Source organism: Embiotoca jacksoni, unplaced genomic scaffold (genome assembly GCF_022577435.1).
Source record: "Embiotoca jacksoni isolate LCO1_2020_lvr unplaced genomic scaffold, fEmbJac1.0.p SCAF_7, whole genome shotgun sequence".
NCBI classification, from domain to species: Eukaryota; Metazoa; Chordata; class Actinopteri; family Embiotocidae; genus Embiotoca; species Embiotoca jacksoni.
In genome coordinates, this window is record NW_027185425.1 from 21,495,673 (window position 1) to 21,567,761 (window position 72,089).

General features: G+C 43.0%; 3 protein-coding genes across 10 annotated transcripts; 2 read left to right on the forward strand and 1 right to left on the reverse strand.

The window, feature by feature from the left end:
* Window positions 1-241: 241 nt before the first annotated feature.
* rpa3 (replication protein A3) lies at window positions 242-2,312 on the reverse strand. The gene is made up of 4 exons (XM_069176091.1): window positions 2,041-2,312; window positions 1,886-1,960; window positions 515-626; window positions 242-429 (listed from the first exon to the last, which is right to left on the reverse strand). Exons 1-4 carry the CDS (start codon window positions 2,137-2,139, stop codon window positions 347-349), a joined length of 369 nt encoding a protein of 122 aa, XP_069032192.1. The 5' UTR covers window positions 2,140-2,312; the 3' UTR covers window positions 242-346.
* Window positions 2,313-2,464: 152 nt separating this feature from the next.
* umad1 (UBAP1-MVB12-associated (UMA) domain containing 1) lies at window positions 2,465-21,178 on the forward strand. The gene is made up of 4 exons (XM_069176089.1): window positions 2,465-2,656; window positions 3,005-3,093; window positions 8,590-8,675; window positions 18,063-21,178. The coding sequence occupies exons 2-4, from the start codon at window positions 3,012-3,014 to the stop codon at window positions 18,324-18,326; spliced, it is 432 nt and encodes a 143-aa protein (XP_069032190.1). The 5' UTR covers window positions 2,465-2,656; window positions 3,005-3,011; the 3' UTR covers window positions 18,327-21,178.
* A 3,194-nt stretch (window positions 21,179-24,372) lies between these two features.
* glcci1a (glucocorticoid induced 1a) lies at window positions 24,373-55,957 on the forward strand. Of its 8 annotated transcripts, none has more exons than XM_069177083.1 (8): window positions 24,373-24,998; window positions 32,710-32,861; window positions 40,357-40,446; window positions 46,970-47,128; window positions 48,133-48,282; window positions 48,898-49,108; window positions 52,792-52,912; window positions 52,989-55,957. In XM_069177083.1, the coding sequence occupies exons 1-8, from the start codon at window positions 24,668-24,670 to the stop codon at window positions 53,305-53,307; spliced, it is 1,533 nt and encodes a 510-aa protein (XP_069033184.1). In that variant the 5' UTR covers window positions 24,373-24,667; the 3' UTR covers window positions 53,308-55,957. The 8 variants fall into 8 exon arrangements, with proteins under 8 accessions (XP_069033184.1, XP_069033186.1, XP_069033185.1 ...); XM_069177084.1 differs by having other exon boundaries at window positions 24,374-24,998; window positions 52,992-55,957; XM_069177082.1 differs by having other exon boundaries at window positions 24,374-24,998; window positions 46,973-47,128; window positions 48,130-48,282.
* Window positions 55,958-72,089: the final 16,132 nt, after the last annotated feature.

Sequence of the window (72,089 nt, forward strand, 5' to 3'; positions counted from 1 at the left end):
GAGAACATTTCTGACCATCTTCTGAGATTTTAAAGACCAAATGACAACACAAGGAAAAAAAAAAAAAAAAAAAAAAAAAAAATCAACCGATAAAGTAAGAGCATCTGCTGTATTAGAATTAACATTTAAAATATAGAACTTCCTGTAGTTTCATTCACAATAATGTTTTCAGTTTTGTAAATTAACAGTGTTTATTTGATTTAAAATTACTTCGTTAAAAAGAAAGCTCCCATCAGATGTGTTCATTAAAGATTATTTATTTTATTTCAAAACTTTTGTACAAATCAGTTTTTCCTGCAGACTGACAGGAACAACACAAACACAGAACACGGTGTTGACGCGAGCTTCATCCGCTGGCGACCACTTGGAAGGGGTAGTGCTGCGGGAAATCATGGATGATCTTCAGGGCTTCGTTGTACAGGTTTAAATCTGAGACGGACAGAACGTACCGGAAGTCACAACGATGAACGCTGCTGCGTGACAGATGCTGAGTCAGCAATAAAATGAGACGTACCAAAAGGGATGCCCTTGTCTTCTCGTAGCATGTTGTACGAGGTGGCCATTATGGCCCCTTTGGTGGACACCATACCGATGACCTCCACGACACCGCTCAGCTCCTGCTCAAGCTGGAAAAGAAGAAGTGGATTTTAACGGCACCAACATGTTCGGTGTGTTGATTCAACAACAGACTGAAAAAGGTCTACCAGGTGTTTTGGTGAGGAATCACTTCTACTCCCTTCATAAAAAAAAAAAAAAATCAAACTGCATGCATCAGACATAAGGATAAATCTGGTTTATTTCTTATTTATATGACTGCTGGGTCAAACTAACTAAATCAGAATACATCAGCTAAACACAAACCGGATTTGAATCATTCTAAACATTTTGTTTTCAGGTCTGAGAGTAAACACAGAAATGAGCTTCTGAAGGAGCATTTTGTGAACTGCTCTATTGATCTCCATCCAGGACTTCCTGCCAGCTGGCCCGGATCGGTGTGCTGTGTTGTAAAGTGTCACTTTATTGTGTATGAAACATTTAAATGTTGTAGGTGATTAAGGTGCAGGTAATTTTGTGGGATTGTTTTTATCAGCAACAACCCATCACATTTTGTAAACCGACTCCAGGTTTGCTATCTGATATCAGGTCGTCAGGCTGCAGAGAAAAACGAATTCTTCCTGAATGTCCCAAATGTGTTATCATCAGAACGAAACCCCGGTTTGTGGCTCACAGGCACCGCTGAGACTTCCAGGACTCTGTGATGGAGATGATGTCTGTTTTGTAGGAAAATAAACAACTACAGGTCTATAAAACACCTGGAAGGTCACTGTTTGTTCTGAGGGTATTCCAGGGACCATGAAACAACAAGTTATGACATCAGAAAACATAAAGTAACTTAATTATCGAAGCATAAACATACTATTTTGTATTTACAATGTAACATGAATGTAAACAAACTAAAAGTGATATAGTTAAAAAAAAAAAAGAAAAAAGAAGTAGTTCCACGTCCTCCGGATCAACAAAGAGAAAAGACATCTCTTACAAACAACCGTCTTTGTTTGTATCAGTCAAAGAATTATCAACAGTAATAATCATCATTATAATGATGACTAATGTTGACATTTACACAGGTTTCGCACATCTATTTCGTGAAACCATTATTCCATTTGTGAAAATGAAAAAAAAGAAAGAAGGTAATTTCACTGTTTTGTAGACCACATTAGACCTTAAACTGCTGGAACTGGACTAGATTTTCTCGACAGGCTGAAGGTTCTTTAAAACCTTTCTGTGAAACCACACAAGACGCTTTTTCAACCTGGACATTAAAACAATCACGATGATGTCATGGCGAAAGGCCCGCCACCAGCGGTGCTCTCCGTGGACTCACAGGCTCGTCCAGCTCCACTGTTGCGGTCTTTCCGTCTCCGTCAGAGACAGTGAACGTCTTTCCAGACGGGTTAACCTGAAAACGCACAAATGAAACACTGGATGTGACCGACATTCACGGAGCAGCTCCGTTTGAAGTTAAAACTGCAGACTGACCGTTCCAACGCGTCCGACGAAGCAGACCGCTCGGTTGATGTGCTGCAACAGCATCGAGCAGTTTATTCTGGGTTTCGGGATGTCCAACATCGCCGCCATCTCCACAGGTTGCTTATATGGCGTTGCTGAACTCTGAACAATGTTCCCCCGCGCGGGAAACCTTCAGTTATATGCTTTTAAACTTACGGCAGCCCGGGCGGGCGGAGCACCTGCTTCTGCAATGAAACCTCGCGGGGCGTGTAGTTACGGCTAATACGGGGGTTAAAACCGAACACCTCCAACTTCGATTACGACATAACTGTTGTACTCTAACATTCTCTTCCCCGGAAACACCAATGAACAGTTCCGCTACATCTTAACGACAGCTTAATTTGAGGCAGAAATGGAGTTGCCATTTGCTGTTTCTACACGAACACGGACCACATTGGTGTCAGTGACGTCACCACCACACCACAACAAGGATAACAGAAAAGTCGACACGGAAGCGTTAGTAGGTTTTTACTGTTGTTCACAGCAGCAGAGCGAAAAGAAGATTTACACACCGAGCCGGAACCGAACTGAGTCCACACAACAGCCCGAGGAGCCATGAAGTGACTGCATGAGCGCAGACACGACAGTAAGAGCGGCAGCATCACTTTCTGACGGCATCGCTGTTGTTTTGAAGCTACAAAAGGCGACTAGGCATGTTATGGTGTCATATTCAACAAACAAAAAAACAAGTTACGCCGACAAAATAGTTGCAGGCAGAAAGTCTTGCATTTGTGTCTCATCCTTCTTCAACAACCAGCTGCAATGTAGAGTTCTTTTACATTTTTTGTTGGTAGAATTTTTTTTTAAATGAAGTCCTGTTTTCTGTTTTCTGACAGTTGGATTTGAGTGCAACTAGTCCATCCTTTACCAAAGCTAACATCTAAAACGACACTTCCACGACGAACATCTGACCTTTGATTTCCTCTGCTCACAGGAGAACCATGTTCAGTTTCCTTGGACTCCGTAAGGACTCAAAGAAGTCAACAGCTGACAAGGAAGTCGATGGAGGGTTCGTTATCATTGGTGAGAAACATCCACTTCTATCGAAGTGAGACTGACAGCACTTTGTTCTGCTGTTTGATTTGCTGACATATGAAACACCAGCTGGCAACTACTTCTGAAACAGTAAATAAGCAGTGAGACTCTTGAAGTGTAGTGAGCGGGTTGCTCCTGATGAAACAGAACTGTCTGTGTGTCATATTTACTAGAAGCAGGGCCGTGCAAAATGGAGTTTGGCTTCTCCTTCATGTCCTGTAGCGTGTCCTGCGTTAAGAACGGGTCAGCCTGCACCTGGTGATCTCTGAAAGATTATTAATGATGCAAAACTCATTTTACATCAGGCTTTTCATAACGTCTCTAGAATTTGAAACTAACTTCAAAAAGTGGAGGACGACGGGATGCTGACTGTTTTTCAGCTCATAATAACACAAAACTGCAAGCGAAATGTTTCCTAAATATTGTTACATCTTTCATGAGGTCTTTCACTACTGCTCTGTCATTCACCACTTCATGAAATGCCAAACTTTACAGATGTACTGCGACTTTGAAAGCGATATTAGAAGAGGAAGGCTGGATCCCTGTTATTGTCCTGATTTCATGATTATCACACTGTGACACAATCGAAATAGATTTCACAAAATCCTCACTTTGGTTTGAAACTCCACTTCTCTTTTTTTGGGAAGCAGCTCCAAAACTGGTCGCTCCTCCAGCACTCTGTCACTGATTATGGACGGTGATGTAGTTGGAGGCAAAGAAGAAACACAAGTTCACTGAGCTGTGTGGGTGTCCAGGGGGCGCAATAGAGGCCAATTTAAATTAAAAAAAAAACCCAAAAAACCCCACTTTAGTTGTCGTGGACAGCAGCGAGCTACGTCTCCAACCGTGAACATGTCAAGCACATGAGAGCAGAGGATGTTGTGGACGAGTAAACATTTCACCGTGAAGCGGAGAGAGCCCGAGGGACGATGTCCAGCGGGGACCGTCCAGAAACTGAGCTGCTGAAAACAAACAGCCACTGGTGGTGTCTCTGCTTAAACTGTCCCCTGAAATGGAACCATTGTGCTGCTGTGAGCTTCAGAGCGGGCGGTTGTTGATGGATGCGTTCACTGACGCTGACCAGGAGAGCCTGTTGGTGCGCTATGATGCATGAATGTTGTACTGCTCTCTCCTGACGGTAAACTGAAACAAACAACGAACGCCAACAGAGCTGAGAGGCCGAAGCAACACGGAGTCAGTGTTGTTTTCACCCAAAGCTGTTTAGGTGGAGATACAAGTTAATATTGGACACGTTTTTTTTTGTTGAACATGTTGTGTTGTTTGTGTTTACGCCAGCTGCTAACGCTACAGATATAGATACTTGCTGATGAAACCCCACTTTCTCTCCTGTCCTTGGCTCTCTGTCAACAATACGGTCGGCCTGCTCATCGGTTTTTATTGTTGAGTGGTGGTAAAAAGGAAGAGACTTTGCGAACAGAAGATTTGAGGGTTAGGTGTCATAAGGTTGTGCGCAGTGCATCCTGGTCCATGTAGGCACTGTCATTATGGCCGAGTCGGCAGGAAAGCTCAGCTCTCCCAGCTGCTATAACAGCACGGAGGAATTTATCGCTTCAAGTCACTACATTCACCATCAACACATCCACGTATCCACGTGGACATCCACGTAAAACGTTGTGTCTTTTCCCTTTAAAGTGACAGATATGTTTTCAATGCTCAAATTTAGTCAGCAGGCGGGCTGTTGGTCATAATACTCATAATGTAACAAGTGGGATGAGATTTATTCTTCGATTTGCCTCGTAGTAGCCGGTGTTATTCCACATGTGATGGGTGAAGACTGATCCTTATCCTGTGTCCTTCCACTTCACTATAACTGAGCTGTCTGGATTTACTACAAAAATCCACATAGATCAAGGTTCATGTTACATCAAACTTTATTTGGATTCCTCTCCAGGAGAAGTGCAGTATTGTTTGCTGGTAATGTGTGTCGTGGATTTAATTGGAGGAGCTGGTGGAGCAGAAACAGATGGTCAGGAGCTGCATGCTATTTTTGGCAGAGGAGGACAAGTGTCAGAGCCAGGCTTTCTCTCTCAGACGGAGGCAACCAGCTGAGCTCACAGATGCTCGCTGGAAACTCCCTGCTCACTGTGTAGACCTGTTGTCATAGTGAAGAGGCCTCATGATTAGTAATGACATGAGAAATAGTTCAATTCCAACATACTCCGACATGTCAGCATATACAGCTTCAAGTAATATGCTCAGTGGTTTCAGTGGAGCTGGAGGACACTGGAAAGAGTTGCAGAGTGTAACTGTCCTCAAGAAGGGAGTTTTCCTCTTCACTCTGGAGCTTCTGGTGAATTTGATCTGAACAGAGAAGTCCAAATCTGAGCTGATGGTCTCTTCAAGACTAAGTAATAGAAGCATGACTCCTCACTATTTCAAACAACCAGACCAGACCAGACCAGGCCAGGCTGAGGCTGTGGAAAGCTGCAGCAGGGTGAGGCTGTTGGCCAGTCCTGCTGTGGTCATGTCCCTTATCTTATCATGTCTGTCTCTGGTTGTCCAGGCAGAAAATACTCATGTTTTGATGAAGGCTCTAAAAAGAAAAAGCATCTGTGCTGTCCACCCATATCACCAGGTGGCAAACTGAGTGATTTATCATGGTACATATGGACCTCAGAACCTTTAACTTATAACACACACTGAAGGTCTCCTGTGGTTTTTGGTAACAATCCAAAAATATAATTTACAATGATCTTTATTTGTTCAGCACTTTCACTTTTGACAACACAAATAGGTTTTCAAAGTGGTTAACAATCAATTAAAGGAATTCGGATATACAGACACATAAAACAGCTGTAAAATAGTGCTGAAGTAAAGACATTAAACCAGTTACAGAATAAAGTCGATGCAAAACAGGATAACCACAAGTAGTATTTGATGTTAAAAAAGTGGGGTTTATTTATTTGTTTTGAAAAGTGTAGGTAACATTTAGTGTGCCTCAGTGTATATTTTCAATTAAATATGGGTTTATATGATTTGCATATTATCACAATCTGTTTTTATTTACATTTTATACAACCTTTTTGGAAACATGGTTGTATGCGCAAAGCTTTAAAACAAAAGCAGTTGACCAAATATGGATGTGCACGTTCTCACACACTCACCGTCATCATTTTAGGTTGGCAAATATGACCTACAACGAGAATAACGGTTGAGATGGCAGACAGCAGAGGAACATCAGATGAATGTAGATGTGATCTACGTGGCTGTAAACCGTCTTTGGGCCTTGTTGAAGCTGCAGTCCAGACACATGGAGCTGAGATCGGAGTCAGTGGTGTCAGCGTGAATGATATGCAGCTGCTCAGATCTGGGCACATAAACTTCCGCTCAGGGTTCTGCTCAGTCCCACTAGTCCTAAAACCTTCAAATCCACGAGTGTGATCAGAAAACCCCTGGTACAGCTCGGATAATCCTCCTCCTTGACCTCGTTCTAAATACTGCAAATTAATTTTGAGCGCATTATCTCTTTTGTTGTTTTGTGCGACAGTCATGCTACCTGTTGTCTGAAGCTCTGATAAAGAATTAAACTGTAAAAAGGGAAACAGGTGAGATGTGAAGTTTGTTACTGAGCAGTTGTGGTCAATTACGTTTTTATTGTGTTATGAGATTAGGAGGAAGTTAAATCCCAGCAATAGATCACAACATAGTGTTTGCATGGTGAAGTCCTTTATATTACAAGTTACTCAGTTTACATTGGTCACTATAATGCTTCATATTTCAGACACATTGCAAGCAGCTCTTAGTTTCTATTTAATTATGTACAGAAGATCAACTTTACAGTGTAAAAGCAGCTCTTTAGATGTCTGAGGAGTTTGATAACTGAACTCATCTGAACTTGGTTGACTGTTGTTGCTGATGATGCTCATTCAAAACCGGATGTACAGACATGGAGTGCCACAGGGATCTATCCTCGGTACTGTGGTGCTATAAGATTACATGATTCTGTACCAACATTAGAATAATGCAATGATAACTACAGCCATCAAAAACGTATGTGGAATTTAGAGGGGAATTCTGATTAATCATAATCTGGCGTTTGTCTTTTAATGTGACTATTGTAGGTTTATAGGTTATAACTTTGTACCATCCACCTCCATTTTAGAGCTCGGGGGCAATGAGGCGTAAAACAGCATGCAAACTGCATGTATGAGGATGACTGGAGCGAGCTGCCTGCAGCCCTCCAAACAACAGTAGTTTTAAATTCTGCCCATAAATACAGACATTAGACACCCGAATGGCTATTTTTCTAACTGCATTAAAGATTTCAATTTTGAAAACATGACTGAAAAACAAACATTTCCCAGGTATTACATAGTCTTCATTATTCCACAGTAAAACTCACCAAAATATAACCCAATGTAAACTCCAGATGTGACAGCTCCCTGCTACTCTTACGCAAGTGTTCCAGCTCTGATCTGAGCTGTCTCACTACTGGAAATCTATTTTCCAAACTCGGATGTTTTTGGGCTTTCAATTGAGCCCAATCCTTTGAGGCTTGTCCTGTTAGAGCACTGAACTACACAGTTACAACCTTTGTAATGTTACCAGCACGCAGGTTGATTCTCCTGAACTGTAAACCCGGAGATTTCTCTTATATTACGTGGTTAAGAGATGTCATCGGCACCTATAACTAGAGAAACTAAGATTTATACTCTGTTACTCTTCTGATCAATTTGAGATCTCTTCCTGGCATGTGGTGAATCTAAAGGTTTAAATGTCCTCTGAAGTGACTTTAGACCTCCAGTCATCGTCATTTTCTTCGGACACACCGACTCAATCCATCTTTTTATACTGAACTCTTTTTCTTTAGCTGTATTTTATCTTAGTTATTTTTAAGGTTGTTAAAACACAAAGTGTATGTATTACTTTTGTATTGTACTCATCTGTAAAATGTAAAACCAATAAACATAAAAAAATAAACAAAAGCAAACCTAACTTGTCATCACTCCAGGCGTTAGACCCTGTTGATCATAGTGCTTTATGTGAAATGACACATTTCATCATTGTACTCTGTGCAGCAAGGAAATGAATAAAATCAGATTTGATTCATTTTTAAAGCTCTAATATTCCAGTCTCCAAACGACCTCAGGACCCTGAACATTAAAATGTTGTAACTACAGAACGGATCTGGACCTTCAATCTTTTGTTTGTACTCGCAAAACTTGTCAGAACTGGTTTAGAATGAGAAACAAGTTGCCCTCAAACTGGAGTCCTTTATACCTGCTGTAGGTAAAACTTTAGTAATTGATTTATTTGTGAGTCTTATATTTGTTGTTATTGGTGTGTCCAGTTGTGTTAGTTGTTTGCTTGCCTGACTCTGATGTTTCCTGTTCTCTTGATGAAGAGATCACAATCTCAGTGAGACCACATGATTAAAAAGGTTTAATAATAATAATAACAAGCCTTCTCTCTTCAGTATATGTTTGAGTAAATTGTCTGCTATCTGTCTTATGTGATGTGCAGGAGAGACGGTTGAAGAACAGACGAGGAAGATGCAGACCATGAACATCGCACAGCACTCGACAAATGTCGTCGTGCAGCCTTCAAAGGTGAGTTTGTTCAGGTTTTCACTTCACAATACAAAGTTGATCTTTCAGCCTGAGACTCAGCGTTGTGAAACACGTTCATCAGAGCTGTAAGAGGGAGGGAGCTCTTTGTTGTCATGAGATGCCGCAGCCTCGGTTTCCTGTTTTGATTCTCTTTGAGTGTTTTAGCTTTGAGGCCGGTAGCTGATCATCCTAGCTACATTCAAATGGATTTCATTTGAATGCAACTTTCCAAACTCCCACATGAAGTAAACACAGTCAGAATAAAGGAAGGTGAAGTTTGACAGTAAACGGTTTTCTGTGGTGCAGCTCTCCACCACAGTCTGCTGAGCTGTATGGTTGGGATGCTGCACAGTCAGCAGGAGTTATTACAGCTACTGTTTCCTCATATTTCTGAGAATCATCTTTGGGTTTCAATGTATCAACAGTTTGGTAGATCTTTTTTTACACCACGCACCATGCTGTTGTCCATCATCTTCAGCAGCATTGAACTGGAGATCCTGCGGTAGAAGGCAGCACGTCGTACCTGCAGTTTGTTCAGTGTCCACAAACTGCAGCTCTCTTTTCTTAGATGCAGCTTTCTGCTGCGTGTTTGGTTGCGTTGCTCTTCATGCTGTCTTCACCATGAACCTGCTGTTGGGAGATGTTGTTCAGACCAGTTGGAAATGTTTCCTGACACTTCTGGAGCTCAACTTCTACTGTTCTGCTGTGACATCATCAGGTTCTCCTCTGTGACATCATCAGATTCCCCTCTGTGACATCATCAGGTTCTCCTCTGTGACATCATCAGGTTCTCTAATGTGACACCACCAGATTCTCCTCTGTGACATCATCAGATTCTCCTCTATGACATTATCAGGTTATCCTCTGTGACATCATCAAGTTCGCCTCTGTGACATCATCAGGTTCGCTTCTGTGACATCATCAGGTTCTCTTCTGTGACATCATCAGTTTCTTCTCTGTGACATCATCAGATTCTTCTCTGTGACATCATCAGATTCTTCTCTGTGACATCATCAGGTTCTCTTCCTTTAATCTCAGATCAACATTCTACTACAGAATGTTTCAGAGCAGCTCTTTAGAGTCCCAGAGTTTCTTCAATAAGAATTGATTGTGTTCACTTCACTGTGGATTGCAATGTGTTTGAAATTGTGGTAACCGTGGAGACTTACAACCCGTCCTGCTCACATTCACACCTACAGACAGTTTAGAGTAAATGAGGGCCATCTATGAGTATATAAGTTCAACTGGATTTAATACAAACATCTGGAACACTTTCACTCTTCATAAACTTTTCATTTACAATCAACCTCATTTTGGTAAATTTTTGATAAAATGATAAATTTATAAAATTATGTATAATCTATCAGTTTCATCAGTAGCTAGAGCCAATCAAAATGTGGGACATCATCTCAATATTTGGGACAAGACAAATAAATGCTGTGCAGTCCACACAAAGTGGGACACCTGGTCACGTGTGTGTGTGTGTGTGTGTGTGTGTTTGTTTGTGTGTGTGTTTGTTTGTGTGTGTGTGTGTTTATGGTCCATGTGGCATCCTGGAGCCCTCACATGTCAAACAGACAGTTTCGTTTCATCCCTCAGTTTAAATCACATGGTGCAACAGGAAGCTTTGAGATGCAATGACATCAACATGAAAATCGTCCTCCAAGCCTCCGTGTGCACCACCAAAACAAAAAACAAATTGGGGAACAGTTTCCTCCTTTCTGCTGATCAAACCAAACTAAACACAGTGATGTTCTCTTCTCTTCAGTGGCTTTTAGCGTTTTAAGTCAAATGCAGTTTAAGCATGCAGTTTGTTTTGCTTGAGTTCCACTGAAAGCTTGATGGTGATTGTAGATGAACACACACTGCCTCTGCAGTTCATCTCGGGTCTATAGAGGCTCTTTTGGCCTCTTATTTCTCATTGTTTTACTTTTACAGCTCACAAACAGAGCTGCTGTCGACCTCATTAAACCTTATTCAACCTCACTAAACCTCACTCGACCTCATTCGACCTCATTCGACCTCATTCCGCCTCATTTAACCTCATTCAGCCTCATTCCTCATTCAGTTCTACTTTCAGCTCATTATTAGATTCTATAGGCTTTTCTCAGAATGTAAATAAACCCCGTCACCGTGGTAACCACACCCTCCATCTGGTTCTGTCGTATGGGATGGAAACTGAAAATGTAATTGTATTTCCTCAAAACCCTGTTTTGTCGGACCACTTCTTATTAACATTTGAAGTTACAATAATGGACTACACAGCATGTGGGAATAAATCCCACTACAGTAGATGTCTGTCAGATGATGCCGTGGTCAAGTTTAAGGAAGCAGTTACATGTTTATCCTCTTCGATGCCGTGTGTTAAAGCAGTGGAAGACATCTACGTTGATCTTAGTCCCACACAAGTGGATCATCTGGTAGAAACACTGCAGTATCTCTGCTACAACTCTAGATGATGTCGCCCCTCTGAAGAAGAGACTAATGAACCAGAGGAAGTTGTCTCCATGGTACAACTCAGAACTACGCTCTGCTAGGCAGCGACTAGAAAGATGGAAAGGAAATGGAGTTCCACTAATTTAGAAGAATTTCACCTGTCTGGAAGGAGAGTCTAATATTATATAAGAAAGCTCTTCGTAAGGCCAGAACTTTATATTATTCATCATTAATAGAGGACAACAAGAACAACCCCAGGTTTCTTTTCAGCACTGTAGCAGGCTGACAAAGAGTCCCAGTTCTGTTGAGCCCTCTATTCCTTCAGCTCTCAGCAGTAATGACTTCATTAACTTCTTTACTTATAAAATTCTTACGATCAGGGAGAGAATCGGGCCGACCCTTCCTGACACCATCACTGATGTGATGTTAAGCACAGCAGCCCTGAAAGCAACTGTAGGACCAGATGTAAACTTGGAAAATGTCTCTCCTGTTGAGCTCTGTGAGTTAACTAGAATTATTTCTTCATCTGGATCCTCTAGCTGTCTGTTAGATCCCATCCCAACTAAACTTTTTGAGGAAGTCTTCCCTTTAATTAATACTTCCATATTAGATCAGACCAACCTATCTATTGTAACCGGCTATGTACCGCAGGCTTTTAAAGTGGTTGTAATTAAACCTTTACTTAAAAAGCCGACTCTTGATCAGCTGTTTTAGGAAACTAAAGACCAATTTCCAACCTGACATTTATTTCTAAAATCCTTGAAAAAGTTGTTGCAAATCAACATTTTGATCATTTACAAAGGAATGATCTGTTTGAAGATTTTCAGTCAGGCTTTAGAGTTCATCATAGCACAGAAACAGGTCTGGTGAAAGTTACTAACAACCTTTTATTAGCCTCAGATAATGGACTCATCTCTGTACTTGTTCTTCTGGACCTCAGTGCTGCTTTTGATACGATTGATCATACGATCTTATTACAGAGATTAGAACACGTTACAAGGATTAAAGGAACTGCATTAGATTGGTTCAAATCCTATTTATCAGATAGATTCCAGTTTGTCCATGTCAACAATGAATCTTCCAGACAAACAAGAGTTAGTTATGGAGTTCCACAAGGCTCAGTGTTAGGCCCAATACTTTTTACTTTGTACATGCTTCCATTAGGAGATGTCATCAGGAAGCACTGCATAAACTTCCATTGTTATGCAGATGACACTCAGCTATATCTTTCTGTAAAACCAGATGAAACTAATCAGTTGGTAAAACTTGAAGCCTGTCTAAAAGACATAAAGGCCTGGATGACCAAAAACTTCCTGCTTCTAAATTCAGACAAAACAGAAGTTATTGTACTTGGTCCTAAACACCTCAGAAACTCTTTCTGTAATCACTTAGTTACTCTAGATGATGTTGTCTTGGTCTCCAGCAAAACTGTGAGGAGCCTTGGAGTCATATTTGATGATGATTTGTCCTTTAGCCACCATATAAAGCAAATCTCCAGAACTGCCTTCTTTCATCTACGTAATAATAAAATCAGGAAAATCCTTCCTCAGCGTGATGCAGAAAAACTCATTCATGCGTTTGTTACTTCTAGACTAGATTATTGTAATTCCTTGTTGTTAGGATGTCCAAATTACTCATTAAAAACCTGCAGCTGATCCAAAATGCTGCAGCAAGAGTACTGATGGGATTTAGCAAGAGATCATATTTCTCCAGTTTTAGCTTCTCTTCACTGGTTTCCTGTGAAATCAAGAATAAAATTTAAAATTCTCTTGATGACTTACAAAGCCCTACATGACCAGGGTCCATCATATCTCAGGATTGGCTCAGGAAGACCTGAACCAACCCTTAGTTATGCTGTTATAGGCCGACGCTGCTGGGGGACCTTGTTACATGCTGAGCTTCTTTTCTTTCCTCCTACTCTTTAACTGACTCATACCTCACCATCTTTTTCTCTCCCATAGCTTTTTCTTATTATCTGTTGTCTCCATTCAGTTCCCTCGCTCGCGTAGTTTCTGTTCTTTCTTTTCCAGATGTCCCGTCATGGAGCTGCATGTCTCTGCTCTGTGATTGTCATCTCCACCAACAGTTCTTCTCTTCTATCTCTATGCTGTCCTTTTCTCTCTCTGCTCTCCTCTCACTCCAACCGGTCGAGGCAGATGTTCTCCACCTCTGAGTCTGGTTCTGTCGGAGGTTTCTTCCTGTTCAGAGGGAGTTTTTCTTCCCTCTGTTGGAGGTTTTTCTCCCTTGAAGAGGAGTTTTTTCCCTCCTAGTTCATGTGGGAATTGTTGAATTGTTGGGTTTCTCTGTAATATTGTAAAGTCTTGCTGTAAGGACTTTAATGTGTCAAGTGCCATGAAATAACCTATGTTGTGATTTGGCGCTATATAAATAAAATAGAATTGAATTGAATTCAGCCTCATTCAACCTTATTCCACCTCATTCAACCACATTCCGCGTCATTCCGCGTCATTCCGCCTCGGGCGGCACGGTGGTGCAGTGGTTAGCACTGTCACCTCACAGCAAAAAAGGTTCCGGGTTCGAATCTGGTCCTGGGCCTTTCTGTGCGGAGTTTGCATGTTCTCCCTGTGCTTGCGTGGGTTCTCTCCGGGTTCTCCGGCTTCCTCCCATCATCCAAAAACATGCACCTCAGGTCAGGTTACCTGGCACCGCGCTAGTGGCAGCCTGCTGCGGCATCTCCCCCCTGAGAGCCCCCCTGCTGTAGTGAAGACATTTCCCCTCGGGGATTAATAAAGTGTATAAAATCAAAAAAATTAAAAAAAATCAAATTCCGCCTCATTCCATCTCATTGCGCTGTTTTTGTTTTGTTTTTTTCCACATGAAAAACATCCCTAGTTCAGTCAGCAACAGCTCAACAACTGTACCTTTGGCTCTGGGGATGAAAGCCATTTAAAATGATAAATGATAAAAATCAAATGAGAATGATGAGTAGTACCCACAATTTCCAACTCTGGCTATTTACAGGGAAATTTCACTCCCTTTATATTTAAGCTCTTATCTCGGTCATTACAAGGCCACCCATACATGCTGTATCTTTTCTTTTAAGAACACTTTAGGTTATACACATCCTCTATCATTAGATTCAATAATAATTTTTAGTCTATATCAAGGAAACAAAAATATTGTCATTTGAAATGATGTCATAATATGTCAATTCCTTTTTGGAAAATGTCAGTGGAGTTTGATTTTCTGTCAGTCTCCACTGACACTGTCAAAAATTGAATTTCTATTCAGATTGTTAAGTCACATCTCACCAACCAGCACACTACTGTTCATGAGGACCAGAGCAGCTGAGTGCAAACAGACACGTGGCTAACACATTTTGTGAGCTAACACAAAATTTATTACAAGGGAACGCAAAAGTAATGCTCAAACTAATCCTTGCCGGGACCCTGTTGGGCTCCGTAAGGATTCAGCATAACACTGTCTTGTGGAAGTGAGTGGTGGTCAGTGTGTTGACTGCAGCCACCAGGTGCACAACATTATCACATCACATTTCACACACATTTAATAGTCCCAGTTATTCAGCTGGTAGGCGACATTACGTTTGTAACAACAGATTACGGGATGTTTTCATCTTTACGTACACTCTGCTCCTAAAGGTTTTCCAACTCACACAAGTCTGTTTTAATCACATATGCGAGTGAATTACTGGCACTGTGGATCCCTGACTTCAGCTCACAAACATGGGAAGTGATGAACAGTCTTTGTGTGTTCACTGCCACAGTCATTCCCAGATTTGTATTTTTGTTGTGTGCTTTGGTTGTGCCTGCCTCCCTGCTCCACCCTCCCTGTTTTTTAATTGCACAGGAACAACTATTTCCTGTTACAACATCTCTGCATTTAGTCTCACATTTGTCTTTAATTACAAGTCAAAGTGCAAAACAACGTCTCAAATCCGCTGCTGGATCAGTTTCACATCCTGCACGGCTCAGGAGGCAGAACAGGAACAGACTGAGTGAAAAGAAAGACCTCCTCCACATGAGACACACTCATGAAACAACCACAAGCTCTATGAAAAACATGTCGACAAACATTCCTGTCTTTTCCCACAAACCAACGAGTTTTGCCAAGACGTTTTTGCGTTTACGTCCACCTTCACTGTTCAAGCATCTCCTCCCCCTGAAGTCTCTGCTGCTGTGTTTGAGGGAATGCTGTGTGTCTGTGTTCAGCTAACAGTTGTCACTAATGACTAATGGTGGCGACCACACCTGCAGAACTTCCTTCCTTAGGATGTTACAGAAGTGAAGGCTGGTGTCACAAGATACACAGGTTGGGATTTTCATATTTGAGCTATCTGAATATGTAAATCTCTGATGCCACTCTTACAAACTGCCACAACACACACGCACACACGCACACACACACACACACACACACACACACACACACACACACACACACACACACACACACACACACACACCACTGTCACCCTCTGTACTTTAAACAGCACTGACCATGTAAAACCTTTTAACCTCTTCAATTAATTCAGGAAGGCTTCTAGAGCATCCAATTCCACATTGATATCCTAATGGATGTTGTTTTTGTTTGATTTTTACAATCAAAATATGAATGTTGTTTAGTCAGCTATGGAAGTGAAACTGTTTCACATGTTGAGCGTCCAAGTCACTGCACTGGTCATAGGAACACTGCTCTCTAAGGGATGGAACTTGTTCTATTCCTGCACAGTTTGTGAGACTACAAACAGAAACTCTGTACATGTTTGGCATTCATTGGGATCAACACAAGACCAGAGATTACTGTGCCTCTAAAAACTCAATTGGCAACACCTTCTGATTTAATTCAATTTAATTCAATTTTATTTATATCGCGCCAAATCACAACATGGGTCATGGCACTTAACACATTAAAGTCCTTACAGCAAGACTTTACAACATTATACAGAGAAACCCAACAATTCAACAATTTCCACATAAACTAGGAGGGAAAAAACTCCTCTTTAAGGGAGAAAAACCTCCAACAGAGGGAAGAAAAACTCCCTCTGAACAGGAAGAAACCTCCGACAGAACCAGGATCAGAGGTGGAGAACATCTCCCTCGACCGGTTGGGGTGAGAGGAGAGCAGAGAGAGAAAAGGACAGAATAGAGATACAGTGCATCCGGAAAGTATTCACAGCGCTTCACTTTTTCCACATTTTGTTATGTTTCAGCCTTATTTCAAAATTAATTAAATTCATTTTTTTCCTCAAACACACAATACCCCATAATGATAACGTGAAGAAAGTTTGTTTAAATTTTTGCAAATCTATTAAAAATAAAGAACGAAAATATAACACGTACATAAGTATTCAGTCTTTGCTCAATACTTTGTTGAAGCACCATTGGCAGCAATTACAGCCTCAAGTCTTTTTGAGTATGATGCTACAAGCTTCATCAACATGCTTTCAGGTCTTGACAGCATTAAAGTTTTGTTTTTCCCAAACTGCAAAAATTAGGGATAACGTGTACGTAAGTGTCGTACTGTAAACAAATTAAATCTAAAACATGACTCCGCCCACATCTCACCACCCAGTAACCTGTTCATAATAAACATAAAAAGTAGATTTTCGTAGTTCTAAAAACTGTTGGAGCAAATCCCGCCATTTTTTTGTGTTCCAAAAAGATCTTTAGTAACGTAAGCGTGCAGTGATGGATTCACTGCTTTACCATGTCAGACAGCTCCTTCTCACAGGGAGAACTGGAGACATAACACATTGCTGTTTTCAAAGCTGCTGACTCCCTTGTCAAAAACAGGGTTTCATCTCACTGAACTCAGGAGTTGCCATCGGTTCGTTAGTTTGTGTTATTGTGTGACTTCGGTTTTAGTTCGTTCAAACACCACGCAGGTACAGTACAAATTACTGGATCCGATTTGTTCTCAAGCATCACATCACCAAACTAACGTCCATATTGGTGCAATACATGGATGGAACCTTTGTGTGTGTCCTGACTGAAGTGTTCACTGAGAACAAAGATGTTGATCTGACAAAGTGAAAAAACTCAGTCTGTACGTATACTAAACTTTAGATATCGGATGTTCTGCTGATGAACTCCCACAGCACAAGTCAATTAAGGTTCTTCGCTCAGCTGCTAAAAATTAAAACAAATTGTTGGAAGCATTTCATCAACTCCAGGAAGATTTATTACAAAGAGTATGACAAATATTATGTAGAATAATGCAGAATTTTATATTGAAGTTACTATCCAAAGTTACAATTGAACATCAGCTTGTCCACATATCTTTTCTGTTAGTGCAGACCCGTTCCTCTCGTCTGACAAAACAAAAATTAAACTTTGGGACTGAACTCCAAGAACTATGTCTACTAAACGGCAGGTACGTCTTGTACCATCAGCATGGTGAAGCACGGTGGTGGCAGCATCATGCTTCCCAGCAGTAGGGTGCACTCCACCCGGGATGGGGGCAACATTTGACTTTCAACCACCACAATGATGTGAAGCCAAGACATGAGTGGTTTCAGGACAAGTCTCTAACTGCTCGAGAGTCGTCCAGCCAGAGCCCACATTAACACTCCACAGATGTGGAGAGACCTGAGGAAGGAAGTTCACAGATACTTCACATTCAGTCTGACGAAGCGTGACGGGATCTGCCAAGAAAAATTTAGTAAACTACCCAAATCCAGGCGTGCATGCCGAGAGACTTACCCAAGACGACTTGAAGCTTTAACTGCTGCCTTACTTCTACAAAGTACTGAATTAAGGGCTGAATAATGTGATTTTTAATGACTTTGCAAAAATGTCTAAACACGTTTTCACTTTGTCCAAAAAAAAGTCGGTCTTGCTCATTTAAATTTAAATCTACAACAAGATAAACAGTGCAAACAGAGAAGGGGTGTACATATTTTCTGAAGCAACTGTATAAAAGAATATCTCTGTCAACACTGACAATAAATATGTCTCCTTTTCCCCCCAGTCATCCTGTCCAACTCCAACTCAACCCGCTGACACACAGCTCCCTACAGCTTTACCAAACATGGGGCCCCCAGCGATGGAAGCTGCTGCCGCTCTCCCAGATCTCCTCGGGGACGTCCCCTTCACTCTGGCTCCTCATGTCCTGGTCGTGCAGGCCGGATTCCCCCTCATCCCTGATGTACTGCTGTCCCGGGACATAAACTACAACTTGGCCAACTTTCAGTACGACTTCACTTTAGAGAACTCGGTGCTTCATAATGCCTAGTCTGTTTCCATGGTAACATCATCATTGAGTTCACACTGATGAGTCATGATGAGCAATCTCAGATCTGCAACATATTGGACAGGAAAATTTACGATATGAACAAATCAAACCTCATTCAAATCACAGTAATGTAAATCAGTAATTGAGAACATCCTGTCTATTATCTACTTTGAAAGTTGAGCCATTGAAATCAAATGAAATGGCATTATAGTGAATGTACAGCTGGATGGTGAACAGTTTGGACTCTCTTCCTCCAGTTGCTCCCAGTGTGAACGTAGCCGTTTACCTCCACTGCAGGTATGGCATTAGTGTCATGACTGATAAAGACATCATGACTGTCATGTGGAGGCACATGGTAGATACAGTGATGTACAGTGTGCTACGATGACACAATCGAAATTAGTTAAAGGAAAGTTCCACATTATTACAACTTGGGTCCCATTTTTGTAGCTTGGCTATCATTTTAATCCATCGTGATCACATTGCAGTCACCGAGGTAAGTGCTGACATCTGGGAACATGGTGCTGAAAGAAAAAGTTGAATGAAGCAGTGATAACCAGTAGAAATGACTTAAGGTGACAATTTTACAGCTTATGTCTGACTGCTCAAATTCTGATACCCATCAACATGCAGGTACAGTACGCTTTAGGTCTCTGTGTTAGTCTGTCCTGACCGACCTGTTCTGGGTCCCACCAGACTGATGCTCCACGTCCCCACAGAGTGGCCCAAACTACAAAACAAGTCCCAGGTTGTACTAAACTGTAAATTCCCTAAAAGAGACTGTCTGTATTTTATTGCACGCTGTTCCTGAGTCCTCGAGCTGTCTGTTGTGTGGAAACAGTTGAGACACGAAGAAAGTACCCTGACTTCATTAGATATCACTTGAGGATGTGGAACCCAGATGATGAAGCAATAACACTAAAACAAAATCTTCAAAATCTTCAATAGAATCACTGAACAAATTCCTTTCAGAAGTTTTGAATAATCTATTTATGTAGGAGCTGCAACATTTTGTGAATGATAAAGTGAAACAGGACTTTTGTAACAAACTACAGCTCTTATTTCATAATTTGATATGATGCCATTTATATATTTGACTTTATATGTAGCACTTCATGCCACAGTCATGTTTTTGACTAACAACCAATGAAAATGACGTTTCCTCCCTGAATATGGCCTTCCCTTTGATCCAGCTTGAGGTTATTGTTTTATTTATTCGTTCTGTATTTTTTTTTTTCGAGCCTTTCGTTTCATGTGTTTGACATATATTTCATAGAGTGCAGTCAAACATGCCATTAGTCATGCCTTTTCAGTTGGTGCACATTTTACTTCTGTAATCATGTTGAGTCATGACAGCATCTACTGTACTCTATATATCCCTGAGAGTTTATTACATTGCCCGTGTTTCATTAATGAATGTTTTCCTATCTTTTTTAATTGATACTGAGAGTTCACATCATGTGAAGACACCTGCCGTTGTTTAGAAGTCAGCAAAGCATCTGTTTCTCTCACTGAACAGCTCAGCTCTTCCTCCTTGTTTACCTGTTGTCTGGACTTTGATGTCTTGATTGGAATCAGTTTGTAAAGCTTCTACTTCAATAATTAACAGCAGTAGAGTCCCGTCATAGTTTACATTCTCTTATCCCCAGTTCCTTGCACTTTGCTGATTTTGTGGTTGTTGAGCTACTGTCAATGAAACTCAAACTTCCTGAGTTTCAAATTAAGTCTTCCAGTTGAGTTTTACTGACATTTGCTTAATTGATTCAATAAACAGCACGATAAACAACTGAAAATAATGATTGAATGAAACTAGATTTTCTGTTAACGTTCAGAGCAGCAGAGGGAAGAGGATGACTCGGCTCTGTATTACCAGTATAATTTGTGCACTTGGGAACACTTTACTTGAAGACTGACGTGACACCTGACATGAAGGAGTCCCTATGAATGTTGGCCATTAAGTGACATTAGTTCAGTTTTGTCATTTTTATGACACTGAGTTGTCTTTGTTGTGATGATATTAACCTAGTAAACAGAACTTGTCATAAACATGTAACCCTGACTTGTATCACTGCAGGTGAGGTCAAAGTAGTGATTCATGACTCTGTTGGAAAATAGTGAGGGTTAGAGTTATAGAGTTACATCATCAAAACAAAGACACTGACAGGTATCCTCTTTATGATGGTGGCATGGAAGTCACACCCCTTCAAATAAAGTCACAGTGCAGTTTAAATGTACAATATACTGAATTTACTGAGAAGAGCTGTTACAGTGCAGGTAGTTTACACAGGCGCTGTTAGCTACCAGCCTTTCATACAGCTCATTCATGAGGTTTTGGCCATTATTTGAAAATCAGCTTTGATGTTAGACCTTCAGGAAACTGCATAAACCAAGTTACAAACGGTTAGGCCTCCTCCTGGTAAACACTGGAACACATATAGTGATGTTCACCTTGTCTTTCATTCATATTGTTTTCTTCGACTGATGTGTGCATCCTTCCTAACAGATCACATGAATTTGGCTGCATTGACATCTTTTACAATTGTGATGTGTTATTTTCTTTTGACTTATTTTTTGAAATACAAACTTTTAAAATAAGCATTGGCCATTTGCAGAGGAAGGAACACATTTGTACTGTGTCATGAATTTACCCAGCAGTTTACCAGACGCTGTATTGGTGTCATTGATTGTTTGTACATGATCAGATTTGGATTTTGGATTCCTCAACCTCCTGTGCCTTTGACCCCCACTAAAATATTTTTATTGAACCTTTTAATTCCCTGAGTTATCTGTTGAAGTTGTTAATGTCAGGCCTTGACATTGACTGTGGATGACAATAAATAAATTTGAAAAGTGTCGTTTAACTTGTAACTCTTTGTATATATAGGAAATGTTTTATGATCTGGTATAACAACATTCAATCATTTAGGTGCTGTTCTATGATTATTGATTTGCAGGAATTATATTGACAAAGTGATAAGAAATAGAAATATATCAGGTTATACTGAAAAAACATGAAAAACTTCAGAGGAGATGTGGACTAAAGTCCAAGGCCAAAGAACATCGGTGTCTGATCGTTCCATGCATTGCTTTACGAGCGATAGTGTTTAGGATCCAAACAACATGTAAGACTTACCTATTCTGACCGGGACTTTGTTACCTGGACTGGTCAGCCTTGATGTGTGACTTGATTATTTTGGTGAAGGTACTGGTCTTGAGTTTGGAATTTGGTGTCTTGATTTAAAATCTGGATTTGTTAGTCCTGACTTAAAACTTCTTGGTCTTGACTTGGGACGAGACTTGGGACTTAACATGCTTTGTTGTGGATTTTTTTTTATGGCTCTGACCTGGAATTTGTTAGTCTTGACTTGGAGCTTTACTTTGGATGTAACCTGCCTCAACTGGAACTTGTTAGCTTTAACTAGGGACTTGTTGATCCTGGTTGCGATTAGATCTGAGATCACTTGCCTCGATGTGGAACTCATTAGCTTTGACTTGATGGTCTGGAAGTGGGATTTGTTTGCCCTGTTCAACTAGATTTGGGAATTGCCTTATGTCAATGTGGAACTTTTCTGTGATAATCCAGTAATTCCATCCATCCATTATTTATACCTTCTGTATCCTGAACAGGGTCACGGGGAGCTGGGGCATATCCCAGCTCACTTTGGGTGAACGCAGGTTTCACCTTGGACAGATTGCGGGTCCATCACAGGGCCAACACAGAGAGACAGACAGAAACAAAGACCATCCATGCTCTCATTAGCACTTAAGGGTATTTTTTCCAGAATCAGCAATCAACCTGGCTTGCATGTCTTTGGACGGTGGGAGGAAGCCGGGGTACCCAGAGAGAACCCACGCAGGCACAGGGAGAAAATGCAAACTCTGCACAGAAAGGCTCCAGGCCGGGGTTCGAACCCAGAAGCCTCTTGCTGTGAGGCAACTGTGCCGTCCACTATAATACAACTGTTTAAATACACTATACCGTGTAAAATATAAATAAAAACAGAATGCAATGAGTTGCAAAATATGCAAACCCATATTTATTGCAAATAGACCAAAGACAAAATAATATATGCTTATTTTAAATTTGATGGCAGCAACACTTCTTAAAAAAGTTGTGACAGGGTCATGTTCACCACTGTGCTGCATTGCCTTTACAATACTCTGTAAATGTTTGGGAACTAAAGGAGACCAGTTTCTGGAGTTTTGGAAGTGAAATGTTGTTCCATTCTCCCAGTCTTTTCTACTAGAGAGCCATGCAGATTTTAAACACGTGCAGAATGTGGTTGGACGTTGTTCTGCTGAAATAAACAAGACCTTCCCTGAAAGAGACGTTGTCTGGATGGCAGCATATGTTGCTCCAAAACCTGAATATATCATTCAGCATTAATGCTTCCTTCACAGATAACTTGGAGGATGCGGCATCCATGTTTTCCAAAAAGAGTTTTCAACTTCACCTCAGTCCATCTCCAATGATCTCGGGTCCAGAGAAGGCTAATGATATTTAATGATATTATGAACCGTACATGATGAAATCCACAACTTCTTTAAAATTTTCCGTTGAGGAACATTATTCTTAATTTTTGTGCTATTTTCCCACACAGTCTTTCACAGAGTGGTGAACCTCTCCCCATCTTCACTGATGAGAGACTCTGCCTCTCTGAAATCATCTTGTTATACCCCTCATGTTACTGATCTGTTTCTCATGGTAACCTAATTTGTCGTGAGATGTTCCACCAGGGGTTGTTTTTAACCTTACACAACTTTCCCATTTTTTTTGTTGACCCTGTCCCAAATAGGATCATATTCAGATGTACAGACATCAATTTTAGCACACAACTTTCTCACACAACTTGACACGGATGTTCAATAAGAATTAAAATCCCAAATCACAGTTTGTGTATAGGCTACCAATTTACCCCATGTTTATAGGATATATGTATTTCATATAAAATCATTTCATTGTTTTTTAAATCTCTTAATGGTTATTGGTCTGTCTTATTTAGCTGATTTTCTTTTATTGTTGGGATGTCAGGTCTTCTAGTACCTGCCTTTTAATTACACCCCAAACGAAAAGAAAAACCTATGGAGAGGCATATTTTAGTTTCTGTGGTCCACGCCTCTGGCAGTCTCCCTGAATATCTAAGAGCATTAGAAAGTGTTGATATCTTCAAGAGAAAACTTAAGACCTCCCTTTTTCAATTATCCATTTTTACACATTACGTGGCATTACTTCTTGGTAAATCTTTTTTTAGTTGTTTTGTCAAATATAGTTTTTACTCTATTTGAAGGTATAGATATGTATATATACTTTTAGACTTTTAAGTGAATTTGAATGATTTATTTGACATTTTATTTTTGCATATTACTTGGTTTTATTAGTTGGTCGTAGTTGGTTCATTTAACCCTGATTCTTTCCTCTGGTGTTTCCTCATTACAGATCTGTGCCAGATAGTGTTTTCCTGAGTCTGTTAATTACAATGTAGTTATTTATTGCATTGAACATGGATGTTGAGGTGTGTGTGTGTGTGTGTGTGTGTGTGTGTGTGTGTGTGTGTGTTTGTTTATTGTTTTTTATTGTAAAGCATTTTGTGTTTTTGTGAAAAGTGTTTTACAAATAAAGTATGATTGATTGGTTGATTCATAAAATAATAATAAAAAAAAAAGCATTATTCTGCAAGGCTAATGTTATAAAATGATATAAAGGCCACTCACTTTACACACTTGATATGTTTCCAAGGTTATGAAGTTATATCCTGTTAAAAAGCACATATTTGAACCTTATTGCCTCTGTATAGTGTCACCAACCAATAGCACAGGCTCAAATCACTTCTGGGTTACCTGCCGCCCATTTCTATTGGTTAAAGCTTCCTTACATCCAATGAACAACCCCTGACATATTCCGGAAGTAAACCAGCACCAATCAGAAGGACGTAGCAGGGCTGTGGTCCCACCCATGGCCCAACCTCTGCTGGAGTAGTTTCCAGCTGATAACTGCTGTTTTGAAGCCTGTGGTAGGACAGCAGTGGACAGAGGAGGACAACAAGGACCAACTTGACTCGCGGTAGTATTGTAGAATGAGTTAGTTACTGTTTGTCAGTCCTGAGACACGGAGGAAGACACATTCATGTCATAGTTGTCGCTAAGTATCTCAGAAATATAACGAAGTTCAGAAAATGTGGTCATTTACATATCAAAGTTGGTTGTGATGGATCAAGCATTGGTGTTGTGCTGAAAAACAAAAGTGTTCAGTTCGATTGTGGGCTGTTCAACAGGCTATCTGTAGTTGTACAAACACTCCGAGTTAACTCCAAACAACGTGTATGAAGTGAAGGTGGCTGGTCATGTCAGCAGCAGCCAGCTCTTCCCAGCAGCGGGTTAAACACTGCGGCTCCCCCACCAGCACCACCACCGCGGTCCGGTCGCAGCCTGTACGCGCCACGGTGCTGTACCAGCTTTTCCGTGGAAATCATCACAGCCCAACCCGCTCCGCTTCCTCCTCCTCCTCCTCCTCAGCAGCCGGGAGCAACACAGGACCGACGACGTCCCGTTGTTCCAGTCCCGCCAACCCGGGTGGAAGCGGCTCGGACGGCAGGCTGGTCCCCAGTCAGAGGCTTTCACCGCCGGACAGCAGGACCTCACCTGAACGCGGTCTTTGTCCGCCTGCTTCCAAAGGTAACGTGGTCCTTTAAAGAACATGAAGTTGATCCGTAATGCTCGCATCACGTTCAGATAGCTTGCTGCTATGCTATGTCGTCCCTTCTCTGGTACAGCAATCGTCACGCCGAACTAGCTTAACAGATTCGGGAATTGAATTATTTCGATGACGAATTCAGAAATACCTCATTTCAAAAAAGAGAACCGATTCAGTTTCCTCACAATTACATACTAACCTTATGTTCGGCGTGTGTATGGCCCACTGTCCGACATTAAACGTAAATAAAACCCCCACCTAAACAATTCTTCCCACCGTTAGCCATCAAGCGCCACGTTGTGTTTTGGTGAGTCAAGCTAATGAAAACAACAGACGAAGCTACACAAAAGATTCCAATTTTAGTCCAATGGTCGCACTTACGTTAATTACATACAAGCCGATTTCTAAAGTGGATTGTCATTGTTCAAACAGAGACTGGGGCTTTTTGAGGTCTGTGTAACTTTTCTCAAAACGCAGTCAACCAAAAATGATGACGATGTCCACACCTAGATCCAATGTGGCGAAGCACCTCCAGCTACGGTGGAGCTGCTCATGTGGGCGATGTGCTCGGCTGGTGGCTCACTTTCTATTTGGGTCATAATGCATTAGGGGACTGATGCTAAAAACATCAGGAGGATACATCAACAATCGCTCTATTTCCACAGCAGCTCCCGCAATCATGTTGTAATTTGAATCATATTATCCGTAATATGTTTAGCACACCACAGCTTTAGCTGTGAATATGTTTTACATCACGTGTTACAACGGTGATTTAAACAGAATAATATGATATCAGCTGATGCAGTTGTTATTCCAGTGCACTGGCATTATCCTCGCGGAGGTAAATCTGTCAGGGTGTAGTGATGGTGCAGCTACTCTGTCGAAGATAAACGGGCTCGTTGATGGACACGACACGGATGATTGGACAGATTTTCAGAAGCTGCCGCGAACACCAAACCCATCGTATGAATTTGGTACATTTAGGCAGTTTAGTATCATTGAAAGGGAATTAAACACGTCGTCAGCTGGTGGGTCTGTGGCTCCTGTGGCAACACTGGGGCCTAGCAGTCACTGAGACATAAACAGCCCTCTGGGTGAGCAGGCCAGCCTCTGAAGCTGCATGCGTACGCATACAAAATACTGGTTGGCAACCATAGACTAGCTCCGATGTAGACCTGTGTACACAGAAGGATGTAATGATGGTGTTTTTGCAATCCGGCTGACATCCAGCCTGTGTCGTTGTTGCTCCAGAGCTGTTGATGCTTTCTCTTCTGATTTGGATAGCACAGGCCATTACATGGTGTTGACTTCCCGTCTTTCCTTTCATAAGTATCATTACTGGTAACAGTGACGTGTCCAGGGCATTTTGATCGGGTTGGCCAAGGTGGGGCATGCACTCGACGTGGTGGCACTGAGCATGGCATGTTGGACCCCTGCCAACAAACAATAAACACACATAGATGGCGGCTTCTCATTTTGATGACCTTTGCTAAACAATGACAGTTGACACTGTGACCCGGATGGATGGATGGATGGATGGATGGATGGATGGTTGATCTACCTCTCTATCAAACATGTTGGTTATTTGAGCACAGAACGCACACAATTTTGTGTCAAATTTTTGGTTGCCAAAAATAAACGTGCACATCTTCAACACGCTGTGAGAGGCCGTGTTTTCATTTTGGAGAACCGAAGTGCTCTCGCTTCTCAGCTTACCTCAGATGCAGCGAATGTTTTCCAGTAGAACTCGGTGTTGACAGTCGGACCCTGGGCGACAAATTCTCGGTGTACAATCCTGCAAATGTCAAAGAAATCCCAACTGGGAGCTCCCAGCATTTACAAACATTTTTGACACGGTTGATGAGAGTTCGTTGTGGGATATTACATGTTAGATGATAATGTTATGACTGTAGTTAATGGGGCTCCCCTCTCAATACACTCATCACAGTGCTCTGTGTTGTTCCACGTAGTGAACTGATGGTTATCAGTATGTAACTTCAGGACTATGAGTGCGTATAATTAGCTGTACTGATATGTTGGTATATGAAAAATTCATATTGTACAGGAATTAAAAACTGATACCGCCCAGTACTTCTGGAGACCAAAGAAGAGAGCTAAAAGGAGAATAAATACTGTTATTCATCAGGTCAACAATTCATGTTGAATAACAAATATTGTAGTTTAAGACCTAAAAGTATTTTTTAACTAATAGTTCTGAGCTAATTTTGATTAGTATTGTTGCTTGATTACTAATTAATTGATTACCGAGAAACACACATTTGTCCTGCACTCCAAATCGCATACCATTTCTTTTTACTTTTAGTATGTACTGCAGCTACCCTTAAAAAGTATCTACTGTTGCATGTAGTATGTGCACAATTGGGACAGACTACTTCATCATAGAAATGCGTCTTGAACTTTGATCCACTTTGTCGTATCCATCGCGATCTGTAGAGCAACGTTTGAGGTCAAAAGAAAAAGGATGCGATTTGGAACGAGTAGGCTTCCTTTTAATTCTTCTTCTTCTTCTACTTCTTCTTCCTTTTGTGGGCAGCGCATTAGCGCCACCAAGTGTCTTGATGGCTCAGTCGATGTGATGCAGCTTCCACTGTGCAAAGGATTGTGGGTCAGAACATCCAGAGTATCATGCTGACCTGCATACTACAAAATACGGCCGGATGTAGTGGAACATCCTGGTACTTTTGGCATCCTATGTCTAACATACTAAGTATTGGGACATACTAAATATTTTTTTGGCATACTAAATAGTATTGTAGTATTGTAGTATAGCAGTATGGTATATGGTAGTGTGGCAGTATGGTAGTATAGTAGTATGGTAGTATAGTACTATACTACTATAGTAGTATCGTAGTATAGTACTATGGTAGTATAGTAGTATGAGTATTGGAACGCAGGGACAGTTTTACCTGTAAAGCTCCGAAGTCTGGTAACAACCTGTTCTTCTTCTTATGTTGTTTAATGGTGGCTGGCAGACAGCTTTAGGTGCATTACTGCCACCTTCTGACGGGAGTAATGTATTACAACCAAGCACAGGTAAAAACAGGGGAAATGAGGAAGAAGGAATCACACATATAATTGATTTTTAAAAAAAATATTTTAACGACTATTCGAATATTCTAAATGTATGTCCCATCCCTACTTCTAACCAAGTTACAATCCACACAGCATTTGTTTCTAGACTAACACAGGATTAAAAAATGTACACAAAATGAAGGCTCAGTGTAAAGTGTTATAACTTTTAACAAGTGCTGGCCAGAAGGCCCAAAACTGATGTGCTCAGTGCGTCTTTGATTGTGTATTTGTGGATGTTATGAATCAGACTTTACTTTGGATTCATGTTTTGTCTACATCGACCAGGTTTTTAATTTTCTTTATTCTGGGGGTTGTATGCAATCTACCAATCATGGCTCAACATGTAATGTGTTGGCACTTGCTGTAACAGAACATTTTGGTTGGTGACGGGAGTAATGTATTACCTGGTAACAATGGTGCTAACAGCAAAAGCAGTAAAGATGCGTATAATGTGTTGGTACAACGAGCAAGGAGACAGAACATTTTGTTTATTTACTTCATCACACTTTGTTGTATATTAGCCTGATAGTGCCCGGGATTATGTGCTCACAGATTACGGACAGCCAGGACATAAAAGGATTTTTTTTCCACACTCAGAATCCCCTTTATTCCATTTTCATTGGTGATATGTAGCCGGACCATTAACAGTTACATCTGGTGTCGGCTACACCTCCTTCCAGTACAACGCAGATAAGAAATATAATAAATATTGTTCTTATTCTTTTACCGTATCTATACGCACTCTTTTCATTTCCGATCAGGGTCGAAAAAGATACAAATATGCACAACCCCCTATCTGACCACACACATCTTTGTCATCCCTAACACGCCCACACCGCCATGAAACTGGTCGTTTCTGAAAAGAATCCTTGTGGACACACTGAGATCGTCTTGTCAAGGGTCATGACAAACCTTAAAAGAGTCCACAGCAACATTTCAGATGATTTTTGTGCATACTGTAGGTATGGAGGGCCAGGGCTATTCAAACTCAATACCAACAGGGCCTGATACAAATATCGAGGGCTCGAGGGCCACACCGTATCAATACTGTCTACAGATAACATTTAATGTTAAAATATATATTGGTACATGGAATAAACTATTCACATGTGCATCCCTTTTATGGTATCAATTCCAGGCAGACGTGTGTGTGCGTGCGTGCGTGTGTGTGTGTGTGTGTGTGTGTGTGTGTGTGTGTATCTTATAACAAATGCTCATTTAATTTTGTCTTGCTGGTTATTGTCTAAGTTAGTGTGTGTGTAATTGCAGGTATATGTATGGACTGTTACTTTGACCAGTGTAACATGTCGGGGAGTTCTGACTTCAGCATGACCTTTGACCTCATGCCTTACAGCAGGATTCATTCCTTATGGAGCGTATCTGAGTAATTATCTACCCCTCTCCAATAATAATTACAATCTCTGCTCCATGTGCCAGAGACATGCTTGTGTTTTAAAGTGGCTCTTTGAGTATTTTGCTTGTCTGTCTATGTTTTTGTGTGAAAATTGACCAAATCAAAAATGTTTAGCTCATCTAATAGATGGTATGTTAACACCAACATGTGGATATATGTAAAAGTATGTATAATGAAGTCATCTGGAGAGTAAGACCCTGTAAAACATCCTCAAATGTTTTTTTGCCTATATTTTCGTAGTAGTAGTTTTGGCAAATAAAAAAACGATGACATTTAAAAGATACAAAATTTGTAGCACAGAATTTTTGCCAAGAAATAAAAAAAATTCTGAATTTTGTTCCTCAAACTCTTCAATATTTCAGCTTCCCGTACTGACTTTTAGTTTTAATGTTCACAAATTCACAATCAAAAATTCAAGTTTTAAAAATGTATGTAACATATATTCAGGTTGCTCAAATCTGGATTTCAAAGTTAAGCCAATAAGAAAAGTGCTGCATCTTCCTAATGAAGATCTTCAACTTGAATCACAACATAAGTTAACTCAGGGCTCCTAACATTGGAAAGTGCTCACAACATTATCGAAGGGAACACAACAATTCAACACGTCACAAATGAGTGATGGCAGCAAAGAAAAAGTCCTTTAACTGGAGGAAACCTGGGACAGAAGCAGACGAGGACGGCTGCTACCTGCTTCCATTGGTTGGAGGAAGAGAGAAAAAAACAGCATAGAGACATGAATGACAATAATGTTTGGGTATGTTGGTGAGGTCAGAAACATGCAGCTCCAGGGACGGAGACAGCTGCAACAAGACCCAGCAGAAACAAACTGCTTGCAAAACAATGGGAGGGAGAAGACATGAAGACAGAGATTCAATGGTGGCATACAAATGCATGGAGTGAAAGAGAGAGGAGAGGACTTCACTGCATCGTGGACACCATTTTCAGAAAAGCCAATTGAGTCTTATTATGAATTGAATGCATTGCTGAGGATTTCATTGTCCACATCAACATGAATGTTAACAATAAGATGTCAGAGAATTCAGTTTAACTCTGAGTAAGGACCTCCTGTCATTACAAACGTTGAATGACATCATTTATTTATTTTTTTGGTCAACCTGATGGTGAATATCTGTAAACCCTCTTCTTCTTCTTCTTCTTCTTCTTCTCCTCCTTCTCCTTCTCCTTCTTAGGAGAGCATGGCAGGGTCTGAGCTGTTCCAGCGCTACACGCAGCGCTACACGCTGGCCGTGGTGCTCTGGGCTTCATACTTCTAGCAGATCCTCCAGAGCTCAAGTCTATATAAGTCTTACAGAGGCTGAGAGAAGAGAGAGATTCTTCCTGTGATACAACTCTCTGCTCCTTAACATAGTTGGGAGATCATGGCCAAGTCTAATTTAGTCTGAGGAGTACCTGTAATCCTGTGGATTTGGAAGCAGGTTCCTGGCCTCCGCCTTGTTTGATTGGATTCTCTATTGTTAGAGCAGAAGCCAAAGACACCAGATTACTACAGGAACAGCTACCAGAGGTCTTGTATGAACAAGAAGGGTCGGGAGATGCTGTCATTGTCCTTCATAAGGTCATCCTTGTTCTCCATGGAGCATGTTCCCAATGATGATGACGCTGTGACTGACACTAAAGGAAAGGTTGGAATAACATCAGCGCTTATTTCATCATTTATTTTTTCCAACAGACTGGAATCACGGTGCTCATGAACTTTTCTACACTCACACAGTTGCAATGTTTTCACCCGAGAAGCTTCAGAAGATTTATCACACTGCTGATTTTGCATTTAGCTCCAAGCACCTAAACCTGTGATTGTACTCCAGTGTTGGTGCTGATAAAGCAGGTTTGGTTATTGAAAGATCGTTAACAATGATCAGAAATTAATATTAATATTCATTGCAATTATTGACAATTTCAAGTAATTATTGATAATAATTAGCATTTGCGGGGACAGTGAAGGCGTGAATTGGAGCACTGACTTTACAATCCATCTGTTATCCCAATAAATGTACACAAGTCATCAAAAACACTGACTAATGTTTAACAGAATTAATTACCAGCTAAATGAATCACTGTTAACACTTCAATTAAAACAGTAGCATTGACCAATCAATGAATAAATCTATTAACGGGGATAATATCATCCATCAACTGGCATTACCTAAGTAACATACTCATCTAAGTACAATCAAATGTGTGTGTGTGTGTGTGTGTGTGTGTTGTGTGTTTGGGGGGGTTGGTAAAGAAGGAGAAATAAAAGAAAGGCGTTTGACAACAGTAGAAGCTCCGTGAAGCTTTGTAACTGTGCTGTTATCAGCAGGCTGCTGGTGACCTGACTGGTCGGAGATCTGTGGCGCTGGTCCTTTAACGGGTAACGTAGAGTTACTGCTCCAACATGGTGGCAGAACACAACCGAGGAGCTGAAGCTCAAAGTGAACACAATCTTCTGGGAGTTCAAGCCAACAACTGTTAGTTTACATTGAGCTCATCCGATGATGAAACACAACAATAAAGCTGTCCCTGCCCAGACAATAGAAGACAATAGATGGCAATAGATGGCAATAGAAGACAATAGACGACAATAGAAGACAATAGAAGCCTCCTACTGCAGGTGTCTTGAGAAGTGATTGGATGTGTGACCAATCCATGTCCGGTGGAGTTCCTCTTCAGTTCGAATGAATGAATGGAGTGATGTGGATTTTAGTTTTTCTTCCCAAACAACATAAAATAGTTAAAAAAAAAAAAAAAAAAAGAGAATGGGACAATGGTGGACATGAATGCAGTGCACAAAACAAGTGTTCAGTTCACCGTTCCACCACGTGCAGTCGTCATGTTGTATGGACTTTTGTCTCCCGTAATACATTTTTTTTATAGTTTCATGAGGCCACATAAAGAAATGCTTCAATATGTCTCGTTCTGAAGAACTTTTTTTCATTTTGACTGAACTAATTTCAGTTTAAGTGAAGTGCGAATGTTGAAGGACAAACATGCTGATACAGTAAATTAGAGAGTTAACATTGTCTTATATCTGATTGGACAATTGAGGAATGTCATTTTTAGAAACTTGTCAGGTTGAGGAAACTTTTATTATTCACTCATTCATTTTGTCACATGAACCTCATGCTGCTCTCTCTATCGCCCCCCCCCTCTCTCTCTCCCCCTCTCGTCTTTTATCTGTACAGCTGAAAGGACAAAGTCCCAGCAGTTGCATAGCTCGGGGTCGTTCCGGCGGATATCCTCCCTGGGCACCGTCACCGGGCCCTACCTCACCGGGCAGTGGCCACGTGACCCACATGTGCCGTACCTGTCGTGTATGAGAGATAAATCCACACAGGTGAGCACCGCCCTCACCTGCCCTTCACCTTCATGCTCGTGCTCCGTCCCGTGCAGTCATGTTCTTCTGTTGATACTGGAATGTGAAGCCAGGTTTACTTCTTTTAGCGGTTCTGGAGGGGGATGTTGATACGGGGCGGCTGGCCTCCTTTTTAGAACAATTAAAGACAAAAGACAGACTTCTGTCTGCTTCTCCTCAACACCTGGACATTCTTTCTCTTACTGTTCTATCAGCCCATACATGGACTGTGCTGAGGCGGCCAGCCAAGGAGATATAATCATTCAGCTTCAACTGAAAGGAATCTTCCATTAGAACTGAAACTCTTTTCAAACTAACTCATTTTTGACCACACACACCTGTCTGAGTTGCGTGAGCTGTAGTAACCGAGTAGGGACTACAGTATGAGGTGTGCCAGTGTCTTAGTAACCTGCATGTGAGGTGTTTATGGGACATCTGAAAATGGCAGTGTCTACTGATTTTATGCACGTGAGGTGTTCGGGTGACATGTGTAAGATGATTTAAATGTCTCAACAGCAGCATAAGCGAAACACAATCAATCCAACACAACCATAGAATAAAATATGATGAAACAACATAGAAAGTGGACGCCTGTCAGTCTGCTTTGTGAAGAAATGATGTATGGAGCATATAACAGAATGAGAATAGTGAGATAAAAAAAGGAGAGGGATTTGACTGGAAACTATTCAAATATATTATCATGACAATATTTATTTTAAAATTTTGCAGTGTGCCATAAAACTAATTATCAGAAAACATTAAAACAAGGCTGATAGTGAATGGATTTAAATACCACTTTTCTCCTTCCATAGTCAGTCTGTTAACATTTGATCTAATCTGTAGGTAGGTAGGTAGGTAGGTAGTTACTTTTTTAATCCCCAAGGGGAAATTTTTTCGCTACAGCAGCATACAGGAAGCAATAAGATAATAATAGAATAATAAAAAGCAATAAAATAGCAAAAAAAAAAAATATATAAAATGCACAGTATATACAGTACAGTATATATCTATATATATTATATACAAACAACCAAGAAACACAGACAACAGTGTTATTATTGTGTGATGGATTTTGCAAGAGGAGAGTTATTGTAGTCTTATTGCGGTCGGCAGGAATGATCTCCTGTATCAGGAATGATCTCCTGTATCAGGAATGATCTCCTGTATCTGGAATGATCTCCTGTATCTGGAATGATCTCCTGTATCTGGAATGATCTCCTGTATCAGGAATGATCTCCTGTATATGTCCTTGTGACAGCAGCTGGAGGAATCTTTTGGAGAACATCCTCCTCTGTCCCTGCAGCAGGTGGAGAGGGTGGTCAGGATTATCCAATATGGATAATAGTTTATTCAGCGTCCTCCTCTCCACCACCTTTTCCAGACTGTCCAGTTTGCAGCCAATGATGGAGCCGGCCTTCTTAACCAGTTTGTTAAGTCTGTTGGTGTCTCCAGCTCCAATGCTGCTCCCCCAGCAGACTACTAGAAGTACAGTTCACTGGCCACAACAGATGGTAGAACATCTCCAACATCTTGCTGCACACATTGAAGGATCGAAGTTTCCTAAAAAAAAAAGAGTAGACTCATCCCCTTCTTGTAGACAGCGTTGAAGTTGGTCTTCCAGTTCAGTCTGTTGTCATGGAGACACCAGGTACTTGTACTCCTCCACCATGTCCACCTCCTCTCCCAGAACTCTCAGCGGTTGTGGAGCCGTCGTCTTCCTCCTGAAGTCGACCACCATCTCTCTGGTCTTGGCCACGTTCAGGAGCAGATGATTTCTTCCCGCCCACTCCACAAAGTCCTCCACTACTGCCCTGTACTCGTCCTCCTGTCCATCCCTTATACACCCGACCACTGCAGAGTCATCAGAGAACTTCTGCAGATGGCAGGACTCTGAGTTGTACTGGAAGTCAGTGGTGTAGAAGGTGAACAGGAAGGAGACAGAACAGTTCCCTGTGGAGCTCCAGTACCACTGACCACCGTATCAGACAGCACACTGCCCAGACGGACAACCTGTGGTCTGCCTATCAGGTAGTCAGTGATCCAGGAGACGGTGGACGTGTCCACCCCCTCCACCCCCCTCCACCTGCAGCTTCTCACTCAGCAGCAGTGGTTGGATGATGTTAAATGTACTGGAGAAATCAAAGAAAGTGATTCTCACAGAGTCACCGGTTCCATCCAGGTGAGACTGAGCTCGTTGCAGCAGGTAGATGATGTCATCGTCCACTCCCACATGAGGCTGGTACGCAAATTGCAGAGGGTCCAGTGAAGATTTCACCAGCGGTCTGAGGTGTGCCAAGACCAGCCTCTCCAGCACCTTCATCACATGAGATGTGAGGGCAACCGGTCGGTAGTCGTTGAGGCCGGATGGAGTCGTCTTCTTAGGGACTGGAACCAGGCAGGACGTCTTCCACAGCACCGGGACCTCCTCCTGCTTCAGGCTCAGGTTGAAGAGGTGTTGTAGGACCTCAGCCAGCTGGACGGCGCAGGTCTTCAGGACCCCGGGGCTGATGCTGTCAGGTCCTGCAGCCTTGCGCTGGTGGAGTCTCTCCAGCTGTCTCCTAACCTGGCCAGTCGTCACAGAGGGGGGGCGGGGGGAGGGGGGGGTCATGGTGTCGATGGAGGAAGAGCCCTTTGAGATTGAGGGCTCTATGCAGCTCACCAGGGGGGGCAGAGGGGGGAGGCAGCAGAGGTGTTTGGGAGGTGTAAGGTGTGGAGGAGACAGATGAGGGTGGTGAACTAAACCTGTTGAAGAAACAGTTTAGCTCATTGGACCTCTCCAGGTTCCCCCTGATTGTTCTTCTCCAGATTCCCCGTGGTTGTTCCTCTCCAGGTTCCCCCTGGTTGTTCTTCTCCATGTTCGCCCTGGTTATTCCTCTCCAGGTTCCCCCTGGTTATTCATCTCCAGGTTCCCCCTGGTTGTTCATCTCCAGGTTCCCCCTGGTTGTTCATCTCCAGGTTCCGCCTTGTTGTTCATCTCCAGGTTCCGCCTTGTTGTTCATCTCCAGGTTCCCCCTGGTTGTTCCTCTCCAGGTTCCCCCTGATTGTTCCTCTCCAGGTTCCCCCTGGTTGTCTCTCTCTCCCCTTGAACCCAATAATCTCCTTCATACCGGTCCACACCTCCCTCACGTTGTTCTGCTGGAGTTTGGCCTCCAGCTTCCTCCTGTAGGAGTCCTTGCACTCTCTCATCTTCTCCTTCAGGTGGCGCTGCACTCTCCTGAGCTCCTCCCTGTTCCCAGACCTGAAAGCTGCTTTCTTCTTATTAAGAAGCACCTTCAGGTCCCTGGTGATCCACGGCTTGTTGTTGGGGAAGCAGTGTACAGTCCGGGATGGGACGGTGGTGTATTCACAGAATTTGATGTATTCTGTGATACAGTCCGTCCTGCTGTTGATGTCCTCCCCATGTGGTCCAAACAGCACATTCCAGTCCGTGGACTCAAAGCAGTCCTGCAGGGCGTCTTTAGCCTCCTGTGTCCACCTCCTCAGTCCTGGTGGTTACAGGCTGCCTCTGTACCAGAGGAACATACTTGGGAGTCAGCAGGACCAGGTTGTGATCCGACCTACCAGGTGGGGAAGGGGGGGGGGCAGTAGTACTGTATGCATCCATGGCATTAGCATACAGTAGGTCCAGAGTTTTATTGTTCCGGGTGGGGCAGTTCACATACTGGTGCAAAGTTGGCAGTACTTTATCCAGACTGGTTAAAGTCTCCAGTAACTGCCAAAAATGCACCGGGATGCTTAGTCTAAAGTTTGGACACAGTGGAGTAGATGGTGTCCACTGCTGCCTCTACGTCAGCTGATGGAGGAACATACACAGCGATAACAATGGTGGACGTGAACTCCCTCGGTACCTAATACGGGCGCATCCCCACGGCTAGAAGTTCAATGTCCGGGCTGCAGAAACGTTCCTTCACACACACGTGGTCGGGATTACACCACCTCTCGTTCACATAGACTGCAATCCCTCCACCTTTCTTCTTGCCGCTCTGAACAACGTCTCCGTCCCCCCGAACGGTCCTGAAGCCGGGTACGGCCGCGCTGTGGTCCGGGAGATGTGAGTGCAGCCATGTCTCGGTGAAACACATGTTGCTGCACTCCCGGTACTCTCTCTGGGTCTTTACCAGCGCCGAGCTCGTCCGTCTTGTTGGCCAACGACCTCACGTTCCCCATTAAGATCTCCGGTACCGATGGTTTAAATCTCCTCCTCTTCACCTTCAGTTTAGCTCCAGCTCTGCAACCCCGACGTCTTCTCTGAAGTTCGTCCGGGATTTCAGGCCTCAGCGCGATCAGCTGATCATGAGAGTAAACAATGCCCCCAATCCGCTGTGCGTAGCTCTCCGTTACGAAGAGGGAAAAAAGTAGAAGAAGAGCCACCAGAAAAGTGGAAAAGTTACGGTCCATTGTCTGACCGTCACTTAACACACATGAAGAAAAAAACAACAACTCCGAAGAGAGGAGAAAGAAAGAAAAATACTTAAAACAAAACACTCGGGGGAGCTGCTGTAACAGGCTGCCGCTAGCACTGTACTCTTATCTGTCCTCTTCTTTATCTGTTCGTTTTCATTACCGGCATAATGACTGTTTAAACTGAATCACTTGTATTCTATACGTGACAAAACATTGTCATGTTCAATAAAGTCAATAAAATAAATAATATTTTTGAAGAGTACAGACATCAGCCAGTATTAGTCTGCTGCTGGTGGAGGGAGGGGGGGCTGGTTTGAGAGGGGGGATGCCGTCTCAGCTAGCAGGTCCCTAAAGTGAGCCTGATCAGACAAACACAATGCTGCTAACTTCAGAGCAGCTGACCGCCTTCAGGTGAAAGTTAGTTCGACACAGGAACTTAGCTGGGTGTGAGGAGTCCTCTTAAACTGTACACACACTGCTTCGTTCACACAGCTGGTAACTAGTCTGATATCCGATCTCTCCCTCTCTCTCACACACACACACACACACACACACACACACACACACGTACATTCTCTCCCTCATGTGCTACCATGATCGCTCATTCGCACATAATAGCTTTTTATGTTCATTTGGTTTGGCGGTGTGAGAAAACACTGACGTGGTGCGCCCGTGTTACAATAGGAGGGAAAACCCACCATCATTTCTATTGTGATCTGTTCTTATATTATAAACAACCAAATCTAAAGGGAACTTCTTTATTGTATATATTTTGTATGATATATCTCCAAAATTATGGAAAAAGTGCCAAGCCAGTAAACTGACTGACTGGCAAGTGGGAAAGAAATGTTCCATTGGACACGAGTCTGCATCTGTAAACCCTGAATCCACTATCCACCCGTGCTCGTGTTTCTGTTCGTATGATTTTATTCCAGAAGCCGTCGTAGTAACGTGTCATTCTTGACCTTAATTTGTACCCACACCTTCCTGCCCTGTAATCCTCTCGTGCTGTTCAGCCTCAGATGTTCCCACACACACACCGCTCTATACATCCTGTTTCTGACATTTACCACCTACGCATCTGTGAGCTTCAAAAGCTGGATGACCTCTTTGCTTTTAGCTTGTAGCTGATTATTAACTCCTGAAGTGGCCCAAAGCTTCTCATTTTCACACATCAGTCTGACATCTGCAGACAGCTGCATCAGTTCCCCAAATTCCACTGACTTTATACTTCAGCCAGTGGGTCTTGTTACAGTAACAGTTATGACCTGTTTGAGAGGTCCATCAGTTACCATCTGTGACACCAACAGACATTTCCTCTCTAAACTTAATTTCGAAGGCCTGAAGACGTTAGATTAGCCAGTGAAATTTTTTTACTTATAGAAAAGCAAGAACAGTCAATATAGATGGAAGGTAGAAATTATAGGGTGGCACAGTGGTGCTGTGGTTAGCATTGTCACCTCACAGCAACAAGGTTCCGGGTTCAAATCCAGTCCTGGGCCTTTCTGTGCAGAGCTTGCATGTTCTCTGTGTCCTTGTGGGTTCTCTCCAGGTACTCCGGCTTCCTCCCACCATCCAAAAACATGCACCTCAGGTTAATTGGTGATTCTATAAATTGCCCTTAGGTGTGAATGGTCTTTGTTTCTGTTTGTCTATAAGCATTGGCCCTGTGATGGACTGGCGACCTGTCCAGGTTGTACCCTGCCTTAACCCGAAGTGAGCTGGGATAGGCTCCAGCCCCCTGTGAGCCTGTTCAGGATACGGCGGGTATAAATAATGGATGAATAGATAGTAGAAATAATAATTGATAGAAGAAAAAAAAAAAAATCCAAATTAAATTTACCAGTTTAACTTTCTGAACCCACAACCCACCAGTGGGCATGTTTTCTTTAAAAATGGCCCAAATTGCAGCATTTATCAGAGAAACCCTAAAAATATAAATTATTGTTGGCTTTGCAATTTCTTTGCACTGATCATGAGCACTAAACGCTTCTGTAAAAACAACCAAATCTAAACTTAAAATAGTGATATTTCATGTCTCATTCAAAATTTCAAATGTCTCTTTCAAAACTTTTCAAAGAATAAATAATTTGTACAATCAAAATTCTGTAAAACAAAAAATATTCTACACTCTAGTCTCAAATGGCTCAGCTGAGACCAACAGTTGCATGAAAAAAAAATTACCAATTACAGTATCATTAGAGTATTGAATCAATAAGATATTTAACTTGTTATTTTTGCCAAAATTAATGATAAAATAATCGTTGAATACTGGTACTACTAGTTTATCCAGTCACATTCACCGACATCTTCTTAAGTCTACGTCAGATTCACGATGTGTTTGCGCCTGTGATCTTATATTGATGAATCCCACAGTCCTCATAAGTTGAAAGCGCATCCCAGTTGTTCCTACTTAGCAGAAGGAAACCCCCTGCTAATGCCCATAAAAGGAGATTATTTTGAGATTAATTGTATTGTATAAAGTATCACACGGTAAATGTCTAATAAATTTTAATTTGCCAACAAACAATTCGCTGCTGTAAAACCTGGACAGCAGGTCTGCTGACTGGTTGTTGGAATGTTTATGTAGTGTTTATTCAAAACCAGTACACTTTAAAAGTAATGAAAATAATTATTAAAATGATTAATTCCAAAGAAATATCATTGTAGACTAAATACTATAACATTATACAACTGTAGAATTGAAGACAACATTAACCAATTAATTGGCACAAACATTTCAAAACTCAGATATGCAGATTTTGTTCTTACTTAAAAACAAATCCCAAGTAAGAAAACATTGATGAAAACCAGAATCTTTGTCAAATCTGCATAAGTGGGGTTTAAGAAGAAATTTCTTCTTAAGAAGGATTGGTGAATGAGGAATATTGTTCTCGTATGATAGAAATACTTTGTAGCTTTGATCATGTCTCAGAGTTAATGTAGTCAACGAAGGAAATGATGGTCAAACGGCAACAGTAAAACGAGAGAGACGAGTTGTGGTCAGGAGGATGTGGTGACAACGTTGTTGGTCAGGTAACATGCTGATAGTAATGTGTAGTGTTTCTTCCAGACTCCTGGATGTTGGAGTGACAAAACAAGAGAGAAGAGGAGCCGTCACCAGCGCTCTGCGTCCTGGGGTAGTGCCGACCAGCTCAAAGAGGTACCACCCTAACATGAATATTAATATATCATGAATATTAAGGCCAGAGACGGTGTTCAGATCTGTGAATTCTATAATTCTATAATGAAGTTCTGAGACTGCTGCCGGTGTGTGTGAGCGGTGAAACAGCTTCGTTCATGTAGCACCTTTGGCTCATATTCATGTTAGTATAAATTGTACCGTTTTATTCCAGCGGTTATTTCTTGTTGTGGCTTTTATTGCTATTTATTCGTCTTGATTGGTTGAGCCTTTGAGCACTTCTTATTGTGCTTGAATATTGTCAGTACTGTTTTTACATGTTTGTCAAGATGGATGCTTTCTCTCTTTTATTGCAAAACCAATCTACCTACGGGTTGAAACAAAGGAGCCTGAACCTGAACAGTGAGCTGCAGCGTGACGTGCACGGAGCAGGAGGAAGGTATGCGTGCGTTTGTGAGTGCTGGCACGGCGATACCTCCGTGGACATGAGCAGAAGGAGCACATTAAATTTTGTGTGAAACTCAGGAAATGCTTCAGAAAGTGTACGGCGATGAAGCGACGAGCCGGGCGAGGTGTTCTGAGTGACGTTCAGGTTTCAAGAGGGGCGGAGCTTCACTGTCCAAGACTGAAGAAGGCGCGTCAGGTCAGGAGACACCAGCTGGGTTTTCTTTGTGTCACCGTGAATTCGTTCCCCAGAGTCAAACTGTCACCACCGAGTTCTACTGGGACCTTCTGAGGCGTCTGAGGGAAAGTGTTCGCTGTGAAAAGAAGCTTAACAGTTGCGCCATGGCACTTGGGTTCTACAACACGACAGCACACTCGCTCACAGTGCGTTAAACCCAGCAGGTTTCTCACTCGGAAACACACGATCGTCACTCCCCACCAGCCCTGACTTCCTGCTTCTTCTTTCTGTTCCCCAAAAATCTGACACCAAATTTGACGTGATGCTCAAATTTGAGGTGCATGGAGAAATCGCCGTGCGCACGGACCAGCGCTCACAAAAACGTGTCTAACTCATGAGCTGATGTTGCTCAAGCGAGGATATTAGTCACTGACACGAGGGTTCAGCTTTCCATGATTTCAAAATCATTTGGTTATTTGTTACATTTTAAATAGGATCCCAACAATTTTGAAAACTGGGTTGTAACTCTGCTGTTCTACTTGAAAGCTACTGTAGAAGCTCATGGCGGTCTGAGCAAATAGTTCTGCTAGTTTCTTATTTTCTATGTTCCCATAGAGATGGGATTGCTGACGATGACACTTTGAGAAACCCTGCTAAATTCCTTTGATAATTAAATCTAAAGTTTTCAGTTTAGTGGAAACAGTCGTGAATCAAGTACCGCTGTTGAGTTATTGACATTTTTCCTGCTGTGTGACATCACTGCTGTGTTTATGGTGCTGTTGGTGTACAGTAGCTATAAGCCGCACCCAGTCTGGCACTATCATTCCCTCTCAGCTCCACCCTGCTGATACTCAGTAGCAGCAAGGAGGTAGCAGATAACGCAGTCACACTTTTAACTGCCCACTTCCCCTCTTTGCAATTGCCATAACTCTCTGCAATTTATGGTCAGCCAAGCCCCGGCTATCTGCTCTGTGCCTCCTGCAGCAAAGGGAACAATAAGGGCCAGCCAGATGACAGCTCAGCCTCACTAATATGTGTACAGGCATGTTGCTGAGTTGCAGGGCTGCATAGGCGGAGCAGAGCTTACATGGATTCCACAGAAGTCAATAGATGAGCTACAAGGAGAAAGAAAAGAGGAGACGGAGTGGAGTAGCTTTCTGTTTAGAAGCTGCAGCAGACATGATTGCTGGATTATTATCTTTCATAATGAATATTTCTACTGCCTGTAAGAAGAGACACAGTTTCCCAAACAGACTGTTCAGTCAAAGGAGGCATGTCATCATTTTAAATGCCGCCCCAATTCAATTCAGTTTTATTAGTATAGCACCAGATCACAACACAAGTTATCTCTTCATTTAGTAATGTCCTTACAAAAGAACTTTACAATATTATAGAGGAACAATACAATTCAACACATGTGCCACATGAGAGTAGTGGAGAGGAAAAAGTCCCTTATAACACAAAGAAGCCTCCAACAGACTGAATGGCCATCTGCCTCCAATGAGAAGTTCACAGATGGATCTGAAGAGTGAAAGTTAAACAATCCCCTGATCAAGGTCTTAGAGGAAGATGATGTATTGCTCAGGCGTGAGGTTAAGACAATATTGTTTTTGTAAATATACACTGAATAAAAATAAAAACACCACTTTAGTTTTTGGTCCCATTTTTAATAAGTTGAAGAAAAACATCTAAGATGTGTTTTATTCACATTAAAGGTTTATTTCTCTCAAATTTTGTACACAATATTTCTCAAAATTCATTTTATTGAGCACTTAGCCTGTGCCAACATAATCCATCTACCTGACAGACGTGCCTTGGGCTGGTCACAATAAAAGACCTCTAAAATATGAACATTTATCTTGGAGAATTTTTCCAGTATTGGGCAGTTTCATGGCTACGGATGTGCATTCTTTCCTACTATGCTGATCCACAGCCTCTCAAACCTGCTCAGTGAGAGCTGACGTGTGGTGAGTATATTCACCAGAACTTGCAGGACTGCACTGTGTTACTGGTTCAGTGGCCGAAAGTAGGGATCACATAGCAGCCTTTTGAAAGAGCCTGCATGGACATTTCCTGCATGTTTTGTGTCATTACAGCAGAGCAGCGCAGCGCTGTAAGGACTGTGAGAGGGAACATGTATGAACATGTTCTAAAGTACAGTGCAGCACCGGGAGCTCCTTCAGCTCTCTGTTCAACAAACATCGTTTATACAGATACAGTGGGTACGGAAAGTATTCAGACCCCTTTACATTTTTCACTCTTTGTTTCATTGCAGCCATTTGCTAAAATCAAAAAAGTTCATTTTATTTCTCATTAATGTACACTCAGCACCCCATCTTGACAGAAAAAAACAAATGTAGAAATTTGTGCAAATTTATTAAAAAAGAAAAACTGAAATATCACATGGTCATAAGTATTCAGACCCTTTGCTGTGACACTCATATTTAACTCACATGCTGTCCATTTCTTCTGATCCTCCTTGAGATGGTTCTACTCCTTCATTGGAGTCCAGCTGTGTTTAATTAAACTGATTGGACTTGATTAGGAAAGGCACACACCTGTCTATATAAGACCTTACAGCTCACAGTGCATGTCAGAGCAAATGAGAATCATGAGGTCGAAGGAACTGTCCAAGGAGCTCAGAGACAGAATTGTGGCAAGGCACAGATCTGGCCAAGGTTACAAAATAATTTCTGCAGCACTCAAGGTTCCTAAAAGCGCAGTGGCCTCCATAATCCTTAAATGGAAGAAGTTTGGGACGACCAGAACTCTTCCTAGACCTGGCCGTCCAGCCAAACTGAACAATCGTGGGAGAAGAGCCTTGGTGAGAGAGGTAAAGAAGAACCCAAAGATCACTGTGGCTGAGCTCCAGAGATGCAGTAGGGAGATGGGAGAAAGTTCCACAAAGTCAACTATCACTGCAGCCCTCCACCAGTCGGGGCTTTATGGCAGAGTGGCCCGACGGAAGCCTCTCCTCAGTGCAAGACATATGAAAGCCCGCATAGAGTTTGCCAAAAAAACACATGAAGGACTCCCAGACTATGAGAAATAAGATTCTCTGGTCTGATGAGACCAAGATTGAACTTTTTGGCGTTAATTCTAAGCGGTATGTGTGGAGAAAACCAGGCACTGCTCATCACCTGCCCAATACAATCCCAACAGTGAAACATGGTGGTGGCAGCATCATGCTATGGGGGTGTTTTTCAGCTGCAGGGACAGGATGACTGGTTGCAATTGAAGGAAAGATGAATGCGGCCAAGTACAGAGATATCCTGGAAGAAAACCTCTTCCAGAGTGCTCTGGACCTCAGACTGGGCCGAAGGTTCACCTTCCAACAAGACAATGACCCTAAGCACACAGCTAAAATAACAAAGGAGTGGCTTCGGAACAACTCTGTGACCATTCTTGACGGGCCCAGCCAGAGCCCTGACCTAAACCCAATTGAGCATCTCTGGAGAGACCTGAAAATGGCTGTCCACCAACGTTCACCATCCAACCTGACGGAACTGGAGAGGATCTGCAAGGAAGAAAGGCAGAGGATCCCCAAATCCAGGTGTGAAAAGCTTGTTGCATCATTCCCAAGAAGACTCATGGCTGTACTAGCTCAAAAGGGTGCTTCTACTCAATACTGAGCAAAGGGTCTGAATACTTATGACCATGTGATATTTCAGTTTTTCTTTTTTAATAAATTTGCACAAATTTCTACATTTCTGTTTTTTTTCTGTCAAGATGGGGTGCTGAGTGTACATTAATGAGAAATAAAATGAACTTTTTTGATTTTAGCAAATGGCTGCAATGAAACAAAGAGTGAAAAATTTAAAGGGGTCTGAATACTTTCCGTACCCACTGTAGAAACAAATGAACAGCTCCAAGTGTGACAAGCAGAGTCATCTCCCTCCATTGTTTCCCTTTCACTGGATTTCAAAGTGACATAAACAGATACATAAAGATACACCACTGTTTGTGAAAGTTTTATTTTAACATCAATGTTTAAAATCCTGTTTCCGAGGAAGTTGGGACACTGTGTAAAATGTAAATTAAGGACAGAATGCAATGATTTGTGAATCATGTAAACTCATATTTATTTGAAAATAACTGTAAGGTAAGGAGACCAGTTTCTGGAGTTTTGAAAGTGAAATATGGTCCCATTCTTGGGATTTCAGCTGCTCAACAATTCAGGGTCTCCTTTGTTGTATTTTTTATCTCCTGATGCTCCAGATGTTTTCAATGATTGACAGATGTGGACTGCAGGAGGTCAGTTTATCAGCGGACTCTTCTACTATGGAGACATGCTGTTGGAATACGTGCAGAATGTGGTTGGACGTTGTTCTGCTGAAATAAACAAGACCTTCCCTGAAAGAGACGTTGTCTGGATGGCAGCATATGTTGCTCCAAAACCTGAATATATCATTCAGCATTAATGCTTCCTTCCAGATGTTCAAGCTACCCAGTTCATGCGTACTAATGCATCCCTGTACCATCACAGATGCTGGCTTTTGAACTGAGCACTGATAACAAGCTGGATGGTCCCTCTCCTCTTTAACCTGAAGGATGCCGCGTCCATGATTTCCAAACAGAATCTCAGATTGTGATCCATCAGACCACAGGACAGTTTTCCACTTCACCTCAGTCCATCTTCAATGATCTCGGTCCAGAGAAGGCGGCGGTGTTTCTGATCATATTTCTATCTGGTTTCTTCTTTGGCGAGCAGAATATAAATGCTCAGGACAAGGTAGTTGCAGAGTATCTGCCGGTTTTGGCACATGCTGATTGGTTAAAATGAACCTGAGGTCTTCGTCCAGTAGGATGGAACAACTGCAAACTATTATCTACGAAGGGTGCCTAGACCCGTGTTCACGGAGTGAAATTGGGTCTGGTTCCCACCAGGCTGCAGTTTGAATGGTTAGTGTTAGTACCACTAAGCTCAGACCAGATGGGATGGCGTGTCAGTGTAGAATGTTGTGGTATTCATGCTAGGTCAGCCAATAAATCTTAAAGACCCCCACGTCATCACAGCTACTCCTCGGTGCGTCATGTTGGAACTACACATTCAGATTCCATCCGTTCAGCTTCTATACGTCTCACAAAGACACAACAACTGCAACCAAATATCTGCATCTGGACTCATCGGACCAAAGTCCAGATTTCCTGGTTTAATGTTCATTCCTTGTGTTTCTTCTTGGTCTCCCTCAGTCGCGGCTACTTTGCAGCAGTTCCACCAACAGTTGATGTTGAGAAGTGTCTGCTATGTAAACTGAGGAGCAGTGATGTGGACTCTAATCTGAGGTGCTGCTGATTGTGGGTTTCAGGTGCTGGTAACTGAGGAACTCTTGGTCTTCCTTTAATGGGGCGGTCCTTATGAGAGACAGTTATATCACAGTGTTTGAGTCTACTTGATGAAACTTTCAGTTCTTGAAATTTTCCACACCGATCGTCCTTATAGTCTCAGTGATGATGGACTGTTTCTCTTTACTTCGTTGAGTGGGTCTTGCCATAATATGGACTGCTTATAGTAGTTGAATTGGACTTTTTGCTGTATACCAACATTGCCTCATAGCAACACAACTGATGTTCTCAAACACATGAAGAAGAAAATAAATCCCACCAGTTAACTATTGAAGGGGCTCATTTATTAAATTGAAACATTTCAGTTGATGTCATCATGAAGCAGGTAAAGATTTTACCAACTGAGTGTAAAGCTGTCCTCAAGAAAAACTGGCCACTGTGAGGAATCAAAAATAAGGAACATGTTTTGGTTTGTTTACCTTTTCTTTTGTTTATTACATCATTCCAAATGTGTTACTTAATAATTTGTATGTCTTCAGTACCGTTCTCTCTCTGTATGAAATAAAGATAAACTGTTGAATGTTTTAATTGTTTCTTGACATAAACCTTTCCTCCTGCTCTCGTGTTTGCTTCCAGCAGATTGCGAAGCTCCGACAGCAGCTCCAACGCAGTAAACAAGGAGGACGCCATAATAAAGACAAGGAGCGTCTCTCCCCCCTTCAGTCCGACTCCATCACCTCCACCGCCCCGACCACCACCAACAATCACTCTTCCACCCCAGCCAGCCACGTTCAGGTATCTCTATTTACATTCTGAAGCTGAAATTATGTGATTGTGTGAGCCAAGTATGTTGTAATGTTTGGTACCAAAGATTATTTCATTTCCTATTGGTAACAGGACGGTGCTGATGGATTTTCCAGGCCCTGCTTATATTATGTATTGGTGGAGAAAGTAGTAAAACGTGCATTTTACATTTAAATCTAGAACATGATACAGTACAACAGCCTAAGCTGCAACAGTGTGTTTTCTGTGTCTCACAGGAGGGGAACAGTTCACTGAACTAAAGGTTTGGTAAAGCCTCAGTAATCACTGTTTTGTAAATTTTTGTTGTAGCAGAAAAAAACAAGCAAAAGAAAGGGATGAATAACATTTTTGTCTTGAAAAAATTCAAACATATTGAGTGTCTAGTTGGTCACTATAACAGTCAGAACGCACAAATGCAGTATATTGTCAAGACAGACCTGTTTCAAGAATAACATTTTAAAAAGATAAGTGCATCATCTGCATAATTAGGTTAAATTTACCATTTAAGCCAGCTTTGCAGTTTCACGTAAAGAACCACATCAAGTAATTCTACCTTTCTCACTGTTTGTTAACACTGAAGACAGCCATCACTGTTTGAATCATTTATTAATATATTAAACTATCAGTGGACAAAGTGAGCGGGGATTCGGTGTGAGCTCCACATGGTGGACAGTTGATTGAAGCTTCTTTAAACATGTAGTGTGAGTGTGAGATTCATACACTTCCTGCATCAAATACAGATACACATATGACGTGTGTAGCATCTGTTTGCTCTCTATTCTTACAAACAGCTGCATCAGGTACTAGACTGTAAATAACCAAACACATGCTCAATCACTTCTTTCTTTCACTAATGTATCACTGGTTATTCCATGAATGGAAGTTATTGCAGTGTCCTAGTTGTGCAAACTGTGTGTGTGTGTGTGTGTGTGTGTGTGTGTGTGTGTGTGTGTGTGTGTGTGTGTGTGTGTGTGTGTGTGTACGTACTGCAGCAGTTTTCCATGTCGAAGTCAGCCCAGATGCCGCTGTCCAACATCACCGTGCCAAAGCCCTCCATCTCCAGGGTGCCCAGCAGCATGGAGGGCATCAACCATGAGCTGGAGAAGGTGTTCATCAAAGACAATGGAGAGAAGGAGGAGTTGAAGGTGCAGCTGAGTTTCATCTCACCTATCAACCTGCTGTTTCACTAAACCTGTGTGTTTCTCTGAAGGCTTGTTCAGACTGCCAGCCCAAATCTGTTTTTATCCAGATTATATCCAGATGATGTTTAAATGTCACAACACAACTACAACTGTGTTATACACAACATGTAACATTTAAAAACCGGATCCAAATCAAATTTAGAGTTGGTTTGAAATATGATACCAGTCAGATTTCTACAGATCGTCTCAGTCCGGACGCTCTGCCGGCTCAGATCAGATATGTGATCTTCATGATGATGACATCATTTTGAGAGACAGAGTGAGCAGAATTCATGCTGCCACTAGCAGAGCTATCAGAGAGGAGCTTTTGGTTCTATGGAGGACAACCAAACAAAAGTTCATGGACAGAAGCTGAAATAAACTGTCTGCTGCCATACCAGCAGCTGCACGTATATCGTTACCACAGCAACACACCAAATCTGATCTGCTCACTCACAAATAACAGTGCGGACAGTCTGTCCTGAAGATCGGATTCGACAAATGAATCTGATGTGCCACCAGACTGAACAAAGCCGTACAGCCCTGACGAGTGTTCCCTCCTCCTCTGGTCCTCTACAGTCCCTGGAGGTTCCTGACGGGCGGCGGGCTCCCTTCCCTCCCCAGCAGCGCAGCAGCAGCACCCGCAGCGTGGACACCCAGACTCCCTCAGCACCGGGCCGGTCCAGCAGCTGCTCCAGTCTGTCGCCGTGCCCCTCTCCAGCCTGCCCACCGGGATCCCACGACGGCAGTCCGTACTCCACAGAGGACCTGCTGTACGACCGGGACAAAGGTAAGAAACAGCACACTGTTGTTGAAGCATCACCATGAAGGACCAGTAAGAGACTACAAGGGTCACCGGGTTCAAGTCTAGTCGGAACCTCCTGTTTCTGCTGGATCACTGAAAACTTGCAATTATAGAAAATCTGTTATTTCCACTTTGTTATTTTTACCTTTATGGCCCACGTTCTATAAGTAGATGATGCGTTCTTCAACCCTGAAGAAGATTGTGAGTTTTCTATTGTGAGGCCGAAGACTTGTATGTGTGTGTGTGTGTGTGTGTGTGTGTGTGTGTGTGTGTGTGTGTGTGTGTGTGTGTGTATGTGTGTGTGTATATGTGTGGTGTGTGTGTGTGTATGTGTGTGTGTGTGTGTGTGTGTGTCAGTGTGTGTGTGTGTGTGTGTGTTTCAACGAGCTCTTGAGTCTGTTCAATAAGACCGATCCGTGTTCCTGATGACATCCTTCCTTCCAAACAGTCTCTTCCATGTTCGGACTCTTACTGTGTTGTACTTGAGTTTTAACAGACTCGTGTTGTTTCAAATCACGGCTGTTCTGCACTGACAGGAAATGACCTCATCATGTGAACACATCACCCTCCAACATGTCTGCAGCTTTAATTATTTTACCCAGAAATCAACGTGTTTTTGTGTCCTCAATAAACACACTGATTCTTCTGTCCAGCAGCAGCAGTAAAAAACAACACACACTTTTGTGAGGTGTTCAGGAACAGCTGCAGCTTCCTCAGACACCTTAATTTACAATGTCTTTACGTCGGTGGCCCCGCCCCTTCCTCTACGGAGCCAAGATGGCGACCGTTTAGGGTGGAAAGTGTCCAGAGTTTCACACTTCTTCTTCTTTGGAGCGTTCTGAGTGCTTCATCCTGGTACTTATAGTGAACTGATGTTTCTGTACTGACGGTGTGAACACTGATGCACTCAGAGTAGAAAGACTTAGTACACAAGTAGAACATCTGGAACACAACCAGAACATCTGGAGCACAAGTACAACATCTGGGACACAAGAACAATATCTGGAACACAAGAACAATATCTGGAACACAACCAGAACATCTGGAACACAAGAACAACATCTGGAACACAAGTAGAACATCTGGAACACAAGAACAACATCTGGAACACAAGAACAACATCTGGAACACAAGTAGAACATCTGGAACATAGCACAGGTCTTGCCGACATGTTCCTTCGTTCCATTGAACACACACACTGTAGTTTATTTTGTGCGTCCACACCAGTGACATGTTTGCGGGTCGTCTGTCACATTCTCCTTCTTGTGATATCTGAGATGCTTTGAGATTGAATGAATCTGATGAATTTCTTCAAATTTGGCCCAAACGTCCACTTGGACTTTAGGATGAACTGTTTCTGTGCTTGAAGCTCCCTGTGACCACACAAATGACATTTGTGCCCATAACTACAAAATACATACACCAATTATGACAAATATCTGATGGGATAAAATGTTGAATTGATGACATTTCATACCCAAAAGGTCAAAGGTCATCATCACTGTGACATCATAATGTTCTGCAGAAACTCTTTTGTGGCCATTGTTCAACAGCAAAAGTTGTGTTATTATGATGCAGTGGAAGCTGATCTGCTTGTGAACATGTTCTGTTCTATGATGAAGAGTTAATCTTTCAGAATTTTAGCTTCTTTGCAGCAACATCTTTATTTAAAGCATCGTCTGCTGTCATGGCAACAACTTTGTGTTCTTTTAGAATTTGTGTTGGCCAAGCATGTGAGCATATATGAGGAATATAATGTGTTTCTCAGTATTATTATATCTCAGTTATTGAGAAGAGATAACATTGTAATAGTATGGAGGTAGACGTCCTACTAGAGTATATGTTACACAGGTGGAGCAGGGAGGTGGTGGGAGAGTCAGGGGTGGAGTTCTGTTGAGCTTAACTGGACAAAACACAGGTGAAAGGAGGTGGAGGGAGATGAAGGGAAGTGGAGGGAGGTGAAGGAAGGTGGAGGGAGGTGAAGGGAGGTGGAGAGAGGTAGAGGGAGGTGGAGAAAGGTGGAGGCAGGGGAAAGGAGTGGAAGAATGTGAAGGGAGGTGAACCTCCTCCACCCTGCTTCACCACCTCCTCCACCCTGCTTCACCACCTCCTCCTCCCTGCTTCACCAACTCCTCCACTCTGTTTCACCACCTCCTCCACCCTGCTTCACCGCCTCCTCCTCCCTGCTCCACCACCTCCTCCACCCTGTTTCACCACCTCCTCCACCCTGCTTCACCGCCTCCTCCTCCCTGCTTCACCACCTCCTCCTCCCTGCTTCACCAACTACACTTCTGATTCACCACCTCTTCCTCCCTGCTTCATCACCTCCTCCACCTTGCTTCACCTCCTCCACCATGCTTCACCTCCTCCACCCTACTTCACCACGTCCTCCTCCCTGCTTCACCACCTCCTCCACCCTGCTTCACCACCTCGTCCTCCCTGCTTCACCAACTACACTCTGATTCACCACCTCTTCCACCCTGCTTCACCACCTCCTCCACCCTGCTTCACCACCTCCTCCACCCTGCTTCACCACCTCCTCCACCCTGCTTCACCACCTCGTCCTCCCTGCTTCACCAACTACACTCTGATTCACCACCTCTTCCACCCTGCTTCACCACCTCCTCCACCCTGCTTCACCACCTCCTCCACCCTGCTTCACCGCCTCCTCCTCCCTGCTTCACCACCTCCTCCACCCTGCTTCACCGCCTCCTCCTCCCTGCTTCACCACCTCCTCCACCCTGCTTCACCACCTCGTCCTCCCTGCTTCACCAACTACACTCTGATTCACCACCTCTTCCACCCTGCTTCACCACCTCTTCCACCCTGCTTCACCACCTCCTCCACCCTGCTTCACCACCTCCTCCACCCTGCTTCACCGCCTCCTCCACCCTGCTTCACCACCTCCTCCACCCTGCTTCACCGCCTCCTCCTCCCTGCTTCACCACCTCCTCCACCCTGCTTCACCACCTCGTCCTCCCTGCTTCACCAACTGCACTCTGATTCACCACCTCTTCCACCCTGCTTCACCACCTCCTCCACCCTGCTTCACCGCCTCCTCCTCCCTGCTTCACCACCTCCTCCACCCTGCTTCACCGCCTCCTCCTCCCTGCTTCACCACCTCTTCCACCCTGCTTCACCACCTCCTCCACCCTGCTTCACCACCTCCTCCACCCTGCTTCACCGCCTCCTCCACCCTGCTTCACCACCTCCTCCACCCTGCTTCACCGCCTCCTCCTCCCTGCTTCACCACCTCCTCCACCCTGCTTCACCACCTCGTCCTCTCTGCTTCACCAACTGCACTCTGATTCACCACCTCCTCCACCCTGCTTCACCACCTCCTCCACCCTGCTTCACCGCCTCCTCCTCCCTGCTTCACCACCTCCTCCACCCTGCTTCACCGCCTCCTCCTCCCTGCTTCACCACCTCCTCCACCCTGCTTCACCACCTCCTCCACCCTGCTTCACCGCCTCCTCCTCCCTGCTTCACCACCTCCTCCACCCTGCTTCACCGCCTCCTCCTCCCTGCTTCACCACCTCCTCCACCCTGCTTCACCACCTCCTCCTCCCTGCTTCACCAACTACACTCTGATTCACCACCTCTTCCTCCCTGCTTCACCTCCTCCTCCCTGCTTCACCACCTCCTCCACCCTGCTTCTGTGTGTCCAGACAGTGGAAGCAGTTCACCGCTGCCTAAGTTCGCCTCGTCACCCAAACCCAACAACAGCTACATGTTCAAGCGGGAGCCGCCGGAGGGCTGCGAGAAGATTAAAGCTTTCGAGGAGATGAGGTACTGACTGTGATACTTGTGCTGAATTTCAACACGTCTCTGTTTGTGGTCCTCGCTGACTCTGTGAATGTCTCAGCAGCACGAGGCAGTCCACATCAGCGTCGGTCCCCCTCTTCTCCTGCCCCGACAAAAACAAGGTCAACTTCATCCCGACAGGCTCGGCGTTCTGCCCCGTCAAACTCCCGGGCTCCCTGCACCTCACCCCGGCCTCGGAGCCCGAGGAGGACGAGGACTCCGCGGAGGTGGGCTCCGGCTCAGAGCCCCAGGGGGCCGCGTCCTTCTACGGCGCCCCCACTCAGGTCTCCACGAGCACCAGCACAGACGACCCTCCAGAGGAAGCCGGCTCGCCCTCAGAGACTGCAGAGCCCCAGACAGACAACCCGGCCATCAGCTAGACCTGAGCCGAGCTGGCCTCTGGCTCCGGACCCACGCTAGCAACCACGAACACCACCACTGACTGTCCCACCAACACCTCCCTCTGCTCTGCCAGGGGAGCCTCCGTCTCTCTGTGCTGACCTCCACCCCCCTCCCCCCCTATCTCTGCATGACGTAGCAACAATGTCCCGAATATCCACCACCGCCACTACGAAGACTCGCCACCTTACTGTTCTGTTCTGAGTGATGTTGTTGGCAGTTGGACCTGCTGGTGAAAGAGTGCAGCGAAGGGAAGAATGGAGCACCATGGACGGGGGGAGGGGCATGCATTTTAAACTGGTAGTATATTTCTGATTAAATTATGTGTTGTGTTCTGTTTCAACATTCACAGTATGAATAAGCTCTCTAAACATATATATACACATATAGCTCTATGAAAAGAAAGAAAAGTGCTTGTTTTAAAAACTCCAAAACTGTGTATTGCTGTGTGATGTAACGGGAGAACAGCTGTACTCTTCAGGATTATGTTTACACTAACCAGGTCACATTGTTAAACCCTGTCTCAAAGAAATGCAACGAGAAAATCATTCGGGCAAAGACAAAACAAACAAACAGACAAAGTGGCCACGTTTGGTTGCACAGCGTCTGCATCTGGCCTCGCTTCAGGTATTTCACAATCAGAGTCTATTCTCAGGTAATCTGGAATGTATGTCCATTCAAAGTATCTGCAGCCGGACCAAGCAGAACAGATTCACTGTCATGTATTCGTGGTTCTATGGCTCCGGACGGATCACCTGGTTGTGTTGGACAGGACGTGGTGACAGCAGCTGCAGAGGGTGCAGGATGATCAGAACAGCTGCAGCCCACTGATGGGTGCTGCTGGTGGGATACAGTACTGGGACTGGTGTGTGTGTGTGTGTGTGTGTGTGTGTGTGTGAGAGAGACTCTCCTGACAGCTGATCAGACGTGGATGAAAGTGCAGTTCTGTCACAGAAGGAAACCTTTAAACAAGCAGACTGGAGGAGGTGTTGGACCAACATTTTACTTCTTCATTTGTTCATTCATTCATTTGCTCAGTGTTCTCAGCAACTTAAATCGAATTATAAGAACCAGAGCACGACTCGGTGCCCAAACACACAAACATATTTGATGAGAATCCCTTAAAGTTGTATTGTTACTGGTTCTCCCTCTAAGTGGTCATTGAAGCAGCCTTTCTTCTGATACAAATGATCTGTTATAAAAATCATTGAAATAACAGCTACGAGGTTTGTTATGTAAAGGATCATTTCAGTTCATTTCCCTTTAGAGGTGCCACTGTGTGCTGGTGTGGGCGGATGGATGTCCAGGTGATTGAGTCAGCCAGCGAGTCTACCTGGATGGAGATCAGGTGGTGAATTTCTGTTTCCTCTCAGACAGACTGAAACCAAACGTCGAGAACGATTCCTGTAAAAAGCTGCAGGGAGCTGCTGCTCTTTGCCATGACACATGCTAGAGTCTGTACAGCTGTTATCATGAGCCGCTGAGACATCTTCAGGTCCCAGTGGATGTTCGTGCCTTTAACACATGAGTGGGACATATGCAAAGGTGAAAAAAAACTGGAACCGTCCTTTAAAAGTGCAACAAAGAAAGCAACTCATCGAGAACTAAAAACATCAGACAGAACGATAAACACAAATACAGAAGAGGCAAGAAGTCCTGAAACTGGCTCAGTCATGTCAGTGACAGCTTCCTCTATGAGGTTTGCTTACATTAGCCAGTAGTTACATGAATAATAACTAATCCCACAGGTCGAGTAAGACCAGCGACTACAAGCAGAGGATGAATGTTGGTACAAATTCTCTCTCCAGTCTGCATTCAGGTTCATTTCCAAACTTAGATTGTTCTGATATTCCAGAAAAAAACCCAATTCCATTAAATGCATTCCATGAAATTTTAGCATCTAAGACATAAATAGACTCGTGATGAATCATTCCTAAAATATCTCTCAGCCTTTTGATGTGACTGCTGTTTGAGACCAGCTCCAGCAGGTCTGTGATGTTCAGATGAAAGGATCCCGCTGGTCCGTCTGTCTCTGAGTTGTAGAACCACCGAACTCCAAACCTGAACATCTGTACTCTGCAGAGCTGTTAGACAGCACCACCAGGCCCAGGTGTAAATGACCCATGCATCTTCATTGGCAAGAGTGAAACATAATCCACTTTTATTTTCTCTCCGTGTGCTCGTGGACTCCCTGCATTGACGTTCATTCATATTTTGTATATATGTGGCTTTTAAAGAGGCTCAATGCAATGTTGTGGTTTTTAAAGATATTTCAGCACCTTACCAAGAGCTATAGCTTTCTCAATGTCCCACATATACCTGACATTGGTAAACTAGATGTGTGCAATAATAGGAAAAAACAAACAAACAGGTGTTGTCCTCCCAGATGTTGCCCGTTTTTTGACACGAACGTCTCATCCTGCATTCCTTTGGTTTTGAGCATGGAGGCTGGATCAGCAGGCAGGTTGTTGCTAAAGCCATTAATCGATACAAAACCAGCACTGAGAGTGACCAGAGCACATCACCGGCAGGTCAGAGTGTCCATCCGCTCACGACTTCATCCTCCACGTGTAACCTGCAGTGTCAAATTTCATGCACAATGGCAATAAAGAATCTTGGTTGTTTTGTCCACTCTTTAGTGTGTGAACATCAATGAGACGCAAACATGACACTGATGGAGATTAAATGAAATGACAACAAGTCATCAAAGTCAACACAGTTTGTTTACTGAGTACGAGCTCTGTAAACAATGCCAGTCTGATCAGAGGTTCACAGGACATCTTTCCAATATCTGGCTTCGGTAATCATAACCAACACAATCACAGTGTTTACATGAGAGTGGTGATCAGCTGACTAAGAGCCAGCTACCAGCATGTTCACATTAAAGGGGCGGGGCTTGCAGCATTAACCAATCACAAACAGACAGGTGTACTAGCAGTGAGTGACTTATTTTACAAACAGTAAACCATGATATGTATTACACTGATGATAAATGAAACAAGAAATCACTGACATGTGAATGTGAGTTCAAATGCTTCTAATCACTGTAGCACGACTGCAGTGTAGATCTGACTGATTCATCCCCTCCAGTGGTGTCTTCATGGATTCATCACAATCCCACTTTTTGCCAACTATGTTTTCACGTACGAGAAATCTGGCAGGTGGTGTAAAAATAACATTTGATAATAAATGGCTCTTCAGGATCTTCTACGAGCGTTTTGATCTGTTGTCTCGAGCTTAATCTGCTTTTTGGGGTCAAAGGCCACGTGTGTCATCAACTACATGTATGATCAATGCCAAGTGACCCACCCCACAAAAAAACTAAACAAACAACATCTATTAAAACAAATTATACCAAATCAAATCAAATATAAAACATTGAAAAAAGTGAATGTTTTTTTTTTGTAGTTTTTTTTTTTTTTAGGTATAATCACATCACATCACATTATTCACAACACAACACTAAACTCTGAGTGAGTCATGAACTCCACGTCAACCACTGAGGCGACCCAGAAGAAGAGAGTTCAGAACATGTGATTGTGGTGAAACAAAGCTGTTAGAGCAGAAGCAGACTACAAGTCTTGAACTACATGCCCGGTGTTATGAGCGAAATGCTGAGGTCAGGATGACAACATGCTGTTACTGAGTCCTCCAGTGGAAAAATGAATCGTTCAGACTGGAATCAAACACACGACTCGATACGACCGGTACGAGTCCAACAACCTTAAGTTAAAAAGTTCAAGTACAAAAGTAAAAGCAAGGCAGAGTCCAAAAAAGCAACAGCAGTACGACGAAGGAGGAAGAACTCAGACGGAGAGCAGAGAGAAGCTCCACCAGCTGGAAGAGAAGGTGAAGAGCACTCAGTCAGTACACAGGAGGGTCGGAGGTAACGACCACAGCACACCACCTGAAACAATGGTGACCAAAATAAAACAGGAAATAAAAGATTAAAGTACCAAAAACCAAAATGACCTCAGAGCTGGAGCAGGTTGTTACTGTCCCCATCTTGGGGGAGGGGGGCAGATGGAAATGGAGGCGGTGAAACCTCCGATAAGGTCCATGATGTTGCTGGAGGAGACCGAGGAAACTTCTCCCAGATTGATGAGCCACTGATGATCTTGGCCACAGAGACCAACAGCAAACTCTCCATCACTGAATACTGATGTCTTGTTTGTCTTTTAACAATTCAAACTTTTTGTGCAATGAAGAAGAAAACTGTCACTGAGGACATACGTTTATATTGCAGGTAAACAGTGTGTATGAGCTGTTGTGCACAATATTCAGCTATAAGCTGAAGGTTTCTGTTCAGTCCGGTAGAGACTGAAGGAACATCCCGCAGTGGAGACAGGAAGAGACGGGGCACAGAGCCAGGATGTCTCTTTCCATATGTAAATTACAGGTTACAGTGATGATGTTATCACAGCCATCCGCATTTGCGGGCAAAGGTCCCACTACATGGGAGAGAACAGACAAACAAATAAAAGATGTTAAATGCATGTCTCAGTGTTGAGCAGGATGGCTGAGCAGGGAGCTCCTGTAAGAGGAGGGACGAACATGCAATGTGATGCCAAGTCTGATCAAGCATGAAACCTGAAAGAAAGGCTTACAGGATGATACGGGTATGGATATGGGTCACGATAATAACTTTGCACTCTCCATGTCTGATGCAGAGAGTCATGGAAACAAACAGCTGCACTAAAAGCGTGTATCTGAGCTGCAGCTTTCCAAATAACTTCTAAACGCTGGCTTTCAGTCTGGCTGGAAGGAAACCGCCTGGAGAAGCCATTTTGCAGAATGAATCTCTGTCCAGACCGACTTACCGTGTGACGTCATCATCTAACCTGCAGTACTGCAGTCCTCCAGCAGATGGCAGTAAAGACCCACAGATATCTGCAGCTGAAGCAGAATTCCTTCTGTCCTCAGTTTTTGGTGAAATGTGTACATGGATGAAATAGCTGTGTTTGTGACCTGTCTCAACATGTACCTGTCTGTACTACAGTACACACACTGGAGCTCCAGGGCATTAGAGTGAGCCACAATGCCTTAATATTCACATTTTGTTGTAAAACAGGAACAGAAAGTGGAAATGCTTTGCTGCTTGACAGGAAAAATGCAGATTGTCTAAGAAGAAAAGCATTGTTGGCCCTGTTTCAACTGCTAATCGGCTTTGCCACAAACTCGATTCTCTGTGCCAATCGCAACCTCCCAGCACATCCTAACCGGGCACATAGAACAAAGGTAAGACTTTTAAAATCAAATTACAGTGCAAAAAGCCTCTTGTAATCCTCTGTTTCTCAGCCTTCTTAGCAATGCTGCTGTTTCTCCATTCAGACTCAGCTCTGTGCAAAATGATAATCCCTATTTATCAAAGAGAAAAGATAATGGAACACATCAAATCAGCACTAACTGAGAAAAGGCACGAGTGACATGTGGCTGTATGAAGACGCCGAGAGTTCAGCGTGCTGCCACACAGGTTGCTGTGCCCTTCACTCTGAATTCACACTCTGATCAATCAAGCCTTTAAATTAGCAGCTAGTTAGTGAGAGTGGTCCCCAATCAGAGCCCTCTCATCCAGCCAATCAGTCCGCTGACACCGAGGTTAAATTCACACATTCACAGCTCTGCTCCAAAACCGCAGCTCAATCTGAGGAGTTTTGCTGTTTTTCACTGGTTTTATTCAAACACTGATGAAAACATCGGTTGTTCCACATTCTGTCATAGCTCAACCATTTATAGCCAACATGACTTCAACATATCAAATATGATGTGTCTGCTTGATTTCATTTCCTTTAAATTACACTGTAACATCGTAGTAGTTGCTGTTCAGGTAAACTTTACTGACTGAGTCCACGTATGGTCATTGTGACAGTAAATATACAAAAACATATTTTATCCCCCCCAAAAATAAGTGTATATATATTCAAGATCTCATCTCAAGTCCTATTTTTTTAAATATCCACCTGCAAAAACATCCACAAAGTCAGTCAGTAACAGCTCAACAACAGTGAGGTTGAAACGAACAACCTTGGATCAGAGACACTTTAAAAAAAAATGCAATGACTGACTGACTCTGTAGACGCTGGCGTTTGTGTTGCATGCTGCATCCACGTTGGTCACAGTTGAACTGGACCGCCTTTCCAATTCCATCTGTGTTATACATTAATAACATGTGAACTGATACTGGTTTAAAAATTGCACAGATTCATACTCACATCAGATTTTCTTTCTCTCTCAGTTGTAAATGTGTTTGCACACGTGTCTCAGACAAAAGGCAGGAAGTTACACAGGCACATCTCAACATCAACTGTTGGGTGGAGACTGTATGAATCAGGCTACAGAGAAACCTCTGAAGGACACAGGAAGAGAAGAAGAGAGCTGTGTGGACCAAGAAAAAAATTAGATCATAAAGCTGGTTGAGAGAACGCAAAAACCACAAAACTGTCATGAAGCACTGTTTTCTTCACCACATCATTCTGTATGTGTTTATTTTATGGTGTTGATGTCCTCAGTTTTGTTCTACACTGTAAAAAACCTTTCAATAAGTTGGTGTGTCTACACCTTCGACTGCAACTGCGTGTCATCATTTTTTTTTGTTGCTGAGTCTGCATCCTCCATTTTTATTCATACTCTAACTTTTCCTCCACAGCCAAGCATAAAAACGTTTGACAGTATTCTAAGATTCTTTTGAACTCTTGGCATTTTCAGTTGAGTTTTTTTTTTATTCATGTGAAAATGTGCATGAAATCATGTCGCTGGAAACACACCTTATGTCATGTTAAAAATGTGTCTGATAAAGGCTATTATGTAAAAGCGTGTTGAGCTCACTAACAGGAAATTTGATCTAATGTCTTTTCAAAGTGTCTAATTTGAGATGGCTTGCATCAGCGGATGCTTCAGAGGTAAGTCGTCCTCCAGTTCAACCAAACACTGAGTGTTTGTCCATCTGAAGCTGTCAACCTTTAAAACAAAGCACACAGACTGTAGTTTCAACATGGCAGCACGTAGAAACTAAAGCAAACAGGCAGGAAGCTACAGTAAAGTTAAATCCTCTTCTATTTAAATCAGTTTATTCCCAGTGTGGCCGTAGCTCTCTGAACTGAGTCTAATGTGTCAAATCTGTCAAATATTCAGTACAATGCTGAAGGAGGCTTTTGTGAAGGTGGACGAGCTGGCAGCCAGCTCCTCGTCTCTGGAGACGGTGGCCGGCTGAGTGGACGGACTGTCAGATTCAGCTCTTTTGTGTGTCTGTCTTGTCTCACAGGTCCATTGTGGAGGCTGGACAGGCTGATCCCACCCCGGGAATCCAGCCGTCCTCCCTGCCTTGTATGCATGTCAGCCCCCCCCCCCCTCCCTGTGAGGGATTTTATTGTCCTACCCCCCCCCCCCCCCCCCCCAACCCCCTCCCCCTTTCAAATCAGACGCCTTGAATGCTACACTGATCACGGAAAAATAATCAACTGCCCTTTTGTTTTAGCAGCCGTTTGAACAGGAGAAAATAAACTTATGGTAATGAAGCCTTATCGTGTCCGGTTCAGACGCAGGGTGTGATGTGATTTGCCTTCCAGTGTTGTGGAGCCGTCCAGCCGAGGCTCCCCGCTGCGAGCGGAGGCCTGCAGCCAGCTGACGGAGCTCCAGCACATTCTAATGCTCAAGTGCTGCTGCTTCTCCTGTTTTCAGTCCCAGCACAGCTCCAACCTGCCGCTCATAACCAGACACGCTACATGTTCTAACAACACATGTTCTAGGGTTAGCTCAGTATTTGCAGTTTTCAAGTCCTTCATTGACTTTTTTGTTCTCAGACAGATGTGATGCCGCCCTGCCTTGTTTAGGGAACTTACAGGACCGTATCTAAGATCCTGAGGGTGAGAGCTTCCCCAAAACCCTTCACCACCCCCCACCAAAGGTTTCATATTTGTAACTGGGGCCTGAGCACTGAACCATGTGAAGGCCCTATTGGTTTGGGGGAACTGAGGGAACAGATCTTCCTTTTTGAACTCACGCATAAGCTTCATAATAAATAAATAAGATAATTGTATGTATCAAACTATGATCACATCTTAGTGCTTTACATTTCAGTCTAATAGCCACAAATAGAAATGCCATAAAACATGTAAAGCTCTGTATTGTTAACGCATCGGATTCTATCTGACAGGTCATGTTTGTGTCTTTACCACAAACCGCTCTGTGTTTACTGTCTGTTTGGTTTCATGTTCTGTTAACCTCAAAAATCATCAACAGAGAAATTTGGACCCAAAACAGAACAAAAACAAAGAGACAGTTGGCAGTTTTCAGTTCATTTGAAGGCTTGTGGTGATGGCTGAAGCAAACCGGTGAGTGGAGTGAGGCAGGAGGTTGGAGCAGGGCACACAATGGAAGCAGAGGAGGAAACAGTGACCCAGACTGGAACAATGGATGAAGACTGAGCTGGACCTGGCAGAGAAACAGGTGAGACCACAATGATGAACCTGAAACAAGTTCAGCAGGAATTCAGACCGGCTTTTACTGTAGAGCTGATGGAGTGCACACACACACACACACACACACACACACACACACACACACACACACACACACACACACACACACACACACACACACACACACACACACACACACACACACACGGCCGAATGGTGAACGGCAGGGATACACAGGAAACGAATGATGAATACAGCCTAACCAGAACAAGTATACAGCACTGAGCAATGTTTTGAATTCTTCTCCATCAGCGTGTGCATCACTATCAGGGAAGGAATCTGCTGGTCCCAAACTCCTCCTGCAATGAGACAACGAATCCAAACATTCAGCCAGAGTCTTAAAGAACTACAATCAGCCACAAGAAGAACAAGGCGTCCTGCAACAGATCATCTGACCCCCGCAGACCTCTCCCGAACATCATGGAGTCCTTCTGGGATCACATGAAGACACAGAATGAAGGATGGTGGCCAACTGAGATGTTTGGAACAGCCCACCTGCCAAGCAGCTTCAAATCTGTGTGGAAGTGCAGCTGGTAACTGATTTCATTTAGCTTTAATGTCTACTGCACTTTGTATGAAGTTGACTGATAAAGACAACTATTAGTGTCATTATTTTGGAAAAGCGTCCTCACTTTACTATGACTGCCTAAAGCTTTTGCAAAGGGCTGAATGTCCCCAGGTTTTCCTCTAAGGCTGACAACCTCCACCATTAACAGTAGAGCAGTATGGAAAGTGACTGCTGCCAACCTTTACGATCCAGAACTTCTGAAGACCTTCAACCTTTACAGATATGAAACAATTGGTTATAGTTGTTGATTTAATTATTAATGAGAGTTCCATATTGGTACTTGTAGTTTAAGATCTTTTAAGAGACTGACTTATGAGACTGATTCGTAACTGATCTTTTTAATGATCACCACGCTCTGTGTTTTACCTCCATGTGTTCAACCTGACCTGTCCAGTCATGTGACATCATCTACATTTTCTTGGTGCTGTTGTCAGGATAGTGACAATATTATCTTGGCAGGCCTCATGAAAAAGAAATGAACATTTATGAACATTTGCACCCACAGTTATTTGGTGTGCAGACAAAGTCACTGTCCTTATATTATTTTGATGCTGTCATTATGTTTGACATCCCTGTCTGAGAACGTATTACCAGGCCAAAACTCCCTGGGTGAATATGTGCGTCTGGCTCCGCCTCTTTGAGGATTGTTTTCAGTCATTGTGTTCTCTTAGGTGGAGACCTCAGGTTGATTTAAAACTATTGTCGCAACATTTAATCATGACCAGATCATCACCTGGTCCATCTGCTCCCCATTTACATACCTGTGGTGAACAAACAACCCCCCACCACCAGGTATGTGAGAAGATGGTCTGAGGAGAGTGAGGCGCTGAGGGACATGCTTCGCCACCACTGACTGGGACATGCTATGTCGGCCTCACGGGGACGTTATCGTGTTGGAGAACACCGTGCCCACCAAGAAGGTGCAGTGTTTCTCTAACAACAAGCCCTGGGTGACCCCGGAGCTGAAAGCCCTGCTGAATGAGAAGAAGAGGGTCTTCAGATCTGGGGACAGAGAGGAGCTGAGGAGGGTGCAGAAGGAGCTAAAGAGGGAGATAAGGAAAGGGAAGGACTGCTGCAGGAAGAAGCTGGAGGAGCGTCTCCAGCAGAACAACACACGTGAGGTCTGGAGAGGCCTTAAAACCATCACGGGCCTCAGTGGCAGTCCCCCCATCCCCCACGTAACATCAAAGGCACCCTCCTCACACCTTTTACCTCCACTCCCAGACAGGTATCAAACACCTCCCCCCATCAGGATCAAGAGGAGACACCCCCCACCCCCTCTCTCACCATCACCTCTGATCAGGTGAGGAAGGAACTGAGGAGGGAGAAGGTGAGGAAGGCTACAGGCCCGGACGGCATCAGCTCCAGGCTGCTAAGGAACTGTGCAGATCAGCTCTGCTGTACATTTTCAACATGAACCTCAGCCTGGAGAGTCCCGGTCCTCTGGAGAACCTCCTCAGCCTGGAGAGTCCCGGTCCTCTGGAGAACCTCCTCAGCCTGGAGAGTCCCGGTCCTCTGGAGAACCTCCTGTGGGGTTCCAGTCCCAAAGACTGCACACCCCAAGGAGCTAATTCACTTCAGACCTGTAGCCTTAACCTCCCACCTGATGAAGACGATGGAGAGGATCATTCTCGGTTACCTCAGACCCCTGGTGAGCACCTCACTGGACCCCCTGCAGTTCGCCTACAGAGCAGGTGTTGGTGTAGAGGACGCGGTGATCTACCTGCTGCACAGATCCCTCTCTCACCTGGAGAACACTGGCAGCACTATGAGGGTCATGTTCTTTGACTTCTCCAGCGCATTCAACACCATTCAGCCATCACTGCTGGGGGGGAAGCTGCAGGGAGCTGGAGTGGACGGCTGCCTGACTGCATGAACCATTGATTCCCGCAGGAAGGAAACACCAACTACACCGGTGAACATCCAGGGATTGGGCATTGACATTGTGGACACTTAGAAATTCCTGGGAGTTCACCCAGTGTGTCCTCTTCAAGAAGGGCCAGAGTCGACTCCATCTGCTGAGAAGACTGAGGTCCTTCGGAGGCTGCAGGATTCTGCTGAGGACATTCTACGACTCTGTTGTGGCGTCGTCCATCTTTTATGTAGCGGCCTGCCGGAGCTGTGCAGGGACAGAGAGGGACAGGAGGAGAATAAACAAGCTGGTCAAAAGGACCAGCTCTGTCCTGGACAGTCCTCTGGACTCCATAGAGGAGGTGGGTGAGAGGAGGATGTTTCCCAAGCTGACATGGATCATGGACAACACCTCTCACCCTCCATGAGACTGTAGGAGCTTTAAGCAGCTCCTTCAGTTCAGACCGCTGCACCCTCAGAGCAGGAAAGAGCACTGCTGCAGGTCGTTTGTCCCGACAACAGTCAGACTGTTCAACACCACAATAAAATAATGTGGCACTATTCATATTCATTTTATTGCACTGGTCACTTTTCCCATTCATCCCAAACTGTATTTATTTATTTTTTAATTGAATTTAATAAATATTTTTGTGTGTGTGCATATAGTCTGTGTGTGTATTTATTCTAAAATAATTATTTTTTATCTATCTTATTTCTTATATCTTATACGTATTTGTAAATGTTTTCAATTGTGTGCACTTTTTTTTAATTTCTTGCTGCTGTGGCAACTGAATTTCCCCACTGTGGGATTAATAAAGTCAATCTTATCTTATCCAATCAGCACTGACTACTATGAAACTATAAAGCTGCTACAATTACCATTGTTGGAACTACTTCGACATCCTCGCACTTAGCCACGCCAACTGGTTGCTGATTGGTCCGCCCTTCAAAAGGGGTTAGCAACCTTCAAAGCAAAAAGGTTTCCAGACTTTAATTACAGCAAAGACTCTCTGTGTTGGCCCTGTGATGGACTGGTGACCTGTCCAGGGTGAACCCTGCCTTTGCCCATAGTGTGCTGGGATAGGCTCCAGCCCCCCCATGACCCTGTTCAGGATAAAGCGGGTATAGATAATGGATGGATATAATTGTTTTTTCTAGTTATTGATCATTTCTAACTTCTCCTTGAGCTTCATCAAATGCAAAATTTTGACAAGGAAAATTTGTAAAAGACCGAATCCACCTCCTCTCTAGCACCACAGCCAGTATGATAATACAGACATATTCCCACCACTGGTGCTGCGTGCCATGTGTCGGGGCCTCTGTAGGTTGCAGCCCTGAGTCTCTCTTCGGAAGGGTGTGCTTGAGTGAGAGAGTGAGTGGGCGACCCTGAGAAAGGCCTCATTTAAATGAAGCTGCTACACAATATGAGATTACACTGGAAGGTGTGTAGGACACGCACCGCTCATACAGACTCAAACCAGCCAGGAAGATAAAGATGAGAAAACGTTGGAAAATTACAGCGCACCTTGGTGCTATCACCCTGCCGCAGAGCTGGAGGTGAGAGATAGAAGTGTTTCCTTAAAATGCTGGGCAAAGAGGAACGACCTTTCACAATATTATACACAGGCAGCAAGCTGAGCATCAGTATCTGTCCTCGGCACCGCGCTCCACTTAAATGGCTGTTTTTCCTCAATGTCAGCTCACTGAGTTTTGCTGTAAAGACACCATAGAAACAAAAATCAGCTCCGGCTTGCTTACCTTGAATATTAAATAAAGCCATCATGTATAGAAGATGGAGATTTCCTCTTTTCTCCGGCGGCACTGAAGGAACCTGAATAACATTTTATCCGAATTTTATGGTGCAAATTTCATTGAACTATATTCACTCTGCTCATTTTTTAATGTGACACAGTTTTTTGTACAATTCTCATACTGCAAGTTTCACAGATACATTAATCATTGTTTCTAACATAACATAACACAACACAACACAACACAACACAACACAACACAACACAACACAACACAACACAACACAACACAACACAACACAACACAACATAACATAACATAACATAACATAACATAACATAACATAACACAACACAACATGAACTCTGACTGAAATAGGATAATGTCTCTCATGTGATGATAAACCCACTGGTGATTTTTCTACAAGATAAAGCATTTTAGCCCCTTTTAGCCCATTGTATTGTTTTTTTTTTCAATTTGTTCTACCAGCAGCTCTTTTAAATGAACCAGCTCTGAGAAACCCACCGTACACTCCCTGCTCAGTACCAAACAGCTAACATAAAGACTCAGTTGACACCAGCTGCCAAACAAAGTGGAGCATTTAGCATTCCAGGGAGTCAAACATTGTTTTGAGATGTGGTTTGGGTGGCGTGACATATATATACAAGAGGGGCCTTCTGTTTAGTCACCAAGAACCACGTGGTTGGGTTTTAAGAAGATCATAATTTGAGTTGAATGAGATGGGGTTAAAAATACACATAAACGACTTTGGTTTGGCTAAAATAAATAATATTACGTATGTAACATTATGAACATTACCTAAGTTTCTTTATGTACGTGACTAAAGTTAAATTCATCACGTTACATAAAGAATTTACCTTCCTTAAAGTTAATCTGAGATGACTTTCACTTCCTCACATAGTTGAACACTGGGTGACTCCTGTATTTGTTGGTGACCCCCCTCAACCCTCCGCCTTGATTAACATAAGCTAATTTCCATGTGGACTATGATTTATAAAGCAAACATTGTTATAGTAACGATCCTGCACAGAGTTTTATAACTAAGATGCCTGGACTTCTACTGTGATTGTTGACGCTAAATACCAACATACAACAGTGATTGCTACCATGTTATCTGTAACTGTATTTTTGGGGTCCTGTGTGTTTGATTGACAGGCCTGTGGTGCAGTCAAGTTTTCACTATATACAAGCAGGTGTGGTTTCGGTAGGCTCCCGCCCTCGCTACTCCCCAGCTCGTCCAAAAATGGTCACTTCTGGCTCCTAAAAAGCTGAAATAAACTTGAGGATTCAAAACAGCTGTTCACAAGCTAACAGGTGCTGTTCGCATTGGGAGCCCTTTGTTTTTTGTCAACCCTGCAGCACAGTGCAGTGAAGGGCTGAGTGATTAGCAAAGATATGTTTTTACTGATCTATGGTTTTCAAAAGTACTGCATGAACTGTTTTTCAGTGTCTGTATCCAAAATGCTTTTTGATTTAGTAGAAACTAGAATATGAATCAAAATGAGGAGTTTGGTCTGTTCGTCAGGACAGAGGTTTCTGTGCAGTCTGGTGCTTGATGCAACCAGCACCTCTGCTGTGTTTAATTGTGGCCTTATAGCGCACAACATCACTCATGTTAGAGACGGCAGACTCAACAGTGTCTGCTGCCTTCAGATGGCCATAAAGAGACTCAGCAGAGGACTGTAGCTACCCATCTAGTGGGGATTAGAGAGCTGGTAAAATCCCTTCTAACCATCACTGTATCCTGACTGTCTGTATGTTAGCCATTTGTATGATTTCCATGGTTACTAACTGTATTTTACTCAGTGTAATACTGTAAAAACAACATTAAGTGTCAGTGGAAAAAACATTTTTTTCTGCATGTTCACATGTCCTCTGGTTGAAAAGCGTGACTTTACCAAATAAGAGACCGGAAATATTGAGGAGCGTTCTGCGAAGTGTTCCGCACACTTGATGCTCATTCTTTGCATCGAGACTGCAGTGTGCCTGTATCTGCATCAAAGTGAGTCACCACATAATCGGTACAGCAGAAGCATTGACCTCAATGTGTTTAAAAAAGATAGCAGCATCAGAGCATGTGCTTTGTGACCTGCACCTGCACGAAATAGAGCTCTGTATTGTCAACCCCAGCTGTGCTCAGATTGTGTTTGAACTTGCGTCAATCACTTTTAGTAACATCAGGGCAGGAATGAAGCACCGTACTGTCACATCACTGCATATCCTGATCAAGTTTCAAATTCCTAAAGCTCAAAACATGAAGGGCCGTGGAGGTTGTCTGAATGCTCCCAGGAATAAAACTGTCATAACTGAGGTTTCACAACAAAACGCCACTCTGACTGTAACTGTGTGCCAGCGCCTTTATGCCTGTGATGTGTGGTTTTCTGCAGTCCCCCTCTCGTCTCCAGTGAACATGTCACAGATACTCAAAGAGACTCATAAGTTCACAGTGGTGATGGATGACACTGCAGCTGACTCCGCCCACTTTATTGGCAGAAACAGGTAAATCAGGAATCATTCTACGCTCATTACATTCTGAACACCCATAATTCCCAGCGTGACATCAGACTGACATCACTATCATCAGTTTAACCTGCTTGTTTAAATTGTGACATAAAACAATGAGAACATTGTTCATTCTTCATCAGCTTTGATAGTTTCATCCAGACAAACAGAACGTTTTTCACAAAGCCAATATCTGCAGGATTTTTCTGTTGCACCCACAGAGGAGAAACTCATCCATCATTTCATCTACCTCCAGGCAAGAGAAGGAAAAAAGTTCTTTCCCAGATAGTTTTTGGCTAGCTAAGCCACGAGTCTCACACCTCTTGCATCTGCTTTTGTTTGTATAGCACCATTATTTATCTGCCAGCCCTGATATCATCTAATGAGAGGCAGAATGTTGGATGTTCCCTCATTACCATGAACACACACTGTAGTTTATTTTCACTGAGTCCTGCTGCCATCTATACTCCACCAAATGTGGATTCATCCGCTGTTGAAAATAGGGCTGATTTCAGAAATCACTGAGGCTTTTTCAAGTAAAACAATAAAACAGCAACAAAACAGCAAACTACATATTTGTGCAGTGTTTTAAATAACAGAGTAAATGTATTAATAAACGTTACATTTAACAACAAAATACTGAACCTTTCTTATTTTCCAAACACAATCTTTTAACCATGGAGTTGATTGTTCTGAAACTGTTATATTCATTGTTGCTGCATGATGATGAAACTCCTTCATGAAATGTTCATTTTAACACGTATTACAGGAGTCTGAAGCTCCCCTAAGAGACCTCAGATACCCGAGGAGCTACAACATTTCTTAAAAACCTGATAATCGAAGCATTAACCTTTCTGAAAAGAAAAACAAAAACATGTATTAATTAAAAATCTTATGTCAAGATCTTATATCTTATATCAGTAGGAATATATTTATGTGCATGACCTTGGTTAGTGCGCCTGACTTTATCTGCTGTCAGTAACATTCGGAAAATGACTGACTGGGACACATGGAGTTAAAGAGCATTTATTTCAGCAGCAAGACAAATGAATAATCAGCTGCATTAGTAATGAAACGCCGTCCATGTTTCTGTTGCCCAGCAACGATGTTGTTACGACATAACCACTTAAACGCCAAGCATACGGTGCACATGAGCTCCCATGTTGTAACCATGAGCTTACTATACACAGTATTATATATATATATATATATATATATAGTTCCACTTGAACCTTGAACGCAGCATTAGGCCGCAGCCTGTTGTAGCCTCTGTGACTCTTCATCATCAGACCCTTCATCTTCAGCCAGTGGGACGCAGGAAAACCTCCAACATTTAGAATATAATCAAAGATAACAGTCTCTGCTAATCAGGTAATACAACAATAGCTCCTGGCTGCGCCTGGATCAGTAATCAAGCAGCAGCTTGGAGGACACTGTCGGCATCTCACTAATTCAGTGATGAATAGGAGCAATTGTGTATTTTATGGCAGTTGAAATGAGCACTGTGGTTGAAGAGGAGCGCAGAGAGGAACAAACCGCTCATAAACAAGCCTTCAGTGACAGATCAGCCAATTCATGGAAATGCAGGAACGTCATTACCTCCACTTGTAAAACCACTGGTGACCTTTAAATATGTGCAGAGCTTCAGATACAGCCTCTGCTGCTGCAAGATTATTATAGATTCCTCTCCTTTTTTTTAAATATATGAGCTGCTCTATCTGCAGAGCTGCAAAAGTTTTGCACTTCAGGGGCCATTTCCTGGTATCTGTCACCGTTACCACTGAACCCCACCCTCTGAGGAGAGACCAGGTTACAGGCAACCAGTAAACAATCATAAATAAATCCACAAAACCTTATCAGGGGGTGAAATGGGGTTTTGACTCTGTTTAATATTTGATCAAAGAAAAAAAGAGATAATGATGAAGTGTTTATCCAAAGAGATGACTTCACTCAAGGCAATTAAGGCTTTTATACACAATTAGTTTTTTGTTTCCAGCCACCAACAGCAGCCTGAGACACAACACATGCTGTGGAGACACAATGAGCAGCTAAATAACAACAATGTATTCTGAAATGCTGACATCGGTTAATACTGTGGTCGTTAATCAATATAGGAATTACTAATAGACCTCCGCCAGAGGATCACCGACTTCATTCAGGCTCGTAGTAGCATGTTGAAGATATTGCTTCAACCAACAAGGGATATGTGGATGTCTACTTATAACACAGGGCTTAATAACAGTAACTGTAACAGTACTAGTTTCTGCATGAGATGGGCACTTTGAAGCACTCCATAAGTATACTAGGAACTGTGCAGATGCAGATTCAGAGTTTGAATGCAGACTGTGGAGTGTCGGTACTCGTCTGTCTGCTACGTAAATGCAAGTTTGTTACCTTCCCGTCCCGAACACAGTGGGCCGACTTCTGGGAAGTTGAAGTCAACTGTTCTAAATGTGGTTCCAACCGTAGCGGCTGTGGTATAGCTAGATGAGCTGATACTAACAGTGGCCATGCCAGCAAATATTAAGGGATTGAAGCCAGAGCAAGAAAAATCAAGAAACTCAAAGAAGTCTAGCTGCTTTTGGACTGACCATGACCTGGATTACTGATGACTGGATTAAAACAAAGGTTTAAGCTTCCCCCTTCTCTGTGCACGTCGAAGAGCTGCAATAGAACGGTTTCAGAACTTTCTGATTGCCCCTTTTATGACAGAAAATAGGAAAAAGAATAATAGGTCCTCTTTAACGATGACTTATGAAGGTGTGGAAGGGAAGATCTTCTTATACAGCCTGTTCCTGAAACAAACATCCAATTTGTGGTGGTGATGCAGTCACTGTCATCACGTTTGCACTCAATACAGCCTGCAAGGTCACAAATGTATGTTTTTCCTCGTTCCACCTCCTGCCAAGAATTTGTGATCATCACCAGTCCTACAGTATACTGCATAGACCGGCTCTTTTTTCTGTGTCTTCCTGTTCTGACCTTTTGACTGTCTTGTGAACTTTGGTTCTGCTGTACACACTCATGCTCCTAAAGGGCGGCACGGTGGTGCAGTGGTTAGCATTGTCGCCTCACAGCAAAAAGGTTCCGGGTTCGAATCCGGTCCTGGGCCTTTCTGTGCGGAGTTTGCATGTTCTCCCTGTGCTTGCGTGGGTTCTCTCCGGCTTCCTCCCATCATCCAAAAACATACACCTCAGGTCAGGTTACCTGGCGCCGCGCTAGTGGCAGCCTGTTGCAGCAGCTCCCCCCTGAGAGCCCCCCTGCTGTAGCGAAGAAATTTCCCCTCGGGGATTAATAAAGTAAAATAAATAAAAAATAAAGGTATTTCAATAAGGAGATAAGGATTGGAAAACAATTTATTGATGTAATGACAGTTTGACTGTTAGTCACTTGTTTTCACTGGAGTTTTCTTTCAGATTTACAAACTCAGTGTTGTATAGTGGCTGTCTATGAGATGTCCTCTGTAAATAATATCATAAACACATCAAATATCTTTCATTTGAACTTAACATCAACTGTTAACAAACATTAGTATTTGACTTTAAATCCATGTCAGTCTGACCTGAACGCACCCGCTTCCTTTAATATTAAG

Excerpts from the sequence above, each read along its gene's own strand:
- rpa3 (XM_069176091.1), bottom strand. The coding sequence starts at position 2,139 with ATGGCGGCGATGTTGGACATCCCGAAACCCAGAATAAACTGCTCGATG. Across the intron at positions 1,961-2,040 it reads TCGTCGGACGCGTTGGAACG|GTTAACCCGTCTGGAAAGAC; the intron begins GTCAGTCTGCAG and ends GTGCGTTTTCAG. Across the intron at positions 430-514 it reads AGACAAGGGCATCCCTTTTG|ATTTAAACCTGTACAACGAA; the intron begins GTACGTCTCATT and ends TGTCCGTCTCAG.
- umad1 (XM_069176089.1), top strand. The coding sequence starts at position 3,012 with ATGTTCAGTTTCCTTGGACTCCGTAAGGACTCAAAGAAGTCAACAGCT. Across the intron at positions 3,094-8,589 it reads TGGAGGGTTCGTTATCATTG|GAGAGACGGTTGAAGAACAG; the intron begins GTGAGAAACATC and ends TGTGATGTGCAG. Across the intron at positions 8,676-18,062 it reads TCGTCGTGCAGCCTTCAAAG|TCATCCTGTCCAACTCCAAC; the intron begins GTGAGTTTGTTC and ends TTTTCCCCCCAG.
- glcci1a (XM_069177080.1), top strand. The coding sequence starts at position 24,668 with ATGTCAGCAGCAGCCAGCTCTTCCCAGCAGCGGGTTAAACACTGCGGC. Across the intron at positions 40,447-46,969 it reads GTGCCGACCAGCTCAAAGAG|CAGATTGCGAAGCTCCGACA; the intron begins GTACCACCCTAA and ends GTTTGCTTCCAG. Across the intron at positions 52,913-52,988 it reads AAAGCTTTCGAGGAGATGAG|CAGCACGAGGCAGTCCACAT; the intron begins GTACTGACTGTG and ends TGAATGTCTCAG.